General features: G+C 42.7%; 2 protein-coding genes across 3 annotated transcripts; both read left to right on the forward strand.

The window, feature by feature from the left end:
• Nucleotides 1-1,486: 1,486 nt before the first annotated feature.
• On the forward strand, nt 1,487-11,144 carry LOC139368974 (interleukin-17 receptor D). Its single transcript, XM_071108507.1, has 12 exons — nt 1,487-1,807; nt 2,574-2,658; nt 5,805-5,963; nt 6,542-6,660; nt 6,949-7,072; nt 7,255-7,293; nt 7,410-7,570; nt 7,686-7,760; nt 7,873-7,939; nt 9,629-9,769; nt 9,897-10,066; nt 10,514-11,144. Exons 1-12 carry the CDS (start codon nt 1,637-1,639, stop codon nt 11,048-11,050), a joined length of 1,848 nt encoding a protein of 615 aa, XP_070964608.1. The 5' UTR covers nt 1,487-1,636; the 3' UTR covers nt 11,051-11,144.
• A 2,165-nt stretch (nt 11,145-13,309) lies between these two features.
• Nucleotides 13,310-29,450, forward strand: LOC139368973 (SRSF protein kinase 1-like). 2 transcript variants are annotated; one of them, XM_071108505.1, is made up of 15 exons: nt 13,310-13,355; nt 14,048-14,102; nt 17,531-17,667; nt 18,121-18,229; nt 18,435-18,522; nt 18,682-18,876; nt 19,443-19,608; nt 19,748-19,773; nt 19,923-20,175; nt 20,477-20,950; nt 21,139-21,239; nt 21,527-21,634; nt 22,218-22,287; nt 26,306-26,398; nt 26,691-29,450. In XM_071108505.1, the coding sequence occupies exons 1-15, from the start codon at nt 13,343-13,345 to the stop codon at nt 26,876-26,878; spliced, it is 2,076 nt and encodes a 691-aa protein (XP_070964606.1). In that variant the 5' UTR covers nt 13,310-13,342; the 3' UTR covers nt 26,879-29,450. The 2 variants fall into 2 exon arrangements, with proteins under 2 accessions (XP_070964606.1, XP_070964605.1); XM_071108504.1 differs by having other exon boundaries at nt 20,477-20,962; nt 26,691-27,071.
• The last annotated feature ends 42,639 nt before the right edge of the window (nt 29,451-72,089 follow it).

Below are 72,089 nucleotides of genomic sequence, written 5' to 3' on the forward strand. Positions count from 1 at the left end.
GCTCTTGGGGTAATTTTGGTTGGCCGGCCACTCCTGGGAAGGTTCACCACTGTTCCAAATAATGTCTCTCACCGTGGTTGGCTGGAGTCCCAAAGCTTTAGAAATGTAACCCTTTCCAGACTGATAGATGTCAATTACTTTGTTTCTCATCTGTTCCTGAATTTCTTTGGATCGCGGCATGATGTCTTGCTTTTTGAGGTCGTTTGGCCTACTTTACTTTGTCAGACAGGTTCTATTTAAGTGTTTTTCTTGATTTAACAGGTCTGGCAGTAATCAGGCCTGGATGTGGCTAGTGAAATTCCCAAAAATGTGATTAACCACATTAAATTAATGATTTAACTAGTGGGCGCAATTACTTTGTCACAGGGCCATGAAGGTTCGGATAGCTTTTTTTCCCTTAATAATTAAAATGATCACTTAACTGCATTTTTTTTTTGTAATATTAAAATTTGTTTGATCTGAAACACTTAAGTGTGACATGTGCAAAAAAAAAAATAGAAATCAGGAAGAGGGCAAATACTTTTTCACAGCGCTGTATGTGATTGGTATCGTAGGTTTTTTATTTACGGCTCTCTGGCTGTTTTCTGTTTTCTGTTTTGTCTCTCATTTTCTCACACGCCCAAATTAATAATGAAAGGAATGTTGCATCAATTGCTAGATAGATTATTATCATGCATATAGTGGCTCATGATTTATGGCCGTTTTTCAAACCGCAACAACAGGATTGTTTCATAGGTATGCTTCACATGACGACGAATGGGTGTCAGTTTTTTTAAAGTGTGGCATGCATGGGCCTGTTCACTTTCAGTTGTTAGTTCATAAAACATGTCAGAAATGGCTGAGGCAACTCCAAAATAGGCCTCTTCATAATTCTAGTGTAAAATTGTGTTATTAGATAAAACAATTGAACTGAAGTTGGGAGGTTGATCTTAAAATGTGCAATAATTTCTTGTCTTTCAGATCTGGTGAAAATATTGCCTTCAGGATCATTCTGGACCCATATTTTATATTCATGTTTAACTATTAATGTATTGTCAGATGCATTCTCCTTTCAGATGAATACATTGCATTAACTTTAAAACATTAGGTTACTCTTCATTGTTACTCCTCTACCTTTTTTAATTTAAATTCCCCAAAGTGTTGTTGCCTAAATCATGAAACCATAGTGATCTCTTCACCAATAACATAACAGTCCTGTTGAAGAAATATTCCCATTTGAATTACTATGAAAATGTGATCCTATTTTTTATTTATTTATTTATTATTATTATTTTTTGATACAAATAAACCTACACTTGGATGCTGTCCACTTTGTTGATATAAATTAGATTATATCAACTTGATTTATTTATATTATTTAAAAATATATATATTTAAATTTGTCCTTGTTGTTTTTAAGTGTCATGAATGAGAATATGGTTTGGTTGGCTCTTGGAGACTGAACAGTTAAAGCGTGCAGGTGCCTGTGTTTTTCTTTACCCTTTAGCTTCAAGATACCACACCCTTGTCTCCTTCACTCTCTCTCATGCACTCACCCCGATGTGTCGAAACTTCATAGCGTTCTCCACGCTGTACATACAAGGACCCGACAACACCTATTGTTTCACAGAAAACGGATATACAGTCCGATTGGGAGATGTTTGAGTCCAGGTGCTTTGCTTTTGGGCACTACTATGTGTGCTTTGGCAGCATGCGGAGATCCAAGCTCATCTTGCTCCACGTCCTGACTCTGAGTCAGTACCTCTGGGCCCAGGAGGACCTAACAGCCATCTCGCCACAGGACTGCAGTCTGGAATGTGTCCTGCAGGTAAGCCTCCACACACATGATTTAAGCCTCTGCCCACTACCTGACTTTCTATATCTTTCACAAGATGTTTGGCTAATTTTCTCTGCTATTGTTGGAACACTGAAGGGTAGGAATCAGACTGGGTTATTAGGAAAGGTGGATACCTAGTCAGTTGTACAAATGAATGTATTCAACTGAATTGTGTCTTCCGCACCTCTCTGAATTTTCTTCATTTTTTTATAATCTAACATATTACAAAGGTAACTGACCAGCGAAGGCCTGTGACATGCAGGATTTTTTTTTAAAAAAGGGCTAAATTAAGGACAACATCTTTAAATGGACTACAGAAGTACAAAATGATTAATCCCAGTACATAGTCAACTGTAGAGTAGATTTAAAGTAGTACGGTGATTGATCGTGTGAAGTTTTGCCCTAGTACAGTATGTACATTTCTCCCATCTGAAGTGATATATGCCATTAACAAGCAGATGCTTTTATCCAAAGTGATTTACAGCCATGCAAGCAAAGGTAGTAGGCAAGATGGAGGCCTTTAACCTACCTAGTATATTACCCACCTGACAAGTGAGAGCCTGGGCTCTCTGGCTGTTTCTGTTTTCTCTCTCATTTTCTCCAGCTGTGTGTTGTCTCTTAGACTAGCAATGACTCCTGAGGACACAGCCAAAAGGAAAAGGATGGCTCCTCCTCTCCTCCACCACTGTGTTTACCTATTCACGGCGTCACGTACAAGTCCTTTATGCATACCCTGTCCTCTCACACACCGTCTTAGGGGGGTCCGGGATGTATATACTGCAGAATCAGCAGAGAAGATGTTGGAAGAACCCTAGGCGTTCCCTCTGTCGAGGCATTTGGAAGTAAGTGTGTTTGACTGGTCTGACTAAACAGGTTCTCATCCTACAGAAATTATTCACATCTCTTTTACTTTTTTCCCCCCCACATTTTGTTGTTACAGCCTGAATTTAAAATGGATTAAATTGAAATGTTGTGTCACTGATCTATACACAATACCCCATAATGTCACAGTGGAACATTGTTGAGAAATTAATACAAACTCGAGTCAAATATTCATACCTTTTGTTGTGGCAAGCCTAAATAAGTTCAAGAGTAAAAATTTGTTAAAATAGCTTAATATGTTGCATAGACTCATTCCGTGTTCAATAATAGTGGTTAACATTCATTTTGAATGACTACCCCATCTTTGTACCCCCACACACACGTTTATCTGTAATGTCCCGCAATCGAGTAGTGAATATCAAGCACAAAGACCGGGGAGGTTTTCCAATGCCTCTCAAAGAAGGGCACTGATTTGTAGATGGGTACAAAAATCAGATGCTTAATATCTCTTTTACCATGGTGAGTTATTAATTAGGCTTTGATGGTGTAACAATACATCCCGTCATGACAAGGATACAGGAGTCCTTCCTAACTCAGTTGCCAGAGAGGAAGGAAACTGCTCAGGGATTTCACCATTAAGTCAATGGTGCTTTTAAACGTGTTACATAATTTAATGCTTGTGATATGAGAACTTAGGATGGATCAAAAACATTGTCGTTACTCTTCGATTCTAACCTAAATGACAGAGTGAAAATAAGGAAGCCTGTTCAGAATAAATAATATGCCAAAACATGCATCCTGTTTGCAACAAGGCACTTAAGTAATAATGCAAAACATTTGGCTAAGAAATGAACTTTTTGCCCTGAATACAAAGTGTTATGTTTGCCGCAAATACAATACAACACAACTCATCAATGAATACCTCTCCTGATATTTTCAAGCAGGGTGGTGGCTGCATCGTGTTATGTTACACTGGCCATCTGCAAGGACTAGGGAGTTTTAGAGGATAAAAAGAACCGGAATACAGCTATAAGCACAGACAAAATCCTAGAGGAAAACCTGATTCAGTCTGCTTTCCAACAGTCAATAAGAGACAAATTCACCTTTCAGCAGGACAATAACCTAAAACACAAGGCCAAATCTACACTGGAGTTGCTTTCCGAGACGACATAGGAACATTCTAAGTGGCCTAGTTATAGTTTTGACTTAAATCGTCTTGAAAATCTATGGAAAGACTTGAAAATGGCTGTCTAGCAATTATCAACAACTTGACAGCTTGAATAAGTTTTAGAAAGATTGGACAATATAGGTGTGCAAAGCTCTTAGAGACTTACCCAAAAAGACTCGAAGAATCATTAATGTAGATGCTAGCATGATTACAGATAAACATGAATGAATTGTGAATAATAATAATGATGAGTGAGAAAGTTAGAGGCATAAATATCAAGCCCCCACAGTTGTGTCCAGTTGGCTGGATGTCCTTTTGGGTGCTGGACAATTCTTGATACACACTGGAAACGGTTGAGTGTGAAAAACTCAGCAGCATTACAGTTCTTGACACAAACCATTGTGCCTGGGTCCTACAACCATACCCCTTTCAAAGGCACTCATATTTTAGTGTCTTTCCCATTCATCCTCTGAGTGGCACATATAAAATCCATGTCTAAATTGCTTCAAGGTTTAAAAATTGTAGCCTGTCTCCCCTTCATCTACACTGATTTGAAGTGTATTTAACAGGTGACATCAATAAGTGATCATAGTTTTCATCTGGTCAGTCTGTCATGGAAAGAGTAGGTGTTCTTAATGTTTTGTATACAGTACATTCAGAAGGTATTCAGACCCCTTCTCTTTTTCCACATTTTGTTACATTAGTCTTATTTTAAAATTGATTAAATGTTTTTCATCGTTAATCTACACACAATACCCCGTAATGACAAAGTGAAAACAGGTTTTTAGAAATGTTTGCAAATGTATTAAAAACAGAAATATCTTATTTACATAAGTATTCAGACCCTTTGCTATGAGATTTAATTGAGCTCAGATGGATCATGTTTCCATTGATCATTCTTGATGTTTCTACAACTTGATTGGAGTCCATCTGTGATAAATTCAATTGGTCGGACATGATTTGGAAAGATGATCAGGGAGGTGACCAAGAACTCGATGGTCACTCTGACAGAGCTCCAGAGTTCCTCTGTGGAGATGGGAGAACCTTCCAGAAGGACAACCATCTCTGCAGCACTCCACCAATCAGGCCTTTATGGTATAGTGGCCAGACGGAAGCCACTCCTCAGTAAAAGGCACATAACAGCCCGCTTGGAGTTTGCCAAAAGGCACCGAAGGACTCTCAGACAATGAGAAACAAGATTCTCTGGTCTGATGAAACCAAGACTGAACTCTTTGGCCTGAATGCCAGGACAACGACCCTAAGCACACAGCCAAGACAATGCAGGAGTGGCTTCGGGACAGGTCTCTGAATGTCCAATCGAACATCTCTGGAGAGACCTGAAAATAGCTGTGCAGTGATGCTCCCCATCCAACCTGACAGAGCTTGAGAGGATCTGCAGAGAAGAATGTGAGAAACTCCCCAAATACAGGTGTGCCAAGCTTGTGGCGTCATACCCAAGAAGACTCGAGGCTGTAATCTCTGCCAAAGGTGCTTCAACAAAGTACTGAGTAAAAGGTCTGAATACTTACACTACCGTTCAAAAGTTTGGGGTCACTTAGAAATGTCCTTGTTTTTGAAAAGCATTAAAATAACATCAAATTGATCAGAAATACAGTGTAGACATTGTTAATGTTGTAAATGTCTATTGACCTTACAGTGAAATGCTTACTTACAAGCCCTTAACCAACAATGCAGTTTTAAGAAAAATAACTTGTGTAAAAAATAACTGAGTTAAAAAAATAAAAGTAACAAATAATTAAAGAGCAGCAGTAAAATAACAGTAGCGAGACTATAAACAGGGGGCACCGGTTAGTCGACGTAATTGAGGTAATATGTACATGTAGGTAGAGTTAGTCAAGTGGTCCGAATTTTTCAAATGCACTGAGTGTGTGTGTATATATCTGTCTCACTGTATAATAAACACTGATTTTAAAATACAGCAGTGTGTTGTTCCATGTTAATCATTGCTATTATTATTATTATCATGAATTTCCCCAGGTTGTGTTCCGTGGCCATGTTTTGTCTTTCTGGGTGGACAGAGCTCTGATGTGTGCAAGCATTATGTCCATGCTCCACACGATGTGACTGTAGAGTTCGTAGCTGATGAGAACACTACATATGACACTATCGTTGTCTCCTGGCAACCCAGCCAGTTTGGTAAGACACAAACATAAGATACAAACCCTTTCCTGTAATCATCAATCGTCTACTGTAGAGCCAATGTAGTGGTCATTTATAATGTGGTTGTTTGTGATGTCACTCAAATTGAATATGAATTCATGGAATGAAAAGGTACAGGCCTAGATGGCATCAATCTGAAAATACAGTAATAATGGTGACTGTCATTGTGTATTGCCGTGAAAATTACATTCATGTTAATGAATAGTATTGCCATGCATTCCTGTGTTTTGTTAGTTGACTCACTCTTTACTGTGTATGTTAGTTGACTCACTTTACTGTGTATATTAGTTGACTCACTCTTTACTGTGTATATTAGTTGACTCACTCTTTACTGTGTATGTTAGTTGACTCACTCTTTACTGTGTATGTTAGTTGACTCACTCTTTACTGTGTATGTTAGTTGACTCACTCTTTACTGTGTATGTTAGTTGACTCACTCTTTACTGTGTATGTTAGTTGACTCACTCTTTACTGTGTATGTTAGTTGACTCACTCTTTACTGTGTATGTTAGTTGACTCACTCTTTACTGGCCTTGTCCCTGTGTTTGTTCCAGGGATCTCCTTCCTCAGAGGGTTCCAGGTCTCCCTTCAGGCCTTGGGAGGATCTCATATGGCCTGTCAGCTTTTTCTCTTTCAAATCAATATTTCTCTCTCTGCCTCACACGCCCAAACGGTAGGACACTTAGCTAACATGACACCATTCCTCAAAATTTGTCATAATCTTTTTGTTTAAAAACACATCTATGAAAAAGGTGGATAAAACCCAGTACAACCTCAATACCAAGTTCTTATAGAAGTTTTCTATAGTATATATTTTTTCTCACTGAAAGGTAGTGAAAGGGAAGCTACTGTAAAGTGAAACTGTTTAAAGTCAGAATGATAGATGTAATTGGACCAGTAAAGCAGGGTTTGTCTTGTCCAGATTCCAGACATGTTTAATAGGCTTTATTGGGTGTTGTAGGTGTACCAGTCAGACACCTTCGCCCGTCTAACCCTGGGGGCCCAGTATGCTGTCACTGTGATGGCCCTGCCAGTTCCTGAGTTGTGGGATAAATTCTATCACAGCACAATGTTCTCCACACGCAGTAAATCTTCCTTCTCAATATACAGTACCACATCAATGGAACACGAGAACAGTGTTCACTAACACTGTTGGCTTCATCTATGACATGTTTTTTATTTTGTACATTTACAATCAACCATAATCCAGTGACAAAAAAACAAGTGAATGTATTGTAAACGTGTGAATTCCCTTGCTGTTTTGCAGCATGCCCAGAGAAAAACGGACTTGAACATTGCAAGAAAGGTGAGAAATAAAACTCTGCTGCGTTTGTTTACAATCTTATGAACCGCTCTCTGTACCGCATTGGTTCATTTTGTTTGTAAACGTTTTTTGTTGTTGTTGTTTGTTTTCTGTTATAGATTGGTACCCAAAACATATAGAAGTTCAGCAGGAAGAGCATGACGTTATTGTGACGTTCAACCTTGCTCCCCCACATTTTGGAATCAATCGCTACTTCTCGTTATGTTATGGAGAGGGGCGGCAGGGAGGAGGTGGCCTGAAGAGATACATCATTAAACCTGTGAGTGAGAGCTTTTGATCCAACTATTTTACACGTCTACGTGGAGAATGATTTACTGTCATTATTAGTCTGCCGTGTATAAAGATTGCTACCTTTCTATTGTTACTTTCTGTAGAATTCCACAAAAAACAGAACTCACTACAGTTATCATCTCCAAGGCCTGATGGTAGGGTTCAACTACACGTGTGAGGTGAGTCATTAAAAATGTTACACGACTCATACTCTATACAAACAAAACGTATAGTTCCAGCCGATGTTTCCATAAATCACTCCTCTTTTTATTTTTATTTTTTTTATCGCAGATCGCAGTTGACGAGGTAGACGCTGTAAGAAAAACATTCAACGTTCAAGTGATGCAGATTAATCAAGGTATGTTCCAATCAATACCAACACTTATACAAGTTATACACATTCTTGTAGATATTTTTTTGCTGTGTACTTAGCGTGTTTTTTGATTGGTTTATTTTATTTTTTCCGTGTCATACACCAAATGGTATGGCCGTGAACACACTGATCCTTTAAGTACTTGTACACAAAACTAAATGATATGCAGAATGAATCATTAAGTATGGCCGTAAATCACCTTGTCATATTATGCAAACAATACACTTCTCCTTCTCCCCCTAGGTTTTGAAAAGAAATTGGGCAATGTCAAAAAACTCCCTTTCTGAAAATGAGAAACAGTGTAGTGTGTATAACAGTATAGAGCATATTTAGCTATTTATACTGAACAAAAATATAATCACAGTATGTAAACTGTTGGTCCCATGTTTGATGACCCAGAAATGTTCCATACGCAGAAAAAAAAAGCTTATTTCTCTCAATTTTTTTTTGCTGAAAATTTGTTTACATCCCTGTTAGTGAGCATTTTTTCATTTTACAAGATAATCCATCCACCTGACAGGTGTGCCATATCAAGAAGCTGATTAAAGAGCATTACACATGTGCACCTTGTGCTGGGGACAATAAAATGCCACTCTAAAATGTGCAGTTTTGTCACATAACATAATACCACAGATGTCTCAGGTTGAGGGACTGTGCAATTGGCATGCTGACTGCAGGAATGTCCACCAGAGCTGTTGCCAGAGAATTGAATGTAAATTTCTCTACCATAAGCCACCTCCATTGTTGTTTTAGAGAATTTGACGGTATGTCCAACCAGCCTCACAACCGCACACACTAATGTAACCACGCCAGCCCAGCACCTCCACATCTGGCTTCTTCACCTACGGGATTGTCTGAGACCAGTTACCTGGACAGCTGATGAAACTGCAGCTTTGCACAACCAAAATATTTCTGCACAAACTTTCAGAAACCGTCTCAGGGAAGGTCATCTGCGTGCTTGTCGTCCTCTTCAGGGCAGGCTGGAGAAGTGTGCTCTTCAAGAATGAATCCCGGTTTCAACTGTACCGGGCAACTAACACAATTTAATTTTATATATGGCAATTTGGATGCACAGAGATACCGTAACGAGATCCTGTGGTCCATTGTCGTGATATTCATCCACCGCCATCACCTCATGTTTCAGCATGATGATGCACAGCCCCATGTCGCAAGGATCTGTACACAATTCCTGGAAGCTGAAAATGTCCAAGTTCTTCCATGGCTTGCATACTCACCAGACATGTCACAGTTTGAGCATGTTTGGGGTGCTCTAGGTCGATGTGTACAACAGCGTGTTCCAGTTCCCGCCAATATCCAGCAACTTTGCAGAGCCGTTGAAAATGAGTGGTGCAACATTCCACAGGCGACAATCAACAGCCTGGTCGACTCTATGCGAAGGAAATGTGTTGCGATGCATGAGGCAAATGTTGGTCACACCAAATACTGACTGGTTTTCTGATCCATGCCACAACTGTTTTTTTTTAAAGGTATCTATGACCAACAGATGCGTATCTGTATTCCCGGGTCATGTAAAATCCACGGATTAGGGCTTAATAATTTAATTTCCATTGACTAATTTCCTTATGAACTGTAACTCAGTAAAAATCTTTGTAATTGTTGGCTGTTGTGTTTATATTTTGGTTTAGTGTATTTAGTCTACCTTGCTCCCCTCAGACCCACCTCCCACGGCCACTCCATCCCTGACCCTGCTGCTCCCTGTTGGCGTTGCCCTGGCAGCCGTGTTAGTGGTGTTATTACTGGCTGTCGTCTGGAAGAATCCCAGGCAGATTAGGAGGAAGACGGAGATAAATCCAGGTCGGCATTTTTTTACATTTCACCAACGATACCAATGCTTTCTTTGCATGTGCAGGTCAGACATACAAACGTTTTCCTCTAACAAGAACATGGTAATACAATATATATATATTTTTGTGGTTTTCAGAAATAATCGAGCAACATCATGACAATAATGGGAACGAGGAACATGTGTCACTGATCAGCAGGTTAACTCCGCCTCGACTACTGATTTGCTACAGCAGCGATGACGGCCACGCCCATGTCCGAGCTGTAATGCAACTAGCAGTCTTCCTGCAGCAGCACATGGCAACACAGGTAACACTGGGAGGAAAATATCAGTACGACAGAACGCCGTACAACGTTTAATTCAACACAAACGGTTCTGTACTGAACGACCAGTTGAAGAATGTTGTGATTTTAGTGGCCCAGAGAGGGATTGTGTGTGTGCCGTGTTGGACGTGATTTCAAATGGTCACATCCATATTGATCTCGCCACCCCTCGCCACACCCACCAAACAGGCTGTTGAAGAATGGTACACATTGTTTTGGCGGGAAACGTGTTATTTTATTTCAAACCGTTATGAAACGGCCATCTTTGAACCCGAATGGAATGCACGCCTGCCCTGGTCTGTGTTAAATGAATAGAAAATAAAAAATGACTGGTTGAAATTGCATTTTAAATGGACAAATGTAAATGTTATTTATATTATATTATTTGTATTATTATTATTATTATTATTTGTTGTTGCATTGTCATGCCAGGTGTTTCTGGACCTGTGGGATTCTCTAAGCTTGGCAGAGGAGGGGATCATGGGATGGCACTGCAGGAGGATCCAGGAGAGTGACTTTGTTCTGGTCATCTGTTCCCGGGGACTACAGAGGCGGCCAACAGAGAGAGATGCGGGGGAAAGCAGAAGCACCGCTGCAGCCGTAGTATCCCTGATGGGGGAAGAGCTTGGCCGTGCCAAAGCCAAGGGGAGAGACATCTCCAAGTACATGGCTGCTATATTTGAGTACTCTGAGGAGAAGGACATCCCTGCCGAGCTAGGGTTTGTGTCACGCTACACCCTACCTAGAGACTTGCCTTTGCTCTTCTCCCAGATCCATGGTGTGGCCCTACATAAGCCCGGGGAGTATCTGAAAATAGAACACATTACAGAGGAGGGTTACACCAAACTGCCAGCCGGTGCTGCTCTACAATGGTCTATATATGAAGCTGGCATGGCATTGACTAATCATCAGGAATCATGTGATGAATGGGGAGGTAAATCTCAAGACAATCATGTGGAATGTGTGTGAGCATCCCAGTTGGGCCCTGCACTGCAAACTCCGGGGCAATTGACACATGACGACTGTATTACCAGTATTATTAAAGCACTTCTTTCCAAAGTGATCCTCGATGGGGAACTATTCTGTGACTACTGAGCCGCGATAAGCTTTTAAAAATGGCCTTGCTTATACAATACGTTAGGAAGAATATATTATTGGTGTGCTGTGGTTAGGGTTGGCCATGGGCTATGGTGGATCATTTTAGATTCCCTACAAATAATCTGAGAATAACACCAGACACAATCTATACATTTTCATGAGATGTTTTGGGAATTACCACACTAACATATCACACAAGCAAACCCCTGAGGCTATCCATCTCTCTACACCGCTGATGTAGATGGAAAATTATTTTTGAAATGGGGAAATATAGGCTGAATAAATTCTGATTGTGAAAATGTTTGATGCCATGCGATTTTAATTAACTAAATATAAAATCCAGATGTATTTTCTTCTGGTACTGATATTTATTTACATTAATTATATTTATGTAGAATGCTATAGCCTGAACAGCCGCTAGTGGTCGCAGTTTACCTGTCTATTGACGGTCTCACAATCTGCAGGCTAGGATATAAACTAATTTGACAGTCATTTCATTGTCCAGAAAAAAATATGAATCAAATTAATATAGTTTTTATTTGCAATAGGCTACATTTTATGTTATTTCATATGTTATTTAATGAAGAAAGCTGCGGAATGGGAAACAGGATTTTGATTGCCTTGACAGTTGAATAGGTTTTCTCATCTCCGTTCTGCTAGCAGCAGGAAGTTATGCTGAACTTTTTTTCTCTCAAAATAAGAGTCCCCCTGCAAAGACACTAAACATTGGGAAAATCGATTTTCGAAGCACTCTAGTGCAGTGAAACGTGTTGCACAGCGTTGCAACAATCTAGGAAAAATAGATCAGCATTATTATTTTGAAAGTTTACACAAATATTGGTATGTTCAACTCTATTTAAATAGAGGGGTATGAAGTGCTCCTGGATGTGTATGAGAAAACCTGAACATATTTGGTTAGTAGAGACCCTGCTGAGTATTTTCCATCAAGCTTTGTTGTTGTTGCTATAGCCCAATGTGTAATACGCTGTATTCAGTGGCGACTAGTCATTCTGCCCCACCTGTTTTGAGACCCACATTTCTTTGTGGGAGGGGGAGGGGGGGGGGGGCTGCATGTTATTTGGACATTAATGTGTCACATATCAGTTTGCAAACAATGTAAAATATATATATATATATATAATTGAGTTAATAAAGCCGCACACAACCTTGGTCTCTTGTTTGTTTTCTTGAGTAAGGCAGATCCAAAATGCAGGTGTTTCAGTCTAGCTCAGTGCTTTCTGTGGTGGTGGGTCGGGCCAGCAGAAAATAGTAGCATTGCGCCGTGATTGGCTCACTATTCTGTCACTCATGGGGACCTTACGCAATCCCCTAGCTTCAGTCTTTTTTTTAATTTGATTTTTACCTTTTATTTAACTAGGCAAGTCAGTTAAGAACAAATTCTTATTTACAATGACGGCCTAGGAACAGTGGGTTAACTGCCTTGTTCAGGGGCAGAACGACAGTTTTAGTAATGGTAGACATCCAAAATTTCAGCCTTTTGGATCCTACCGTAGAGTTATATTACAAGTGCCCTTCCAAGAAGGCTCAAGGTCATTGGCCACATAAATTAAGTCAAATCACGTTATGTACAGTAGCTTTGATTGGACTGATCATGTCAACATCGTACTTTCACTTAGCTAGCAGTCATCATCGTGAATCAAGTCTACTGGCAAATCCTTTTTAATCCTTGTCATACGAAGATAAATAACGAAGAGAAAATATAACTAGTAGTTACTGGCGGAGGGGTTTGGAACTCGTTGTTATTGGTCTATTAAACAATTTATCACGTCAATGTCACCATGTAAAGCTGAAACTCCCACCCACAACCTGGTGATTTAGAAGGCCCTGTGTAGATTGTATTTTCAACCAGCAACTACTGTATCAGCGAATAACACTGAACTTTTTCAAGCTTTTACAGTGTTAGTTTTATCAGCTGCTGTACAATATGACATAAAACACAGGAAAAACGTATTTTGACTGCACTGGGCCTTAACATAAAAAATAAAAAATGTTGGATAAAATATATGTTTTTAAGTCAGTTGTTGACTTTGCAATGTTGAAACGCGGGCTTTTAATCTGAAGGTTTCCTTATTGCCATACTATAGTGACGTCATCGTTTGTGCTGCTGGCAGAACGAACGTCTCTGAAACTACCGGATCCAACATGGAGAGAAAAGGTAATCTTCATAAAGACACAAAATACAAACGTTTAATCAGTTGTGTGTTAACATATTAATAACAAATGTCAATGGATGTCGTTTTTTAAAAAAGTGACAGTTCATTATATCGACAATCTTTATGTACGAAGTGTTTTGTGGAACTGCATCTCTTGCTAAGCTGAACGCATTGGCTCAGCTAGCTACCTTTATACTAACTAATTAGCACCGTCAACCTGACCCTACAATCATGTCTAACTGCTATTTCATGTGCTTTTCATGGAAAAAGTAATTGAGTAAACGTGGAGGGAATAATGCAATATTTATACGACAGATCTTCAGTGAACGTTGGTGCCAAACATCTCAGTGGCTCTTCCTGTTTTTTTAAAAAAGAGGACGTTACTGAATATTTTCAATCACTGTCTTCACTTTTGTAAATACGAACCAGAATTGAGTTCCTTTATGTTTTCTGCGACAATAGCTAACAAATGTTTGCTAACGTTAGCTAGCTAGCTAATCATTTATTTGATATACCTCAGTCAGCTTTCAAATGTCTTTGGCTAACTAACGTTAGCTAGCTAGCACATAACGTTCAACCCAGATGAAGAAACATATAGCTCCTAAAATACTGGTTCACCAGAAATGGGATAGTTAAGTTAGCTAGATATTGAATAAATGTGTCTTTAAAAAAAATAAATCCTTTGCATTTACAGTTCTAGCACTTCAGGCAAGGAAGAAGAGGGCGAAAGCAAAGAAGTCGAGCAAGAAGTGAGTAATTGTGTTAGCATGTCTCGCTACATTTGACACAGGGCATTTAGTTTGACCATAAGCATTGAATCACGTTTCCATTGGGTCCTGAAAAAGGACTGACTGTGGTCCGGCATGTCGACGAGAGCCACAATTACTACCACACTTCACTTGCGGCAGATGTCGTGATGTCGTGTATTTTTAGTTTTTAATAAATTGTCAGTTGCCTGTCAAATTCAAGTACACCCGTTTTCTACCACATACCATAAGCACCAGTTAATTCTTTATTTAGCAATGAAACTATATAAGATGTTGTATGAAAAATGCAATGAAAGTTGTTTTTTGTTGTGTGAAGTTTCGGGAAAAGACTTTAGATGGCACCTGTCCCTCGTTTCCATAGCAGCAGTTAATTGGTTGGCTTTGAGTGTGTCTGGCTTATTCTCTGTCTTCAGAAGGAATGCAGCATATCTGGAAATGTAATGAGCTAATAACGTCTATTTACATAGTGACACAAACTTCCCATCACATCAGTGTATGGTATCGTGTGTGTGTGTGTGAGACCACGACACGTCTAAGGTAGATATGGACATCTGAATGCGTAGAGCAGGGCTACTCCTGGGGCACCAAATGCCCTTCTGGGTTTTGTTTCCATCGGATTGTTAATTTGCATGCAGTTAATTGGTGTCCTAGGCCTACACTAAATCAGTCCCTAAGTAGGAGGCGAGATTGAAAGCTGGCAGAAGTGTAACTGGCCTCGAGGGCCTGATTTTTGAGTAGCGCCTGCACAAAGTTTAGTACAAATGTAGGTGACACTTGGGCCTGCCCTGAACAAAAATATACCTAAAAAAAAAATAATCCTATAACACCCATTTTCAATATTCTGAATGATGTTGAGTATTTTAGTTAATGTTCCTATAGAACGGATTGAGATCTCTGTGGTTTACCCAACAACAGCCGAGCCAACCCACACTATGCCAGCAGACATCCTTTCTGTAGGCCCGATATTATGTAATGCCTAGCTGTTGTGCTGCTATTTAGAGCAGCAGGAGAACGATGAAGTCCTCAGCACGGGCCAGCTGAAGCACAACGTTATGAATAAGGGAAAACGCCCTGCCCTTGAAGTTGTTATTCGTTTGTCACTTCCTCCTTTTGCTGACCTAAACAATGCTAAATCATTTATAAATCATTCATAAATCACATTTTAAACATTACATAAGCAAAATGACTCAAGTTAATGTTGTCCTTCAAAACAATGGATTCGCAAACTGTAGTCATCCTATGTATATGTGTGAACATTGTTTTATAGAGGATTATGCAATGGGTGGGTCTAATCCTGAATGCTGATTGGTTAAAACCGCATTCCAGCTGGTGTCTAGTCCACAAATTACAACCGGCTAAATTTATGGCGTTGTAATGCCTATTTACTCTTCAATCTGACTGCGCAATCCACTGTCTCATCAGCCCAGCCAGGCAATTTATAAACTTGATCTCTAGATTAAAAATCATCTAAACCAAAATTTTAGTTTTCAACAGCAGAGATTGTATAAACCTTGATGTCTGTCTCTCTGACATCTGCAACATTGTTTCAATATTCAAATTCGATCTCCGGTTGTCCCCCAGTAATAATCTTGTTGGGATGAGACCATTTAGGTAGGCAGCTTTTGTCAGCCAGCCATGAATCAGCATCATTTTTCTGGATATATTCAAAGAACTATCAGTGGAAAACAGGTCAAATGAAACGAAGTGCAGCTAGTTTTCAGTCTTTCCAGCTACAGTTTGAAGTGATTGTGTTAGCTGTGTTGTTGACTAGCTCCTCTGAACATCAGTGTCCTGACGAGAGAGCACATTTTCTATGCCAGGCTAAATCGCACCTCGTTAGCTCATTGTTACGGATGTATCAAAATAAATGTCACTAGAAAACAGCTTATGCAAATGCACTGCTTTGCTGTTATTCTGGCTGCACATTTTGACGTGACTAAGTTAGCCATAGTTGGCTAGCTAGCAATGCAAGGGATAAGGTCGTTGCCAGCCAGTATGGCAATGGAATATTTAGAACAAACGACGGGGTTGCGTCTCTGGCAACCAAACCGATAGAACGAACGACCAGCCGGCTTGGGTAACGATTTGTGTCGGAACTTTATATTGTGGAAGGATGAATTGGTATGAATATATTCATCAAAATGTTTTTAATGAAAATATGTAAATATTTTTTTTTATATTTGGATATGTAAGTCATTGTATAAAAGTCATAATGCCCTCAAAGCCGGTGTTTGGAGGATATATCAGCATCCCCCTCACATCTGATTGGTTTGAAGGGCATTCTAGAGCTTGCATTATTTCCCTTTATAAACTGGGTGGTTAGATCCTTGAATGCTGATTGGCTGACAGCCGTGGTATATCAGACCATATACCAAAGGTATGACAAAACATTTATTTTTGCTGCTCTAATTAAGTTGGTAATCAGTTTATATTCGCAATAAGGCAACTCATGGGTTTGTGGTATATGGCCAATATACCACAGCTAAGGGCTGTGTCCAGGCACTCGGTGATGCGTTCTGCCTAAGAACAGCTCTTAGCCATAGTATATTGGCCATATACCACAACCCCTCATGCCTTATTGCTAAAATAAACAGTATATTTCACAGTAGAATTCAATGTCTATAGTTCATTCTTCCATGTTTGGGGCTGCTTTTGAAAGCAAAACCCGAATTGAAAACATTATTGGCGTTGTTGAATTCAATTTTCATATTGGCAAGCTATAGGACTGATGGTTTGGTTAGCTAAACTAGCAAGTGTGTTGGTTTGGTTACCAAGGCAACTACAGTAGCTGTATCTAGTAAAAAGTTCTAGCAACTTCGGTGGATGTTGAACACAGTTCTAGACGCCAATGTGTTAAAGTTATAGCCATGGTATAAAAGGCATAATCACCTCGGGGCTCTATGCGTTCTCTGGAAAATAATGCAACTCGGTGGAATATTGTTCACTATTTTCCATAGAACGCCTAGCCCCCCCCCCCCCCACCTACACACACTGATTATCCCTTACAGTTAGTGGGCTGTCACTCTACTGTGAGATGTCGTGAATGGAAAGGGTGACAGTCCTGTATTAAATGCCATGCAAGTATCACTCGTTTCTTGGAAAAATGTCACGTTTTCTCTGGAAAAGATGGTTATAGAATGTAGATCTGATACAGTGCTGTTATACAACAACATATCATCTTAGTGCCATTAGTAATATACATTAGTAGGTCTTCCAGAAATACCCAAATGTTTTGTCATGTATTATTTTCTGTGACTGAAAAATATATTATTGAAACGAGTTCCACTCGTGATTTTTAAGGAAAGAGGGAAAAGTTGAACACTGAACAGTATTGGTAAATATTGTCACAGCCTGTGCCAAGTGCTCAGGAAGAAGGTCTCTAACCATTGTTATGCGTGTCCTCCATCCAGACAGCCAGCCCACCCCAGGGGTACAGCACCCCAGCAGCAGCCCCAGCCAGAGGCCTCTCCCCAGGAACCAGATGAGCCTGAGGAGATCTTAGGCTCTGATGATGAGGAGCAGGAGGATCCCAATGACTACTGCAAGGGTGAGGGGATGACTGCGGCGAGGGTGAGGGGATGACTGCGGCGAGGGTGAGGGGATGACTGCGGCGAGGGTGAGGGGATGACTGCGGCGAGGGTGAGGGGTGTGACAATGATGAAGTGCCCCAGCTAGTCTCTAGGGAGTTCCTGCGGTGTCTGCTTTCTGAGTTCTGGCTGTGTGGATAGAACTGACCAGAAAGTTACGTTCCTTCCTAATATGTGAAACTTGCCACTGGTTTCAGGCAGAGCCAAGAGTTTAAAGTTGGCAAAGTCAACCAACCCATTGTATGACTTTTTAAAAGTAGAATGTTATTTCATTATTAGTCCTCTCTAGTTATAATACATTAACTTGGGAGTCAACAATAGTCTACATGCGTATTTAGGTTATTTTGGACTTTAGGGCTGAGCCAATGACTCATTTGAATGATGTTCTCTATCTCCCTCTGCTGCGTTTCTAGGTGGCTACCACCATGTGAAGATAGGAGACCTGTTCAATGGGAGGTACCATGTGATCAGGAAGCTGGGCTGGGGACACTTCTCCACTGTGTGGCTGGCTTGGGACATTCAGTAAGATCACTTCTCATATCATTGTCTGTGAAGGCCTGAGACTGCATCACACTAGATTCAGATCAACACATCCTCACAATACCAGAAGCAGTATTTGTTAAATCAACTTTTTTGTTGTTGCTGAAATAATCCTATATTGCATAGAATCAAACATACATCATCTTCTGTGTCAGCTTGACTGACTGACTGACTGTTTGTTTTGTAGGGTGAAGAGGTTTGTGGCTATGAAAGTGGTGAAGAGTGCAGAGCATTACACAGAGACGGCTGTAGATGAGATCAAACTGCTCAGATCTGTGAGTATTAACTTGGTCAAGCATACTCACCAGCATGACATCAGCCTGATATTGTCATCTGTAAAAATGCTTCCTTTTCTTCCTTGTCCATTTCAGACATTTTGTTCTGATAAGTTTTTATTTTATTTCCTGTTTTCTTTTTGTTGTTGTGATTCGTAGGTGAGAAACACGGACCCTGACGACCCCAAGAGGGAGATGGTGGTTCAGCTACTGGATGACTTCAAGATCTCCGGCATCAACGGGACTCATGTGTGCATGGTGTTTGAGGTGCTGGGGCACCACCTACTGAAGTGGATCATCAAGTCCAACTACCAGGGCCTTCCACTGCCCTGCGTCAAGACCATCATACGACAGGTAATACCGCAGGGCGTAGTCCTCCATACCCTGGCTATCCAAACCTAATCCTAGACCTTGTTGCTGATCAGGATTGGGGTCAGTTCCATATCAATTCAGCAAGTGAATTAAGATTCCTTATTTCCTCCATTGAAAAGCAATGAATTGAAATTGAATTGGCACCAACCTTGCTACTGATCCTTCACCTCATTGACCTTGTAAAGATTCATTTAAAAACGATTCAGTCCTATTTTTTTTGAATGTCTCATTTACTTATCTACTTACGCTATCACATGACCTCTGGCTGAAGGGAAATTGATTTCCAGACTTCCTTGACCAATGACCAAGAGGGATGGGACTAGTATTACTGAGTGGTGCAGCAGTCTGAAGCTCTAGAGGCTTCAATACAGCCCCACCCTGGTTCGATCCCGGGCTGTATCACAACCCGGCTGTAATCAGGAGTCCCATAGTGCGGCGGTGTCTGGGTTTAGGGGAGGGTTTGGCCGGGCTAGGACGTTATTGTAAATAAGAATTTGTTCTTAACTGACTTGCCTAGTTAAATAAAATAATTGGTGCCCATTGTGCAGGTTCTCCAGGGGTTGGACTACCTTCACACCAAGTGTGAGATCATCCACACTGACATCAAGCCAGAGAACATCCTGTTGACGGTGAATGAGCCGTACGTGAGGAGGCTGGCCGCGGAGGCTACAGAGTGGCAGAAAGCAGGGGCTCCCCCTCCCTCAGGGTCCGCAGGTAAGGGTTAAGTCCATGCACCCCACATACGCACCGCACAGACGCCGACACACAGACAGCAGCACTCGTGCAAAAGTTTCCCGAAATACGGTACTTTGGTGTACAGAAGTATGTTGATTTGGCTTTGTTCTATTTTCAGTCAGCACAGCTCCAGCTCCAAAAGCAGTAAGTCTCCCCTTTTCACTCATTGCCTTTTTCGTACAATTTCAGCCATTCAGTGTTACTGTGCTACTGCAACCACAACCAGTAGCTATTGTATTCAGTAAACCCTGTTGACGTCAGTCCTGTCTGTCCTGCTTCTTCCTCCTCTCCAGACGACCAAAATGTCCAAGAACAAGAAGAAGAAGTTAAAGAAGAAGCAGAAGCGTCAGGCGGAGCTGTTGGAGAAGTGCATTCTGGATCTGGAGGAGATGGAGAAGGCTCCGGAGAGGGGGGAGGAGGAGGAGGAGGAGGAGGAGGATGACGACGAGGATCCGGAGTCTCCTGTATCTCCCAAGCAGCAGCGGCCATATTGTGCTCCTCTCAGACAAGTCTCCTTACAGGAAGTAGCCAGCCAAGACACAGCAGGTGACTTTCTGTAATTCAATACTACTTTGTCACTCAAGGGGACATTAGTATTTTTCAATCATGGGCCTGGAGATCCACACTGGGTTGTACAGGCTTTTTGCTCAGCAGTGATGCACCTGATTCAACTAATCTACTAATTATCAAGCCCTTGATTAGTTGAACCAGCTGAGCTGGGACAAAAAAGCCTGCACACCCAGTTGGGTCTCCCAGATTAGGATTAAGAACACAGAATTAGACTAATTAGAAGGGAACTACTAGTCCAGCCTCCACTAGATCTAATGTTATTTTCTCATTTACCCAGGATGCATTGCGGGTGCGGAGGTGACGTGGTTAGGACCAGAAGGGATAATAACAGACGCAGAAGTGAACTGTAACGGCCTTCATCCTGAGGCAGGGGACAATGAAACGGAGGAGAGGAAGGCACAGTGGAGAGAGCAAGACCAACATAACGGCAACGTAGACCAAACAGGGGATTGTCCTCTTCTTCAGGAGTCTCCATCACCTCGACCCGTGTATAACGGCCTGGTGTCCCCGGATACCCCAGAGAGTGAGGAGGGGAGTGGAGCACCGACCAGGAAGGAGGCTGAAATAAAGACTAAAGCATCCGAGACTGAGACGAAAAGCTTTGGTGGCCGGGAGGAGCTATCATCGGAGGAGCAGAAGAATCAGGAAAGGAGTCAAGTGGAAGTCACAGAGGAGGCGCAGGGCAGGAGTCGTGGAGAGGAGGTGCTGGAGAACGTCCAGTATGGAGGAGAACAGGAGAGTCTGAAGGATGGTGAGAAGACGGGTATTAAAAATCACACATTTGTTTATTTAAACGGGCGGATTTTGGATTATTATGCTAATTAGATTTTGGTGTGGGCGTCGACTACAGTACAGCACATTGTTGTATTCCTTCTTTATTTGACGGTCAGATCAGTGTTGTAATGGCAGGTTTCTGAGTTTCTCTCTCTCTCGATACAGCCAAATTAGCAGCGGGGAACCTCCTGGTGAACCCTCTGGAGCCACTCAACGCAGACAGACTGAAGGTCAAGATAGCAGACCTGGGCAACGCCTGCTGGCTGGTGAGTATCTGTGTGCAGATGACCTAAGGGATTTCCTGCTTAAGTCTTCCCCTGTCATTCATGTCGCCTACCTGCTTGCTTGAGTTTGCAAATGGAATAATCCCCCCCAAAAAAATCAACCCCCCCCCCCCCCCAGCTGCCACTCTATACAGGCTCAATCAAATGTGGAAAGTAATTTTTTTATTTTATTTTAAAAAAATTTTTTTTTAAACACTGCTTGAACCCAGTTCTGCAATAGCAGTCTCATTGACCTGGCTCCCCCTTGTCCCTTTCTCTCTACTCCGCAGCACAAGCACTTTACGGAAGACATCCAGACGAGACAGTACCGTTCTCTAGAGGTGCTCATAGGGTCTGGCTACAACACACCAGCTGACATATGGAGTACAGCCTGCATGGTAAGACTGGACAACAACACACTTTACATTCAAATAAAACAACATTTTAAAACCAGTAAATAAACAGAAAGTAGAAGACATTAATTTAGTTATTTCCTTGCTGTAATTGGATGCCGTCTTGGATGGATTGCGACGCTACGACAGACTATAATTCCCTTTTGCTAGCCATGTGAATTTCCCCACTTGGAATAATTAAGCAATAAGGCATGAGGGGGTGTGGTATATGGCCAATATACCACGGCTAACGGCTGTTCTTAAGTACAGGCACTCCGCGTTGCGTCGGATACATTGGCCATCTACCACAAACCGCTGAGGAGCCTTATTGCTATTATAAACTGGTTGCCAATGTAATTAGAGCAGTACAAATAAATATTTTGTCATACCTGTGCTATACGATCTGATATACCACGGCTGTCAGCCAGTCAGATAATTGACTCTGATGGAAGAAAGAGGGACATCTGTACAAGAAGGAGATCCTATTTAGAATGGCTTTCCAAGATCTTCCTCCCTACACGTACACGGTCTGCTTCCTGCCATTAGGCTGTCTGTGTTTTGTTGTTGTTTATTGTGTCCTTCTCTGCAGGCGTTTGAGCTGGCCACTGGGGACTACTTGTTTGAGCCTCATTCCGGGGAAGATTACTCCAGGGACGAAGGTAGTTATGCAGCCGAATATTAATCTGCTTGATTTGAATATATGTTTAGTAGTCTAATTTTAGAAGGTTGCCTCTGTGCTAATCTTACATACCTGATTCTAATAATTAGCTGGCTTATCAGCTGAATCCGGTTATTTACAACTGGGGTTGGAGTTAAAACCTACAGGAGGGTAGCTCTCCAGGAACAGGGTTGGAGAGCCCTGGTGTGAACCTACAGGAGTCTAGCTCTCCAGGAACAGGGTTGGAGAGCCCTGGTGTGAACCTACAGGAGGGTAGCTCTCCAGGAACAGGGTTGGAGAGCAGCTCTCCAGGAACAGGGTTGAAGAGCCCTGCTGTGAACCTACAGGAGGGTAGCTCTCCAGGAACAGGGTTGAAGAGCCCTGCTGTGAACCTACAGGAGGGTAGCTCTCCAGGAACAGGGTTAGAGAGCCCTGGTGTAAACCAACAGGAGGGTAGCTCTCCAGGAACAGGGTTGGAGAGCCCTGGTGTGAACCTACAGGAGTCTAGCTCTCCAGGAACAGGGTTGGAGAGCCCTGGTGTGAACCTACAGGAGGGTAGCTCTCCAGGAACAGGGTTGGAGAGCAGCTCTCCAGGAACAGGGTTGAAGAGCCCTGCTGTGAACCTACAGGAGGGTAGCTCTCCAGGAACAGGGTTGAAGAGCCCTGCTGTGAACCTACAGGAGGGTAGCTCTCCAGGAACAGGGTTAGAGAGCCCTGGTGTAAACCAACAGGAGGGTAGCTCTCCAGGAACAGGGTTAGAGAGCCCTGGTGTAAACCAACAGGAGGGTAGCTCTCCAGGAACAGGGTTGAAGAGCCCTGCTGTGAACCTACAGGAGGGTAGCTCTCCAGGAACAGGGTTGGAGAGCCCTGGTGTAAACCAACAGGAGGGTAGCTCTCCAGGAACAGGGTTGAAGAGCCTTGGCCTACAGAGAAGAGATGTTTTGGATTCTTGGCATTAACCGTTTGCATACTGTGAAATGCCTTCCGAAATATTAATAGGTTTTCATTCAATCTCTTCTTGTCACTTTGGGATTTTACTTGGTCCTAAATATTCATAAATGCATTAATGATTTAAAAACCAAGAGTTCTACATTATGCAGTAGGTGGTGAGTACAATACTGTGCAATGCATTTCATGGTACAATATTGATTAGTAGTCTAGTTGACAGTAAAGACTACAGTGATTTTGTAATTGGTTTAATAGCCATCTGGACACATTGTTTTAGCATGTGTCAGCTAGCCTGGGCCTGTTCATTACTGTAGCCATCTGGTCTATCATTGTCATACCATGTGTTTAATAGGAGAGATGAAGTTGTTGACTATAGAACGTTGTATAAGTCAGCTATAGTCAAATCCTAAAGGGCCAGTTTCCCAGATTATTTTAAAGCCTTGACTTGGACTGGAAAGTAATGTTCAGATTTTAAAAACCTGCTACCTGTTATTATGAACCTATCCACCCTCTTTTACAGCTTTTCTGTTACGTAATAACCTGCTATGTGTTAATTAACCTATCCACCCTCTTTTACAGCTTTTCTGTTACGTAATAACCTGCTATGTTAACCTATCCACCCCTCTTTTACAGCTTTTCTGTTACGTAATAACCTGCTATTTGTTAATTAACCTATCCACCCTCTTTTACAGCTTTTCTGTTACGTAATAACCTGCTATGTGTTAATTAACCTATCCACGCCTCTTTTACAGCTTTTCTGCTATGTAATAACTTGCTATGTGTTAATTAACCTATCCACCCCTCTTTTACAGCTTTTCTGTTACGTAATAACCTGCTATGTTAACCTATCCACCCCTCTTTTACAGCTTTTCTGTTACGTAATAACCTGCTAGGTGTTTATTGGACATTATTGTTATGAGTAAATCTATGATCATGTGATGTTGAGTACCTACCTGCATTCCTGTGTTTATTTTCCCCCTCGTGACAATTGGAGCTATATTTCTGTCAACACTGCACATCCTCTATAGTTTCCCACGCCCTCTACTCTTCTGCCTCCTCCTTCTCCTCCTCCCTACGCCCTCTACTCATCTGCCTCCTCCTCCTTCTCCTCCCCACGCCCTCTACTCCTCCTCCTTCTCCTCCTCCCCACACCCTCTACTCATCTGCCTCCTCCTCCTTCTCCTCCTCTGCTAGGCTTTTTGCTCAGACTTGCGTACGTTGAGTAACTTTAATAAAAATAAAAATACATCTATTTGGCACAGCTTGATTTGATTCAGTGGCACGTTAGGTATTTGCAGAGGTAGGTGGAAGCTAGCCCAGGGCTAACTGTCATAAGCTACAGCTCTCCATCTGCTGCAGCCACGTGTTGACTACTCACACCTTGAACCTGAACACCTAGTTATAGATTGGCCCGATGTTGTGCGTGTGGACACGTATTACTCTACTTGTGAGTACCAGAAGTCCTTACAAGAATCATAAATAAGCTAAAATGTAGAAGTTGAGGACAGTCCTCACTGTTTTTAAAGGCTATTATAGGGTTAGGTTTAGTGAAAATAGGATTTTGAATGTCAAGTATAGTAAGACATGTGAGTTGATCTGAGGATCTTCTAACTCCATGTCCATCTTTTAACTTACTGGCTTGTAATGTCTGCGTGTAGCAGACATTGTCTTCCTTCTGCTTTGTGACTTCAGTCTACTGAAACTAGTTTCTGCCGTAGAGAGAAATCTACAGAGAGGATGGTGTTGAATGGATTATCGCTATGGTTTCTGACAGCTCTGTTCCAAAGACTGAAGGTGTTCAGTTGGTAAAGATACTGTGGTTGTCGTCTACATGTGCTTCATGTCATACTACGTTCTCGTTGTCTTAATAGTGTTTTATTTAAGCTTTTACTTAACTAGGCAAGTCATTGAAGAACAAGTTGTTATTTACACCGGCCAAAACCGGACCAAGCTTGGCCAATTGTGTGCCGCCCTATGGGACTCATTCACGGCCAGTTGTGATACAGCCTGGACGCCTCTAGCGCTGAGATGCAGTGCCTTAGACCGCTGCGCCACTCGGGCGCCCCAAAATATGCTGCCGCTTGGCTCTGTTCTGCTTCTTTCTTCCTCTCTGCTTCCTCCTGGCTTTCTCTCTTCCTCCACTTTCTCATGTCTCTCTCTCTTTTATTTATATATATATATATATATATATCTCTGATTTATTGAGTTGTTTGGGAAGTTCCCCACCACAATGCACAGAGTGGGAAATTCTCCCAGGAATGGTTCACCAGAAGCAGTACTGTGTGTCTGTGGCCAGCACTGGGGGGTGTGGGGAGGTAGAGCAGGCAAGGTCCTCTGACAGCGGTACTGTGTGTCTGTGGCCAGCCCTGGTGAGTGTGGGGAGGTAGAGCAGGCAAGGTCCTCTGACAGCGGTACTGTGTGGGGAGGTAGAGCAGGCGAGGTCCTCTGACAGCGGTACTGTGTGGGGAAGTAGAGCAGGCAATGTCCTCTGACAGCACCAGGAGACCCAACTGCTACATTCCAAATGTCAACACTGGTATACTACGTAGAATCAGAACCACTTTAAATCTAGTCTGTCATGTGAAGGTGTTCTCTACTTAGTTTTAGGCAGCGGTCTTTGTACTGTTTGACAGGTAGTTATAGAGATTGTACACCCCCAAAATAAAAGGGACTGTACACCCCCAAAATAAAAGGGACTGTACACCCCCAAAATAAAAGGGATTGTACACCCCCAAAATAAAAGGGATTGTACACCCCCAAAATAAAAGGGATTGTACACCCCCAAAATAAAAGGGATTGTACACCCCCAAAATAAAAGGGATTGTACACCCCCAAAATAAAAGGGACTGTACACCCCCAAAATAAAAGGGACTGTACACCCCCAAAATAAAAGGGACTGTACACCCCCAAAATAAAAGGCGGGTTCCTCAGTGCTGTCAGACTGACCCCCTGACCCCTTCACCCTCACCCAGGGTGGGCTTGTGACTGACTGGCACACCAAGTCTGATGACTCTGTTTGTCTCGTTCTCTTCTCTTCCCCCGGTTTCTTTCCTCTCGTTGTGTCTGTGCAGACCATATCGCATTGATCATCGAGCTGCTGGGGCAAGTCCCACACAAACTCGTAACAGCTGGGAGATATTCCAAGGATTTTTTCACCAAGAAAGGTAAAGAAAAGTGGTTATGTAAAAGTTTTTAAATGACCTTTCTCTCCTTTGTTGTACATCTATGCGTGTATTTCATAGTGCCAAAGTTTTTTGGGTTGGATTTTCTTGTATGCTGTAATTTAAAGGAAAGCTTTTAGTAACAGTCTTGAGTGGTGTGTGTGTGTGATGGTGGTGAGTCTTGTCGTGTGCTGTGGTGACGTGAAACCCTGGCTGGCTGGCTGGCTGACTGCCGTCTCTCTCTCGGTCTAATCCTTCTGTGTCTCTGAGGCTGACTGTCTCTTCTCTTTCCTAGGGGACCTGAAGCACATCACCAAGCTGAAGCCGTGGGGGTTACTAGAGGTGCTGCAGGATAAGTACGAGTGGTCCAAAGAGGAGGCTGATTGTTTCGCTGACTTCCTCCTCCCCATGCTGGAGCTGGTACCAGAGAAGAGAGCCACAGCTGCAGACTGCCTGCGCCACCCCTGGATCGCCCCCCAGTGACGGCCCCCCAGTACTGCAATGCAAAACACCTAGGGCCTGTTCAGTCGACAAACGTTTTTGAATGTTGCAGCTAATTCGAATGACTGGAGCTGACTTAACTCATTTTTCTACTTGTCATTGAGGCATGTTTGTTCTCCGTTAAGGAGTTCTATCCGAACGTTCCATAACGTTTTGCCCTGCTGAATGCGGCCCGGCCTGGTTTGCCCCTGATGAAACCTTCCAACCACTGTAATGTAAAACCCTGGGGCTATGTTCAGGAGTATGTAACCTCCAGTAATCCCAACTCCGGTCCTCCAGTAAGCCCAACTCCGGTCCTCCAGTAAGCCCAACTCCGGTCCTCCAGTAAGCCCAACTCCGGTCCACCAGTAAAGCTCAACTCCGGTCCACCAGTAAAGCTCAACTCCGGTCCACCAGTAAAGCCCAACTCCGGTCCTCCAGTAAAGCCCAACTCCGGTCCTCCAGTAAAGCCCAACTCCGGTCCTCCAGTAAAGCCCAACTCCGGTCCTCCAGTAAAGCTCAACTCCGGTCCTCCAGTAAAGCTCAACTCCGGTCCTCCAGTAAAGCTCAACTCCGGTCCTCCAGTAAAGCTCAACTCCGGTCCTCCAGTAAAGCTCAACTCCGGTCCTCCAGTAAAGCTCAACTCCGGTCCTCCAGTAAAGCTCAACTCCGGTCCTCCAGTAAAGCTCAACTCCGGTCCTCCAGTAAAGCTCAACTCCGGTCCTCCAGTAAAGCCCAACTCCGGTCCTCCAGTAAAGCCCTACAGCAGCCTTTTGTTGTAGACAAACACACCTGATACAGCTCACTGAGGACCTGATGAATAGTTGAATCAGGTGTGCTTATCTGAGAATGTGTGCTGTTGTGGAGTTAGGAAATACTGTGCGAAATTACTCCAAATGTAAAAGTAGCGTTTCACGTCCCTGAATTACATCCCTAGATGTGGAGGCATCTGGCCACTGGGATGCAAATTAAACCTCTTACGAGAGACTTGTTGCAACAGATCACTTTCCAATTGGATCATCTGACAGATGGCTATTTATTTTTGGTTTGTATTCTTACATTTTGTTCTTATTGTCATCATCAAGGACTCTTTGTCTTTTAAAAAAAATATTTGTTTCTCCTTTTTTCTTTCCTTTTGTACTGATGTTTAAGAAGCCAGTAGACAACACTGACCATATAAACCAATCGTTTTGGTGGTCCACAATTCTGTGCTCTGTACACTTCTCACCCATGTACACTATATATACAAAGTATGTGGACACCCCTTCAAAATTAATGGATTTGGCTATTTCAGCCACACCCGATGCTGACAGGTGTATAAAATCGAGCATGCAGCCGTGCAATCTCCATAGACAAACACTGCCAGTAGAATGGCCTTACTGAAGAGCTCAGTGACTTTCAACGTGGCACCGTCATAGGATGCCATCTTTCCAAAAAGTCATTTTGTCAAATTTCTGCCCTGCTAGAGGTGCCACGATCAGCTGTAAATGCTGTTGTTGTGGGAAACGTCTTGGAGCAACAACGGCTCAGCCACGAAGTGGTAGGCCACACAAACTCACAGAACGGGACCACCGAGTGCTGAAGCACGTTTAAAATCATCTCCTTGGTTGCAACACTCACTACCGAGTTCCAAACTACCTCTGGAAGCAACGTCAACTCCATATTAATGGTTTTGGAATGAGATGTTCGTTGAGTAGGTGTCCACATATTTTTGGTTATGTAGTGTAAGATAACTTGTGATTTACACCACCATCTTGCTTTGCTCTACCCCAGCACAAGACCTGGAGCAGAACACGATCAAGGAACTGTAGTCACTAGTGCCTTCCACCACTTGCTTTGTTCTACCCCAGCACAAGACCTGGAGCAGAACACGCTCAAGGAACTGTAGTCACTAGTGCCCTCCACCATCTTGCTTTGTTCTACCCCAGCACAAGACCTGGAGCAGAACACGATCAAGGAACTGTAGTCACTAGTGCCCTCCACCACTTGCTTTGTTCTACCCCAGCACAAGACCTGGAGCAGAACACGATCAAGGAACTGTAGTCACTAGTGCCCTCCACCACTTGCTTTGTTCTACCCCAGCACAAGACCTGGAGCAGAACACGATCAAGGAACTGTAGTCACTAGTGCCTTTCACCACTTTTCTCTGTCATATAACTTGATACCACTTGGTTTTTCCTCTGATAAAGGCTAAGAGTACTAATGTGTTACACCTTCACCCATAAGGCATTTTGTTTTGTATTAGGAAGTTGCACATGGGGCAAACGAACATGAACAAACGTGTAGGTTGCACTCCACTCTCTCTCTTTTCTGACTGAACGATTTCTAGTTCTCCACAGGAAATTCATTTAGAGGACTGTCTAGCTGTTCGGATCAGTAAAATCCACACGACCTTGTTTGTACAGAATCTGTTATTGTTCTACCTTGTCATTGATTCATTCTCATTGGATAAGAGACTGGTTTTCTCATGTTTTGTGGGTTTCATTAAGTAATATTATGTTCATAAGAGCCCCCCCCCCCCCCCCCCCCCATCCAAAATAAGAGATTTTCAAAAAAATAAAATTGTCTGTGTATATATACCTGTACCAAAGAGTTGTTCTGTATGTTACAGCCATGTAGAGTCAACAAATCCTAGGTTGTGTCCGAAATGGCACCCGCTTCCCTTTACGGTGCAGTCGGAACGTATTCCGACTCCTTCACTTTTTCCACATTTTATATTACAGCGTTATTCTAAAAATGGATAAAATTAGAATTTTTCCCCTCATCAATCTACTACACACAATACCCCATAATGACAAAGCGAAAGTAGGTTTTTAGAAATGTTTTCACATTTATTTAAAATAAACTAACACATTTACATAAGTATTCAGACCCTTTTCAGTACTTTGTTGAAGCACCTTTGGCATTGATTACAGCTTTGAGTCTTCTTGGGTATGACGCTACAAGCTTGGCACACCTGTATTTGGGGAGTTTCTTCCCTACAGATCCTCTCAAGCTCTGTCAGGTTGGATGGGGAGTGTTGCTGCACAGCTATTTTCAAGTCTCGATAGAGATGTTCGATAGAGTTCAAGTCCGGGCTCTGACTGGGCCACTCAAGGACATTCAGAGACCTGTCCCGAAGCCACTCTTGCGTTGTCTTGGCTGTGTGCTTAGGGTTGTTGTCCTTGCATTCTGGCCAAATACTTCAATCTTGGTTTCATCAGACCAGAGAATCTTGTCTCTCATGGTCTGAGAGTTCTTTAGGTGCCTTTTGGCAAACTTCAAGCAGGCTGTCATGTGCCTTTTACTGAGGAGTGGCTTCCATCTGGCCACTTCCATGAAGGCCTGATTGGTGGTGCTACCGAGATGGCTGTCCTTCGGGAAGATTCTCCCATCTCCACTGAGGAACTCTGTCAGAGTGACCATTGAGTTCTTGGTCACCTCCCTGACCAAGGCCCTTCTCCCCTGATTGCTCAGTTTGCCAGGGCGGCCATCTCTAGGAAGTGTTGGTAGTTCCAAACTTCTTTCATTTTAAGAATGATGGAGGACACTGTATTCTTGGGGACCTAAAATTCTGCAAACATTTTTTGGTTCCCTTCCCCAGATCTGTGCCTCAACACAATCCTGTCTCGGAACTTTACTGACAATTCCTTCGACCTCATGGCTTGGTTTTTGCTCTGACATCCACTGTTAACTGTGGAATCTTGTATAGACAGGTGTGTGCATTTCCAAATCATGTCAAATCAATTGATTTTACTACAGGAGGACTCCAATCAAGTTGTAGAAACATCTCAAGGATGATCAATGGAAACGGGATGCACCTGAGCTCCATTTTGAGTCTAATAGCAAAGGGTCTGAATACTTATGCAAATAAGGCATTTCAGTTTTATTTTTTTAATACATTTGCAAAAAATGTTCAAACCTGTTTTTGCTTCATTATTATGGGGGATTGTGTGTAGATGAGGAAAAACATTTATTTAATACATTTTAGAATAAGGCTGTAAACAAAAATGCATCTGCAGAGAAGAATGGAAGAAACTCCCCAAATGCAGATGTGCCAAGCTGGTAGCATCTTACCCAAGAAGACTCGAGGCTGTAGTCTCTTACCCAAGAAGACTCGAGGCTGTAGTCTCTTACCCAAGAAGACTCGAGGCTGTAGTCTCTTACCCAAGAAGACTCGAGGCTGTAGTCTCTTACCCAAGAAGACTCGAGGCTGTAGTCTCTTACCCAAGAAGACTCGAGGCTGTAGTCTCTTACCCAAGAAGACTCGAGGCTGTAGTCTCTGCCAAAGGTACTTCAACCAAGTACTGAGTAAAGGGTCTGAATACTTATGTGCATGTGATATCAGTTTTTCTATTTGAAGACATTTGAAAACATTTCTAAAAACCGTTTTTTGCTTTGTCATTATGGGGTATTGTGTTTAGATGGGGGGTGAGTCAATTTAATCCATTTTAGAATAAGGTGCCAACGTAACAAAATGTGGGAAAAGTCAAGGGGTCAGAATACTTTCCAAATGCACTGTGTATAGTGCACTACATGGGAAGTAGGGTGCAATTTGGAACGGACCCTACTATGTCTTAGCTAAAAATGATTTCGCTGGGTAGTGAAGTTTTAGTAACGCATTCAGAAGAAGTGTGCAAAGAGCTTTTGTACGCATGTCCATCAGCTGTTAAATGGCAGTCCTAGAGGGTCCTAGAGGTCTGAACTCAAGAGTTTGATATGACACCATTTTTATTACATGAATGTCACTTTTGATTTGTCTTGCCTTCCGGGCTAAAAACCCACTTGGTCAATATTATTTTCTGGATCTACTACATGGACCTATCTCATTGTTATTACATGATTAGAGATCTGTTTTGTTTTGTTACACCCACCATGCATCATGTCCGCCCGCGAGGGTCATGTGAGGTGAAATGTGTATTTTTGGGGGATGTGAGCACTCAGTTTGTTTTGACCTGGCGAAGATCTGTTTAGGATCGAAGCGTTGTCCATAATGAATGAATTGGCAGCTTTAACAGTGTGCGGGCGTTCTTCTTCTGTACCAGTAATCTTTTATTAGCCCAGCGCCTGTGTTTTTAAGTATGTGCGTATGAACATAAAATAAAATGACTATTGATGATTATACAGTTATATTGCATACAGAAAGCATTGTTTTATTATATAATTATCAACATGATGAAGTAAAACTGCATTCAATTACCAAGGCTCGAAAAATGGGGGAAAAACCACATGAAAACAGGGTCCCAATGGATACAGTAAGGTCCAATCAACTGTCCTCTGGCATAATGAGTAATACAACTGTCCTCTAGCATAATGAGTAATACAACTGTCCTCTGGCATAATGAGTAATACAACTGTCCTCTGGCATAATGAGTAATACAACTGTCCTCTGGCATAATGAGTAATACAACTGTCCTCTGGCATAATGAGTAATACAACTGTCCTCTGGCATAATGAGTAATACAACTGTCCTCTGGCATAATGAGTAATACAACTGTCCTCTAGCATAATGAGTAATACAACTGTCCTCTGGCATAATGAGTAATACAACTGTCCTCTAGCATAATGAGTAATGCAACTGTCCTCTAGCATAATGAGTAATACAACTGTCCTCTAGCATAATGAGTAATTATACTGTCCTCTAGCATAATGAGTAATACAACTGTCCTCTAGCATAATGAGTAATACAACTGTCCTCTAGCATAATGAGTAATACAACTGTCCTCTAGCATAATGAGTAATGCAACTGTCCTCTAGCATAATGAGTAATACAACTGTCCTCTAGCATAATGAGTAATACAACTGTCCTCTGGCATAATGAGTAATACAACTGTCCTCTGGCATAATGAGTAATGCAACTGTCCTCTAGCATAATGAGTAATACAACTGTCCTCTAGCATAATGAGTAATGCAACTGTCCTCTAGCATAATGAGTAATGCAACTGTCCTCTAGCATAATGAGTAATTATACTGTCCTCTAGCATAATGAGTAATGCAACTGTCCTCTAGCATAATGAGTAATACAACTGTCCTCTAGCATAATGAGTAATACAACTGTCCTCTAGCATAATGAGTAATACAACTGTCCTCTAGCATAATGAGTAATACAACTGTCCTCTAGCATAATGAGTAATACAACTGTCCTCTAGCATAATGAGTAATTATACTGTCCTCTAGCATAATGAGTAATACAACTGTCCTCTAGCATAATGAGTAATACAACTGTCCTCTGGCATAATGAGTAATACAACTGTCCTCTAGCATAATGAGTAATACAACTGTCCTCTGGCATAATGAGTAATACAACTGTCCTCTGGCATAATGAGTAATACAACTGTCCTCTGGCATAATGAGTAATACAACTGTCCTCTAGCATAATGAGTAATACAACTGTCCTCTGGCATAATGAGTAATACAACTGCCCTCTGGCATAATGAGTAATACAACTGTCCTCTAGCATAATGAGTAATTATACTGTCCTCTAGCATAATGAGTAATACAACTGTCCTCTAGCATAATGAGTAATACAACTGTCCTCTGGCATAATGAGTAATACAACTGTCCTCTAGCATAATGAGTAATACAACTGTCCTCTAGCATAATGAGTAATACAACTGTCCTCTAGCATAATGAGTAATACAACTGTCCTCTAGCATAATGAGTAATACAACTGTCCTCTGGCATAATGAGTAATACAACTGTCCTCTGGCATAATGAGTAATACAACTGTCCTCTAGCATAATGAGTAATACAACTGTCCTCTAGCATAATGAGTAATACAACTGTCCTCTAGCATAATGAGTAATACAACTGTCCTCTAGCATAATGAGTAATTATACTGTCCTCTAGCATAATGAGTAATACAACTGTCCTCTAGCATAATGAGTAATACAACTGTCCTCTGGCATAATGAGTAATACAACTGTCCTCTAGCATAATGAGTAATACAACTGTCCTCTGGCATAATGAGTAATACAACTGTCCTCTGGCATAATGAGTAATACAACTGTCCTCTAGCATAATGAGTAATACAACTGTCCTCTGGCATAATGAGTAATACAACTGTCCTCTAGCATAATGAGTAATACAACTGTCCTCTAGCATAATGAGTAATACAACTGTCCTCTGGCATAATGAGTAATTATACTGTCCTCTGGCATAATGAGTAATTATACTGTCCTCTGGCATAATGAGTAATACAACTGTCCTCTGGCATAATGAGTAATACAACTGTCCTCTGGCATAATGAGTAATACAACTGTCCTCTAGCATAATGAGTAATACAACTGTCCTCTGGCATAATGAGTAATACAACTGCCCTCTGGCATAATGAGTAATACAACTGTCCTCTAGCATAATGAGTAATACAACTGTCCTCTAGCATAATGAGTAATACAACTGTCCTCTAGCATAATGAGTAATACAACTGTCCTCTGGCATAATGAGTAATACAACTGTCCTCTAGCATAATGAGTAATACAACTGTCCTCTAGCATAATGAGTAATACAACTGTCCTCTGGCATAATGAGTAATACAACTGTCCTCTAGCACAATGAGTAATACAACTGTCCTCTAGCATAATGAGTAATACAACTGTCCTCTAGCATAATGAGTAATACAACTGTCCTCTAGCACAATGAGTAATACAACTGTCCTCTAGCATAATGAGTAATACAACTGTCCTCTGGCATAATGAGTAATTATACTGTCCTCTAGCATAATGAGTAATACAACTGTCCTCTAGCATAATGAGTAATTATACTGTCCTCTAGCATAATGAGTAATACAACTGTCCTCTAGCATAATGAGTAATACAACTGTCCTCTAGCATAATGAGTAATTATACTGTCCTCTAGCATAATGAGTAATTATACTGTCCTCTAGCATAATGAGTAATACAACTGTCCTCTAGCATAATGAGTAATACAACTGTCCTCTAGCATAATGAGTAATACAACTGTCCTCTAGCATAATGAGTAATACAACTGTCCTCTAGCATAATGAGTAATACAACTGTCCTCTGGCATAATGAGTAATTATACTGTCCTCTAGCATAATGAGTAATACAACTGTCCTCTAGCATAATGAGTAATTATACTGTCCTCTAGCATAATGAGTAATACAACTGTCCTCTAGCATAATGAGTAATTATACTGTCCTCTAGCATAATGAGTAATACAACCGTCCTCTAGCATAATGAGTAATACAACTGTCCTCTAGCATAATGAGTAATGCAATTGTCCTCTAGCATAATGAGTAATTATACTGTCCTCTAGCATAATGAGTAATACAATTGTCCTCTAGCATAATGAGTAATTATACTGTCCTCTAGCATAATGAGTAATACAACTGTCCTCTAGCATAATGAGTAATGCAATTGTCCTCTAGCATAATGAGTAATTATACTGTCCTCTAGCATAATGAGTAATACAACTGTCCTCTAGCATAATGAGTAATACAACTGTCCTCTAGCATAATGAGTAATGCAACTGTCCTCTAGCATAATGAGTAATGCAACTGTCCTCTAGCATAATGAGTAATGCAACTGTCCTCTAGCATAATGAGTAATACAACTGTCCTCTAGCATAATGAGTAATACAACTGTCCTCTGGCATAATGAGTAATACAACTGCCCTCTGGCATAATGAGTAATACAACTGCCCTCTAGCATAATGAGTAATACAACTGTCCTCTAGCATAATGAGTAATTATACTGTCCTCTAGCATAATGAGTAATACAACTGTCTTCTAGCATAATGAGTAATACAACTGTCCTCTAGCATAATGAGTAATACAACTGTCCTCTAGCATAATGAGTAATACAACTGTCCTCTAGCATAATGAGTAATACAACTGTCCTCTAGCATAATGAGTAATACAACCGTCCTCTAGCATAATGAGTAATACAACTGTCCTCTAGCATAATGAGTAATTATACTGTCCTCTAGCATAATGAGCAATTATACTGTCCTCTAGCATAATGAGTAATACAACTGCCCTCTAGCATAATGAGTAATACAACCGCCCTCTAGCATAATGAGTAATACAACCGCCCTCTAGCATAATGAGTAATACAACTGTCCTCTAGCATAATGAGTAATACAACTGTCCTCTAGCATAATGAGTTCTCAATCCAATTGAGAATCTGCGGTATGGAAACATACCCCAAGAGACTTGCAGTTGTAATTGCTGCAAAATATGGCTATACAAAGTATAGACTTTGGGGGGTTGAAAAGTTACGCACATTCAAGTTTTCATTTTTTTTCTTCTTGTTTCTCAATTTTAAAAAAATGCATCTTCAAAGTGGTAGGCATGTGGGGTAAATCAAATGATACAAACCCAGCAAAAATCTATTTTAATTCAAGGTTGTAGGGCAACAAAATAGGAAAAATGCCAAGGGGGGTGAATACACTGTAGGTGTCAGAATCTGGACTGAAACAGAATCCCTTTGGGCTGGAGTCCACAGTGATGTTGTCATCGAGGGAGGGCTGGAGTCCACAGTGATGTTGTCATCGAGTGAGGGCTGGAATCCACAGTGATGTTGTCATTGAGTGAGGGCTGGTATCCACAGTGATGTTGTCATCGAGTGAGGGCTGGAATCCACAGTGATGTTGTCATCGAGTGAGGGCTGGAATCCACAGTGATGTTGTCATCTAGTGAGGGCTGGAATCCACAGTGATGTTGTCATCTAGTGAGGGCTGGAATCCACAGTGTTGTTGTCATCGAGTGAGGGCTGGTATCCACAGTGATGTTGTCATCTAGTGAGGGCTGGAATCCACAGTGATGTTGTCATCTAGTGAGGGCTGGAATCCACAGTGATGTTGTTATTGAGTGAGGGCTGGAATCCACAGTGATGTTGTCATCGAGTGAGGGCTGGAGTACACAGTGATGTTGTCATCGAGTGAGGGCTGGAATCCACAGTGATGTTGTCATCGAGTGAGGGCTGGAGTCCACAGCGTTGTTGTCATCTAGTGACAATAGCACTGAACTCATGCCACCTCTGAAACAGGAGAGATTTCACTTGGGGGTCACAGACTGGACAGGGTAGGTTGGTCATCTCACCTCTCCTGGACAACAGGGATGACAACTTCAGTCACTGGGGGCCTGTATGACTGTTCATGAGCTAAGGTTGCCTAGAGGAAGGACAGCAAGGGCATTTTGAAACGGCCTCTAGGTCAGCACCTAGCTATACATGTTGGCTCAGCAAACACGGGATGCTACACACATTAAAATGTGCAGGTTAGTTAGGCTAGATTCTTACAATCTCACCTGATGCAAACTGAATCCACTCACAGATCTGGTTAACACTCCCGGTGTTAAAACCAGAACAGAGTGAAACAGACCATACAGCACACAGCAGCGTGGAGGTGCCTACGGAGAAGATTGCTGTTCTAAAGGGATGGATGTGAAGTTCAGAGAACTTCCTTTATGAAGAAAAAGGAGGGAAAGGGGGATATGGGGAAGGAGAAGGAGAAGTAGAAGGGGGAGGATGAGCAGACATTGTTTTTCAGCACTTACTGTGAGTCACTGTCTGTTTGAGTTTCTCTTCACTGCCATCTCGTTTTCAGTCTCCGTTTGGTCGTCTGCCAGACAATTCCAAGCATCCAGATTAATTTGTCATATGAAGTTAGAACTGAATGAAAATTAACGTCACACTTATGTCCACAAAACAAATCATTCCTAATTCAAGTCCCCATCTATTGAGATTTGAGGTTGTTCCCACTGGGTACACAATGCTTGAATCAATGTTTCCATGTAATTTCAATTAAATTACTTTGAACCAAGGTGGAAAAGGGGTTGAATTTACCTCTGTGCCCAGTGGGTTCTCTCTGCTTTTCTTTGGCTTGTCCTGAAGTCTGTGAGAAAATCAATGTTCTACTGGATCTGGACAGCAGCTCAACATTTCAGAACCAAGGACAGCGCACCTTCACAAAGATGGTGGATAAATGAAGATGTCTTTCTCAGGCTGTTTACCATTAAAAAAACAACAACACCGTTCCTGTCTCTTTAAGCTTTGTCAAAATGGACTTTTCATAGCAGGTTTAGGAGAAGTTACGCAGCAGGTTAGGGGAATTAGGTTAAGGTTAGGAAAAGGGTTAGGGTTAGCTAAAATGTAAAGGAGTCCAAGAAATTTGACTTTGCTTGGGAAGAAATCTTATTTCAATGTCTGACTGATCTGTTCACTTCCCATAAAAGAGGATATGCATTCATGGGTTGCACCTCTGTCACGTCATTACCATTGTTATCAATGTTCTACAGATGCCGCAGCATATTGATGTCCGACTTAAGGTTAGTACTTAGTCTTTCTGAACAGGGGCTAATGACTGTTTAATCAATGTTGTCAAGTTTACTTTACTAGCTCATGGCAACACTGCAGACCGCATCACCCTCTGGAGAGCCCTGTGGTTGCAGGTGGTGCAATTGCCGTACCAGGCGGTGATACAGCCCGACACCATGCTCTCAATTGTGCATCTATAGAAGTTTGTGAGGGTTTTAGGTTCCAAGACAAAAACAATTCCGCCTCCTTCTTCACCACACAGTCTGTGTGGGTGAACCATTTCAGTTTGTCGGTGATATGTACAATGAGGAACTTGAAGCTTTCCACCTTCTCCACTGCGGTCCTGTCAATGTGGATAGGGTGGCTGCTCCCTCTGCTGTTTCCTGAAGTCCACAATAATCTCCTTTGTTTTGTTGACGTTGAGTGAGAGGCTATTTTCCTCTCACCACGTTCCCAGAGCCCTCACCTCCTCCCTGTAGGCTGTCTCGTCATTGTTTGTGGTGTATTTAATATATTGACATCAGTCCTAAAACGAACGTTCAAAGCAATATTGTGACGAAACATACAAACCATGAATAATTAAATTGAGAGTTAGTCTACATTATCATTAAAAAAAAACATATTTGCTAACGGAATAATATTTGGGAAAATCGGGTCTATAATATATTTTCCTAACCTTATTATAATTATTATAATTAAATAGTACCTAAAAGATATCAAAAGTAGAATTAAACTATGTAGAATTGCAGGACATTAGCTTAAAAACTCACATTTCATCTGTCCTTTAAATTAAACAAAATCAAGTTGGTGGTTTATTTAATATAGTGACATTTTTCAAATGTGAAAAAGGGGGCCCTGGGGAAAAAAAAGTTTGGGAACCCAGTCAACTGGGTGGGACTTCCTATTGGTTAAGGAAATATCACATAATTCCTTCCAGGTCACCAGGAGGGCTGAGCCAATGAATTCTACTCATAAGAAAACATTCCGTAACTGCAGGTGGCATTAATCGCCAACCTTGGCTTTACACATGTTTCAACAACACCCTCCAGGGGGCAGTGTTCACCCTTTCAGTTTGTTTACCAACTCATAGAAGTAGTAGTAGAAGAAAATTAAATACTTTCAACTGAGATGGCATTAGAGGCACTGCTCTCACAGATGCCATGCAGAGGTGGGAAATGACAGTCCTCAGGGGCGTAGTTGGTGTCACACTTGGTGTCACCAATCAGGTCCCCCGAGGACTGGAATTGCCCACCCCTGTGTGGAACAGATACAAAGATGCGATGTCTGCCTTAAGTCTATGGTCTGGTCTGCTTAGTTCATTGACCGTATATGAACAAAGAAAAAATGAGTGAGTGAGATGTCTTGTTTCCTCTGCCATCTCTGGCCTTTACCCTCCCTGATGATACAATGTCTCCGGTCAGAGTGAAGATGATTGTTATGGATGATATTTGCATGATTTACAACAAGTAATGCTAGTTTAAGTTTCCTAGGTTTAGTCATGCTAAGTGCTACTTGTTAAGAGTTGGTATGTCCCCTGTGTTAGAGACAATCGTCATGCCAGGACAGGTGTGAGAATTATTCAAGGTAAGGAGAACCAGATACACCTAGCTAGGTATTATTCTTTTGATCGATTTATAAAGACATCTGACTGAGTATTAAACGTCTCAATTCTCCAATGTGAAGTGATAACCTCAACATTGTTTACAAATGCAAAAAGTATTTTTTTTTTTTTTTAAACATGACTGCAACGATATTAAAATGATTCCTTCTTCTGTGCTTGTGCATTAATGTGTTTGGGTTTGTCCAACACATGGACCAGATCTACTGTAGTCCAGTCAGGATTCTCACACTTGAAGATGTAATGAACGAATCTGATCTGTGTAATGCATGGAATGTTTTCCTGTGTGGAATCATGTCAAACTTATTTTTTTGTTGCTGTAGTTGCCTAAAACAAAGGACCTAATAGTCTGACTAAAGCCACATGTAGCTGATACTGTACTTTATGTCCCTGGGTGTTATATTGAGGATGTGATTATACTTCACTCCCTGATATAATATGTGTACTGTATGTGTGTTTTCCCACCACTACAGAAGAACGGGGAGGAGATATGTGCCAGCAGAGTAGTGTAGTCGGCTGCCACCGACCCAAAGGCACCAATCTGCCCCCGCTGTGTCCTCCCTCTCTGCCGAGAATCAGTGCTTCAAACTGGTACACACACACACACACACACACACACACACACACACACACACACACACACACACACACACACACACACACACACAGAAGAGATATAAGGGATTTTGCTCTAGCCTACTTGAATTAGAGGACCATGTAAAAAAAAATAAAACATGGTCAACAGCCCCCTCCAGTGGACAGATGTGGTAGCACGACTACTACTACTAGACATGGAGGGAAAGATTTTGCTCTGTTCTCTAGCACCTGCTCCGAATGCTATCCTAACTGACCATGTTGACAGTGATGAAAAGGTGTCATAGAGATGTACACAGCCAATCTGTAAATAGCACAGCCAACTACCTCGTCCCCATATTGTTATTTATCCTCTTGCTCTTTTGCACCCCAGTATCTCTACTTGCACATCATCATCTGCACATCTATCACTCCAGTGTTAATGCTTAATTGAAGAGAAGGCCTGAGGTTAACACAGACTTAGGACATCTTGAACTATGAAGTCTTTATGTACTCAAAATAAGTCTGTCCGTAAAGAGTCGCTGTCTGTCAGAGAAATGGAACCGCTACATTAGCTGCAACATTTTCACATCATTAATTAGCTAAACCAGATAGTTAGCGTTCTGCTTACCAGCTAAGCCTGTGTTTAACACAGACCTTTAATTTCCCCATAGGCTTTGCCCAACGGGCAATGGTGGAGTTAGACTTTGTTAGTGCCCACAAAAAGACCCCATTACTATTGCTCTCTATAGGACAGCATTTACATTTATTTAACCATTATTTAACTAGGTAAGTCAATTATTTACAATGATTTACAATGATGGACAATGGAGGATCTCAACTTGAGTGGTGATATTAAACTATTCTATAAACTCTGATTATTCAAACTCTAGTCATCCATCCAAACCTATCTGTGGTTGGACATCACATGGATGCAGTGGGACATTATACCATTAAATGTTGATGGATGTTTTCACCCGTGTAGCTCAGTTGGATGTTGTTTCTTTAGATAAAAGCGGCTGCTAAGTGGCATATAAATTCACCATTCTGTATGTTCTGTCTGCTTGTGGTGTTACCGCGGGCACCAAATTCCCTGGCTTGGCTGATTGGCGATTCAATTGGCTCATAAATCAAGTGTCTTTTTTTGTTAACACATTTGAAAGATTGAATATCTGCTCTTCCTAAACACATTTGCGTATGACACCAGTGCAATGGATGCGTTTTAAGTTAAGTCTGATAAACATATGAGACTGGGTTTTTATTTGAATTGTAAATCCCCTCACATCACTGTGGTGTTGCAGAGGAAACAGCAATGAATATAGATGATACAAACCTCAAAGACATTAAACAAACACAATCAGTACACAGCCAGAAGTGAAAAACTATATGATGATGATGATATGACGATATGATGATGATATGACGATACGAGGATGATGATATGACGATACGATGTGATATGTTTAATCTTCACATACAGTAAAATAAAGCATAAAGATGCTGCTCAGAACTAGAACAGACTCTTTCCATGGCTCTCTAACTTTTAATGCGTTCAAATCCCCACCCCGTTCCCCATTTTATCTTTCAGCTGATAAGATTTCAGCCACTATGACACAGTGACCCAGCGTCGACCGGGTTTGGCCGGGGTAGGCCGTCATTGATAATAAGAATTTGATAAACAGGTTAACAGACTTGCCTAGTTAAATAAAGGTTAAATAAAAAATAAAATATTCTGCCCTACCAAGCAGAAGGCAGTAACTGCTTATAGTGTGGAACTGAGAAAAATGTATTTTATTTACCTTGGTTTCACAGTAACGTTATGCAGTTACTGCTAACATGACCCCCATTTTCTCCAAAACAAAACACAAACACAAGCATTCAGACCACAAACAAATCAGTATGTGTGACAGGTGGGCTTTGATGGCGTTGTAAAGAGGGTTAGGCCTTGGACTGCCCTGTGATTGCGGGGGATTGTGTGTGTGTGTGACAGGCGGGGCTGCTTTGAATGCCTCTACTGAGGGTCAGGTCTAGGCTATAGCTATTTGCTGGTTTACTTAGCTTCGCCATTGTCTGGCTGACAGACTTGTCAACAGCAGCTACAACTCACTCACCCACCCTGCTACAACTCAATCACTCTGCTACAACTCACTCACTCTGCTACGACTCACTCACTCTGCTACGACTCACTCACTCTGCTACGACTCACTCACTCTGCTACGACTCACTCACCCTGCTACGACTCACTGACTCACCCTAATATGACTCACTCACCCTGCTACGACTCACTGACTCACCCTATTATGACTCACTCACCCTGCTACGACTCACTGACTCACCCTAACATGACTCACTCACCCTGCTACGACTCACTGACTCACCCTAATATGACTCACTCACCCTGCTACGACTCACTGACTCACCCTGCTACGACTCACTGACTCACCCTAATATGACTCACTCACTCTGCTACGACTCACTCACTCTGCAACGACTCACTCACTCTGCTACGACTCACTCACTCTGCTACAACTCACTCACTCTGCTACGACTCACTCACTCTGCTACGACTCACTGACTCACCCTAATATAACTCACTCACCCTGCTACGACTCACTGACTCACCCTAATACGACTCACTCACCCTATTGCGACTCACTGACTCACCCTAATACGACTCACCTAACCCTATTGCGACTCACTGACTCACCCTATTATGACTCACTCACCCTATTGCGACTCACTGACTCACCCGATTATGACTCACTCACCCTATTACGACTCACTGACTCACCCTAATACGACTCACTGACTCACCCTAATACGACTCACTCACCCTATTGCGACTCACTGACTCACCCTGATATGACTCACTCACCCTATTACTACTCACTAACTCACCCTATTACGACTCACTCACCCTGATATGACTCACTCACCCTATTGCGACTCACTGACTCACCCTAATATGACTCACTCACCCTAATATGACTCACTCCCCCTATTGCAACTCACTGACTCACCCTAATATGACTCACACACCCTAATACGACTCACTCACCCTAATACGACTCACTCACCCTAATACGACTCACTCCTCCTATTACAACTCACTGACTCACCCACCCTATTGCGACTCACTGACTCACCCTAATACGCCTCACTGACTCACCCTTGTCGTGTCTTTGGCATTATTAAACTGAAGATGAATCTTTATCAAATGACTCTCTGTAATTATTATTACGCGATTAAACTGATTATGTCATGTACTGTCATGTTGTGTCTTGTCTCTGTCCTTTCCCTTCACCCTGTCTCCCTCTGCTGGTCGTTGTTAGGTTACCTTTTCTCCCCCGCTTTCCCCCAGCTGTTCCTTGTCTCCTCTGACTACCCATTCACCCCGTTTCCCACCTGTTCCCTTTTTCCCTCTGATTAGGTCCCTATATCTCTCTCTGTTTCTGTTCCTGTCCTTGTCGGATTCTTGTTTGTTGTGTTTCATGCCTGAGCCAGACTATCGTCATGTTTGCTGTAACCTTGTCCTGTCCTGTCGGAATCTGCCGGTCTATCTGAGCCTACCTATGTTTGGTTATTAAAGAAGCTCTGTTTAAGTTAGTTCGCTTTTGGGTCCTCATTCACTCACCATAACAGAAGAATCCGACCAAGAATGGACCCAGCGACTTCGGATCCTCTCCACTCAGCCGTCGGGATCCAGGGAGCGATGCTAGGCAGACACGAGCAGGAAGTGTCTGCTGCTCGACATGCCATTGAGACCCTGGCCACCCAAGTCTCCAACCTCACAGAACAGGTTCACCATCTCCGCCTCGATCCACCGGCCACTTCCAGGGCTTTCGAATCTCCGGAGCCCAGAATCAATAACCCGCCGTGTTACTCTGGGGAGCCCACTGAATGCCGCTCGTTCCTCACCCAGTGTGATATTGTGTTTTCTCTCCAGCCCAACACTTACTCCAGGAGCACTGCTCGTGTCGCCTACGTCATATCTCTCCTTATTGGACGGGCTCGTGAGTGGGGCACGGCAATCTGGGAGGCAAGGGCTGAGTGTACTAACCAGTATCAGGACTTTAAGGAGGAGATGATACGGGTTTTTGATCGATCTGTTTTTGGGGAGGAGGCTTCCAGGGCCCTGTCTTCCCTATGTCAAGGCAATCGATCCATAACAGACTACTCTATTGAGTTTCGCACTCTTGCTGTCTCCAGTGGCTGGAACGAGCCGGCCTTGCTCGCTCGTCTTCTGGAGGGTTTCCGCGCAGAGGTAAAGGATGAGATTCTCTCCCGGGAGGTTCCTTCCAGCGTGGATTCCTTGATTGAACTCGCTATTCGCATTGAGCGACGGGTTGATCTTCGTCACCGAGCTCGTGGAAAGGAGCTCGCGCTCTCCGTCGCCTCCCTCTCCGCATCACTACCATCTTCCTCTGCCGGCTCGGGTGCTGAGCCCATGCAGCTGGGAGGTATCCACATCTCGACTAAGGAGAGGGAACGGAGAATCACCAACCGCCTCTGTCTCTATTGCGGTTCCGCTGGTCATTTTGTCACTTCATGTCCAGTAAAAGGCCAGAGCTCGTCAGTAAGCGGAGGGCTACTGGTGAGCGCTACTACTCCTGTCTCTCCTTCAAGATCCTGCACTACCTTGTCGGTCCATCTACGCTGGACCGGTTCGTCAGCTTCCTGCAGTGCCTTAATAGACTCTGGGGCGGAGGGCTGTTTTATGGACGAGACCTGGGCTCGGGAACATGACATTCCTCTCAGACAGTTAAAGGAGCCCACGGCCTTGTTCGCCCTGGATGGTAGTCCTCTCCCCAGGATTCAGCGTGAGACGCTACCTTTAACCCTCACTGTTTCTGGTAATCATAGTGAAACCATTTCTTTTTTAATTTTTCGTTCACCTTTTACACCTGTTGTTTTGGGCCATCCCTGGCTAGTTTGTCATAATCCTTCCATTAATTGGTCTAGTAATTCTATCCTCTCCTGGAACGTCTCTTGTCATGTGAAATGTTTAATGTCTGCTATCCCTCCTGTTTCCTCTGTCTCTTCTTCACAGGAGGAGCCTGGTGATTTGACAGGGGTGCCGGAGGAATATCACGATCTGCGCACGGTGTTCAGTCGGTCCAGGGCCACCTCTCTTCCTCCACACCGGTCGTATGATTGTAGTATTGATCTCCTTCCGGGAACCACCCCCCCCCGGGGTAGACTATACTCTCTGTCGGCTCCCGAACGTAAGGCTCTCGAAGATTATTTGTCTGTAGCTCTTGACGCCGGTACCATAGTCCCCTCCTCCTCTCCCGCCGGAGCGGGGTTTTTTTTTGTCAAGAAGAAGGACGGGTCTCTGCGCCCCTGCATAGATTATCGAGGGCTGAATGACATAACAGTGAAGAATCGTTATCCGCTTCCTCTTATGTCTTCAGCCTTCGAGATCCTGCAGGGAGCCAGGTTTTTCACTAAGTTGGACCTTCGTAACGCTTACCATCTCGTGCGCATCAGGGAGGGGGACGAGTGGAAGACGGCGTTTAACACTCCGTTAGGGCACTTTGAATACCGGGTTCTTCCTTTCGGCCTCGCTAACGCTCCAGCTGTCTTTCAGGCATTAGTCAATGATGTCCTGAGAGACATGCTGAACATCTTTGTTTTCGTTTACCTTGACGATATCCTGATTTTTTCACCGTCACTCCAGATTCATGTTCAGCACGTTCGACGTGTCCTCCAGCGCCTTTTAGAGAATTGTCTTTTTGTGAAGGCTGAGAAGTGCACTTTTCATGCCTCCTCCGTCACATTTCTCGGTTCTGTTATTTCCGCTGAAGGCATTAAGATGGATCCCGCTAAGGTCCAAGCTGTCATTGATTGGCCCGTCCCTAAGTCACGCGTCGAGCTGCAGCGCTTTCTCGGCTTCGCGAACTTCTATCGTCGTTTCATCCGTAATTTCGGTCAGGTGGCAGCTCCTCTCACAGCCCTTACTTCTGTCAAGACGTGCTTTAAGTGGTCCGTTTCCGCCCAGGGAGCTTTTGATCTCCTCAAGAATCGTTTTACATCCGCTCCTATCCTTGTTACACCTGACGTCTCTAGACAGTTCGTTGTCGAGGTTGACGCGTCAGAGGTGGGCGTGGGAGCCATCCTTTCTCAGCGCTCCCTCTCTGACGACAAGGTCCACCCATGCGCGTATTTTTCTCATCGCCTGTCACCGTCGGAACGTAACTATGATGTGGGTAACCGCGAACTGCTCGCCATCCGGTTAGCCCTAGGCGAATGGCGACAGTGGTTGGAGGGGGCGACCGTTCCTTTTGTCGTTTGGACTGACCATAGGAACCTTGAGTACATCCGTTCTGCCAAACGACTTAATGCGCGTCAGGCGCGTTGGGCGCTGTTTTTCGCTCGTTTCGAGTTCGTGATTTCTTATCGTCCGGGCTCTAAGAACACCAAGCCTGATGCTTTGTCTCGTCTCTTCAGTTCTTCAGTAGCCTCCACTGACCCCGAGGGGATTCTCCCTGAGGGGCGTGTTGTCGGGTTGACTGTCTGGGGAATTGAGAGGCAGGTAAAACAAGCGCTCACTCACACTCCGTCGCCGCGCGCTTGTCCTAGGAACCTTCTTTTCGTTCCCGTTCCTACTCGTCTGGCCGTTCTTCAGTGGGCTCACTCTGCCAAGTTAGCCGGCCACCCTGGCGTTCGGGGTACGCTTGCTTCCATTCGCCAGCGTTTTTGGTGGCCCACCCGGGAGCATGACACGCGTCGTTTCGTGGCTGCTTGTTCGGTCTGCGCGCAGACTAAGTCCGGTAACTCTCCTCCTGCCGGCCGTCTCAGGCCGCTTCCTATTCCCTCTCGACCGTGGTCTCACATCGCCTTAGATTTTGTCACCGGACTGCCTTCGTCAGCGGGGAAGACTGTTATTCTTACGGTTGTCGATAGGTTCTCTAAGGCGGCTCATTTCATTCCCCTTGCTAAGCTTCCTTCTGCTAAAGAGACGGCACAAATCATCATCGAGAATGTTTTCAGAATTCATGGCCTTCCGTCAGACGTCGTTTCGGACAGAGGTCCGCAATTCACGTCTCAATTTTGGAGGGAGTTTTGCCGTTTGATTGGGGCTTCCGTCAGTCTCTCTTCCGGCTTTCACCCCCAGTCTAACGGTCAAGCAGAACGGGCCAATCAGACTATTGGTCGCATCTTACGCAGTCTTTCTTTTCGTAACCCTGCGTCTTGGTCAGAACAGCTCCCCTGGGCAGAATACGCCCACAACTCGCTTCCTTCGTCTGCGACCGGGCTATCTCCTTTTCAGAGTAGCCTCGGGTACCAGCCTCCGCTGTTCTCATCTCAGTTCGCCGAGTCCAGCGTCCCCTCCGCTCAGGCTTTTGTCCAACGTTGCGAGCGCACCTGGAAGAGGGTCAGGTCTGCACTTTGCCGTTATAGGACGCAGACTGTGAGGGCTGCTAATAAGCGTAGAACTAAGAGTCCTAGATATTGTCGCGGTCAGAGAGTTTGGCTCTCCACTCAGAACCTTCCCCTTAAGACGGCTTCTCGCAAGTTGACCCCGCGGTTCATTGGTCCGTTCCGTATTTCTCGGGTCATTAATCCTGTCGCAGTTCGACTTCTTCTTCCGCGATACCTTCGTCGCGTCCACCCGGTCTTCCATGTCTCCTGCATCAAGCCCGTCCTTCGCGCCCCCGCTCGTCTTCCCCCCCCCCCCCCCCCATCCTTGTCGAGGGCGCACCCATCTACAGGGTCCGTAGAATTTTGGACATGCGTCCTCGGGGCCGTGGTCACCAGTACCTCGTAGATTGGGAGGGGTACGGTCCTGAGGAGAGGAGTTGGGTTCCCTCTCGGGACGTGCTGGACCGTGCGCTGATCGAGGATTTCCTCCGTTGCCGCCAGGTTTCCTCCTCGAGTGCGCCAGGAGGCGCTCGGTGAGTGGGGGGGTACTGTCATGTACTGTCATGTTGTGTCTTGTCTCTGTCCTTTCCCTTCACCCTGTCTCCCTCTGCTGGTCGTTGTTAGGTTACCTTTTCTCCCCCGCTTTCCCCCAGCTGTTCCTTGTCTCCTCTGACTACCCATTCACCCCGTTTCCCACCTGTTCCCTTTTTCCCTCTGATTAGGTCCCTATATCTCTCTCTGTTTCTGTTCCTGTCCTTGTCGGATTCTTGTTTGTTGTGTTTCATGCCTGAGCCAGACTATCGTCATGTTTGCTGTAACCTTGTCCTGTCCTGTCGGAATCTGCCGGTCTATCTGAGCCTACCTATGTTTGGTTATTAAAGAAGCTCTGTTTAAGTTAGTTCGCTTTTGGGTCCTCATTCACTCACCATAACAGATTAATCATGTAACTGTAATTAACTAGGAAGTCGGGGCACCAAGGAAAATATTCTGATTACAAAGTTATAATTTTCCTAATATAACTTTTCAGATATTTTATATCTGATCAATAGTCTTCTGATTAATGAATTCTTCTTTACCTCACGTTAGTCTCATTCCAAACGTCGTAGATTGTTGGTTATCTGTGCGAACCCAGTCTTCACTATGAGTCATGAATACATCAATTGTCTGAAATAATTTATTTATTTATGAATTAACTAAACAAACACAGAAGCGCACACACAAACAAACAAAGTATATATGGTTACAAGAAATGATAGGGGAATGTGCCCTAGTGGGCTAAACCGGCATGGCGGCTTGTTGGACAAAAGGGGAGTGGGGGTCAGCTAAGTCACTACAGAGTTGATAATTATAACAATTGAAATGCTAATCCTTTGCACATGAACACTCACTCATTCGGGAACAATTGCAATCAATGTATATATTTACGCTCAGTGTGTCTTCGGGGTCTCTGTTGAAAAGTTTGTTTCTGTTGGAGAGTTTCTCCACCCTCTCTGTCGTGGTTAGAATGGATAGTTCAGAGTGACATTCATTCATGTCGTTATAGGATAGATGTTTCGGCGGTTGTCGGTCTTCGCGTTCAATGATACCGAATTCCTAGCTGCAGACTAGTAATTAATATCAAAGACTTGCTCTTATTCTGTCGGTATCGATAGTCTAAGAGTTTAACCACGTGGGATGGTTAAAAGATTCAGCAGTCTGGTCTCAAACCTTGGCCCTCTCGTTATCGAGGTAAGCTGGTCTGCAAAATTTGTCCTCTCGTAATTGAGAGCAACATGGTCTGTTGAGAAATTCTCAAGGTGGGTTTTTTATTCAGAATTGCAGAAAAGGGCCTGTCCCAGTTACTGATGGTAGGCTTTGTTACTTTGGTCCCAGCTCTCTGCAGGTCATTCACTAGGTCCCCCGTGTGGTTCTGGGATTTTTGCTCACCGTTCTTGTGATCATTTTGACCCCACAGGGTGAGATCTTGGGTGGAGCGTGGAGTATGCGTGGAGTATGTCTTCCATTTCCTAATAATTGCTCCCACAGTTGATTTCTTCAAACCAAGCTGCTTACCTATTGCAGATTCAGTCTTCCCAGCCTGGTGCAGGTCTACAATTTTGTTTCTGGTGTCCTTTGACAGCTCTTTGGTCTTGGCCATAGTGGAGTTTGGAGTGTGACTGTTTGAGGTTGTGGACAGGTGTCTTTTATACTGATTACAAGTTCAAACAGGTGCCATTAATACAGGTAACGAGCGGAGGACAGAGGAGCCTCTTAAAGAAGAAGTTACAGATCTGTGAGAGCCAGAAATCTTGCTTGTTTGTAGGTAACCAAATACTTATTTTCCACCATAATTTGCAAATAAATTCATTAAAAATCCTACAATGTGATTTTCTGGATTTTTTTTCTCATTTTGTCTGTCATAGTTGATGAAAATTACAGGCCTCTCTCATCTTTTTAAGTGGTAGAACTTGCACAATTGGTGGCTGACTAAATACTTTTTTGCCCCACTGTAAACATCGTTATGGTAATGTGGCCGTATTGTCTCCCATGAGTTTCACAAAATTGTACCAAACGGACCAGTTCGTAGCTGGATTCTTCACCGATCTTTTATACCTTCTCCAGAACATAAATGTTGTTCGGTTCTCCAGTTCTGTGAGGTGGAAGAAATTCCTTTGTTCTCTCTATGAAACTTTACTCTCTCTCTCTATACTGTGGCCATGAGGAGATAATCTCCTCCAGGAATTTACGACCTCTCTCGGAGACAGGGAGAGGAGACAGGGAGAGGGGGATGGGGCTTGCTGTACCCAAAGAGGGCAACGCCATGGCACCCTAATACGACTCACTGACTCACCCAAATACGACTCACTGACTCACCCTGCTGCTAGTTATTTTGTGATGATCTATGAGTTCTACTTTTTGACACCTTTATTGAATGTATTGAGCATAACAGTCTCAAACCCACTTTGAAACAATGTACACCCACTTTGAAACAACATTACACCCAAACCTGGGAAAGACCGTAGATATATTGATTGACTTTAGAACTATAATTTTACAAAATAACGATATAATCTATTTTCACATGTGTTAGCCAGCAGACTAAAAGAAGGCAGATTGTAAATGAGACTCAATCTGGCTTTTTGTAAAATAGGTCCATACATAATGTGGACCTATTTTGGACCTGATAGACTATGGTGAAATGATAGAGGATGATAGATTTATTTTGGAAAGGCAGACCCCCCCCCCCCCCTAGCTATTCATTTAGTTAACCTCTTCTCAGAAGCATCAGGTTTGAGTCTAAATATGAATAAATGTGAGCTTATGGCCATACATGACCATCCATTCATTTCATTTCGTCATATCCCCATGAAGTACAATTACATTTCTGGGAGTTGATGTCACAGAGGACGGTGATGCAAGTGTGAAATCAAAATCTTGAAAACCGTTTAATGAAAGCTGAAGCTATCGGCTTCAAAGAGATGTATCTATACTGTGCAAAAATATAAACACAACATGCAGGAATTTCAAAGATTTTGATAAATTACAAAATCCCCCTCCCCAACAGGGACTATTGGTCATGTTTCATGAGCTGAAATAAAAGATTGCAGAAATGTTCTATACGCACAAAAAGCTTATTTCTCTCACATTCTGGGTAGAAATGTGTTTACTTGTTCCTCCCTGAAAATGTGCCTCAGGCAATTTTATGAATTAGTCTTCATTATTGCGCCTGTCTCTTTAGATGGTAGGATGCTCTTTTGATTCTAGATCTGATCCCATATCTATTTGAGTTTTGACAGACCAATTAGAACTGATTCACTCTGGCTACGTTTACACAGGCAGCCCAATTCTGATCGTCAAAAGACCAATTAGTGGTAAAAAATATCAGAATTGGGCTGCCTGTGTAAACGTAGCCCCTTTGTCTTTTATTTTATAGTGGTTTAATCATTTTAATTAGGCTGCTTATGAAGTAGATCTTGAGCAATTGATAAGATATCAGATGATGATAATTGAAATCTGTGATTAAAGGCCTATTTCACATACCTTCACTGCACAAGTGATGCATTTAAAGCTTTGTCAAGACATCTTGTCACAGCATACGTTTGAGATCTAGATGTATAACACCGAGTGAAAGTGTTAGGGATCAAACATTTATGGACAGAATAAATCATGTCATTAAACGTTCTCTCTGGCATTGATTTCTTATAAATGTACAGGCTCCCAGACTGGGAAATACATAGCTACATCATATTTTATACCAGCAGATGTCCGAAATGGCACCCTATTCCCTATATAGTGCACTACTTTTGACCAGGGATCATGGCACCCTATTCCCTATATAGTACACTACTACGGGTTAACAGTTGTGCACCATAAAGGGAATAGGGTACCATTTAAGATGCATCCTGGGTAATCCAATAGAAGGGCAGAAGCATTATAAAATGCCACCTGGCACAGTGGCAGTTCTAATAAACATGGCAGCTTGATTACATTTACAGGCCAGCTTTCCTCAGGCAGAGCTACGCTAATTTATCTGTGTGATTGAAGACTCCCAATGTTGCATAATCAGTTGCTGTGTGGTCACCTTCGGATTTCAGTTGTTGATCTCCTCACAGTGACAGTTTCCTTTCCAAACAACGATCCCACGCTTGTTTATCCATGTGGTTAAGAAACACTGACATATCATCATCAGTCTTCCCAAATCCCATTCAAGGCAGAAAATGAGGAGAACAGAATAGTATTTGAGGAGAACAGAACACCATCTGAGGTGAACAGAACACTATCTGAGGAGAACAGAACACTATCTGAGAACAGAACAGCATATGAGGAGAATAGGAACAGAACAGCATATGAGGAGAACAGAACAGCATATGAGCAGAACAGAACACTATCTGAGAACAGAACAGCATGTAAGAACAATATGAGGAGGACAGAACAGAACAGCATATGAGGAGGACAGAACAGAACAGCATATGAGCAGAACAGAACACTATCTGAGAACAGAACACTATCTGAGAACAGAACAGCATGTAAGAACAATATGAGGAGAACAGAACAGAACAGCATATGAGGAGGACAGAACAGAACAGCATACGAGGAGAAAAGAACAGCATATGAGGAGGACAGAACAGAACAGCATATGAGGAGAACAGAACAGAACAGCATATGAGGAGAACAGAACATAACAGCATATGAGGAGAACAGAACAGCATATGAGGAGAACAACATATTTTTATTTAACTAGGCAAGTCAGTTAAAAATAAATTATTCAATGATGGCCTAGAAACAGTGAGTTAACTGCCTGTTCAGGGGAAGAACAACAGATTTGTAACTTAACAGCTCGGGGGTTTGAACTTGCAACCTTCCGGTTACCAGTCCAACACTCTAACCACTAGGCTACCCTGCAGCACCATAGCGAGAAATAGAGAGAAAGAACACCATCTGAGGAGAACAGAACAGTATATGAGGAGAACAGAACAGCATGTGAGGAGAACAGAACAGAATAGCATATGAGGAGAACAGAACAGTATATGAGGAGAACAGAACAGTATATGAGGAGAACAGAACAGTATATGAGGAGAACAGAACAGTATATGAGGAGAACAGAACAGTATATGAGGAGAACAGAACAGTATATGAGGAGAGCAGAACAGTATATGAGGAGAACAGAACAGAATAGCATATGAGGAGAACAGAACAGTATATGAGGAGAACAGAACAGTATATGAGGAGAACAGAACAGTATATGAGGAGAACAGAACAGTATATGAGGAGAACAGAACAGCATGTGAGGAGAACAGAACAGAATAGCATATGAGGAGAACAGAACAGAATAGCATATGAGGAGAACAGAACAGTATATGAGGAGAACAGAACAGTATATGAGGAGAACAGAACAGAACAGTATATGAGGACAACAGAACAGTATATGAGGAGAACAGAACAGTATATGAGGAGAACAGAACAGAATAGCATATGAGGAGAACAGAACAGTATATGAGGAGAACAGAACAGTATATGAGGAGAACAGAACAGTATATGAGGAGAACAGAACAGCATGTGAGGAGAACAGAACAGAATAGCACATGAGGAGAACAGAATAGCATATGAGGAGAACAGCACAGTATATGAGGAGAACAGAACAGTATATGAGGAGAACAGAACAGTATATGAGGAGAACAGAACAGTATATGAGGAGAACAGCACAGTATATGAGGAGAACAGAACAGTATATGAGGAGAACAGAACAGTATATGAGGAGAACAGCACAGTATATGAGGAGAACAGAACAGTATATGAGGAGAACAGAACAGTATATGAGGAGAACAGCACAGTATATGAGGAGAACAGAACATTATATGAGGAGAACAGCACAGTATATGAGGAGAACAGAACAGTATATGAGGAGAACAAAACAGCATATGAGGAGAACAAAACAGCATATGAGGAGAACAGAACAGTATATGAGGAAAACAGAACAGTATATGAGGAGAACAGCACAGCATTTGAGGAGAATATAACAGTGATAAGGCATCGGATTTTAAAGTGAGAGAGCAGAAAAAGAAATGAGAGAAATTAATTTGAGTGCAGCAGCCACACATCTATCCCTAATATCCCCCAGCATCCCCTACCACCCCCCAGCATCCCCCACCACCCCCCAGCAGGGTACACCAGAGTTCTATAACTAAATGAATTGGAATGCAGCAGCCACACATTTATCCCCCAGCAGGGTACACCAGAGTTCTAGAACTAAATGGATTGGAGTGCAGCAGCCACACATTATCCCCCAGCATCCCCCAGCATATTACACCAGAGTTCTAGAACTAAATGAATTGGAATGCAGCAGCCACACATTTATCCCCCAGCATCCCCCAGCAGGGTACACCAGAGTTCTAGAACTAAATTAATTGGAATGCAGCAGCCACACATTATCCCCCAGCATCCCCCAGCATATTACACCAGAGTTCTAGAACTAAATGAATTGGAGTGCAGCAGCCACACATTTATCCCCCAGCATCCCCCAGCAGGGTACACCAGAGTTCTAGAACTAAATTAATTGGAATGCAGCAGCCACACATTTATCCCCCAGCATCCCCCAGCATCCCCTACCACCCCCCAGCAGGGTACACCAGAGTTCTAGAACTAAATGAATTGGAATGCAGCAGCCACACATTTATCCCCCAGCATCCCCCAGCAGGGTACACCAGAGTTCTAGAACTACATTAAAGAAATCTAGGCACAGCCCATTACTTCCTAAGGAGGGAACCTGTATCACCAGCCTCTTGGGGTTCCGTCCCAATTGGCACCCTAATCCCTTTATATTGCACTACTTTTTACCAGGGCCCTTAGTGCCCTAGTCAAAAGTAGTGCACTATGTAGGGAATATAGTGCCATTAAGGACGCAAGCCTTCTAGTAGAGACCCTGTGTAGAGAACCTGTACAGCCAACCTCTTAAGCCCAGAGGGGCTATGAGAACGTAATAATTCACTATATATTCTATATTTAATTCTATAGTCTACGTTACATCTAAAGAATAAAGGTCCCTATAGAGGGCTTACAGTTCAATCACAAATCGCCTTGCAACCGTATCAAGCGCCATGTTGGAAGACCAAACTCAGTCTGTTGAAAGTCCTCCAATCGATCGTCCACATAGCTGGCTGCGTTCTGCTACCTGCAGAAACTTTGGGAAGATTGTCCATTATTTCGTTTTTCTAAGGAACCAGAAAATGGAGGCAGTGAGAGAATCTGTTCAAGTAAGTATATACTTATAAATATATGTTGAAAGTGATCCAAAATGATATATTAGCTAGCTTGCTACAGAAAGGCTAACTCAAATGAGCTGCTAACGTAATGTTCGCTAGTTAGCTAACTTCACATACTGAATAGCTAGTTAGCTACGTGAAATAAACATCACCAGCTTTCTAAAGTCATATCAGCTAGTTAGCCAACTTGATGCATTTATCTTTGTTACTCCAAATGCATTTGTAGCTAGGTAGGTAGCTATCTGACAGCCATGGAAGAGGGTGAAAGGTTTAGCTAGCAGTTCCAGCTGTCAGAGAAGGGAGAGTAGGGTACTCTGGATAGGGCAGGTAACTTTGTGGGGAGGACATTATGAAAATGTTCTCCAGTTCCAGTCCCTAGCGAGAAAAACTGAGGACAGAGAGAGAAACCAACATAATCTTGTGTAATTTTAGCATAAGCCTGTTTTCTTTGTGATGTTTTCTGACCTTAGATACAGAGAGCACACCCTGTCTGCAGAAGACGAATGTCCCAAGAGAATAAGGGTACATCATTGTATACCATGGATGTTAAACTCAGCAAAAAAAAGAAGCGTCCTCTCACTGTCAACTGCGTTTATTTTCAGCAAACTGAATATGTGTAAATATTTGTATGAACATAAAAAGATTCAACAACTGAGACATAAACTGAATAAATTCCACAGACATGCGACTAACAGAAATGTAATAAACGTGTGTGTCCCTGAACAAACAAAGGGGGGGGGGGGGGGGGTCAAAATCAAAAGTAATAGTCAGTATCTGGTGAGGCCACCAGCTGCATTAAGTACTGCAGTGCATCTCCTCCTCATGGACTGCACCAGATTTGACAGTTCTTGTTGTGAGATGTTACCCCACTCTTCCACCAAGGCACCTCCAAGTGCCCTGACATTTCTGGGGGGAATGGCCCTAGCCCTCACCCTCCGATCCAACAGGTCCCAGACATGCTCAATGGGATTGAGATCCGGGCTCTTCGCTGGCCATGGCAGAACACTGACATTCCTGTCTTGCAGGAAATCACGCACAGGATGAGCAGCATGGCTAGTGGCATTGTCGTGCTGGAGGGTCATGTCAGGATGAGCCTGCAGGAAGGGTACCACATGAGGGAGGAGGATGTCTTCCCTGTAACGCACAGCATTGAGATTGCCTGCAATGATATCAAGCTCAGTCCGATGATGCTGTGACACACCGCCCCAGACCGTGCCAGACCCTCCACCTACAAATCGATCCTGCTCTAGAATACAGGCCTCGGTGTAACGCTTATTCTTTCGACGATGAACGTGAATCCGACCATCACCCCTGGTGAGACAAAACCGCGACTCATCAGTGAAGAGCACTTTTTTGCCAGTCCTGTCTGGTCCAGCGATGGTGTGTTTGTGCCCATAGGTGACGTTGTTGCCAGTGATGTCTGGTGAGGACCTGCCTTACAACAGGCCTACAAGCCCTCAATCCAGCCTCTCTCAGCCTATTGCGGACAGTCTGAGCACTGATGGAGGAATTTTGCATTCCTGGTGTAACTCGGGCAGTTGTTGTTGCCATCCTGTACCTGTCCCGCAGGTGTGATGTTCGGATGTACCGATCCTGTGCAGATGTTGTTACACTTGGTCTGCCACTGCGAGGACAATCAGCTGTCCGTCCTGTCTCCCTGTAGCGTTGTCTTAGACGACTCACAGTACGGACATTGCAATTTATTGCCCTGGCCACATCTGCAGTCCTCATGCCTCCTTGCAGCATGCCGAAGGCACGTTCAAGCAGATGAGCAGGGACCCTGGGCATCTTTCTTTTTGTGTTTTTCAGAGTCAGTAGAAAGTCCTCTTTAGTGTCCTAAGTTTTCATAACTGTGACCTTAATTGCCTACCGCCTGTAAGCTGTTAGTGTCTTAACGACCGTTCCACAGGTGCATGTTCATTAATTGTTTATGGTTCATTGAACAAGCATGGGAAACAGTGTTTAAACCCTTTACAATGAAAATCTGTGAAGTTATTTTGATTTTATGAATTATCTTCGAAAGACAGGGTCCTGAAAAAGGGATGTTTCTTTTTTTTTGCTGAGTTTATGTTTGCAAATGTTGGGAACAAAAATGCAGATTAAAAGTCACACAATGTATAAACCTATTACATCTGCAGCAGGCCAACCCTGCAGGGTGTGCAGGCTTCTGTTCCAACCCAGCACTAACACACCTGATTCAATGTATCAAACCTAACGAGTTGATAGTCAAGTGTGCCGTTACTGGGCTGGAATAGAAGTCTGCTCCCCCAGTAGATCAGTCATCAGTGGAGGGAGGTTGGACACCTCTGGTATTGAATTTAGTTTTTGGTTCACCTGAAATGATGTTTTAGTAATAATATCCTACTTGTAACAAAGATATCTAACCTTTACATATGAGTTAGCTTACTTGTACACTTTGAAATTATGTCAAAGCATTGATTCTTTGAAGTTAACAATTAAAACAATTTTAAACAATTAACTAAACTATTATTCAAGATTAACTAGGGTCAATGTTGATTAATCACAGATTACAATCCTGCAATAAAGCAGGAAAGGGAATCTGTCTCTAATCTGTCTGTGTTTTATTCTCAAATGAACATTACCTTTTTGTTCAGTCATAAGTTCTCCAATTAGTTTTATTTGATTTAAAAAACAAATGCAGGATATCAGCCATGTGAACCCATTTTTCAGCTGATAATGGCATGTAACGCCACTGCAGCCATAGGCCTACAGCGGTGGTTCCCAACTCCAGTCCTCCAGTACCCCCCAACAGCCCAACTCCAGTCCTCCAGTACCCACAACAGCCCAACTCCAGTACCCCCAACAGCCCAACTCCAGTCCTCCAGTACCCACAACAGCCCAAATCCAGTACCCCCAACAGCCCAACTCCAGTACCCCCAACAGCCAAACTCCAGCACCATTTTGTTGTAGCCCTGGCCAAACCTACCTGATTCAACTCATTGAGGAACACCTGATGAATGGTTGACAAGTTGAATAAGGGCTACAATAAAACTGTACTGTTTGGGGACTGGAGTTTAGGACCGGAGTTGGGATCCACTGGCCTACAGTATGATGGCATTAGCCTTATGGGCATTTACAAAGCACCCCTTGACATTGTGCATCTGAAGCAGAGAATAGCTTAACTTACACATGGTTGACATATTGTTCAGCTATATGTTCTCAGTTTAAAAACGATGCCAGTAGACAATGTATAGCAGACCCGTTACTGACAGTTGTCTGTGTTCAGGTTTTGACGGGCAGAAATGTTTCTTTGCTTTTCCGACAGCTCTTGAGTCTTATCTTGGTGTCACCAATGGGGTTTCATGATTGCGGAGAATACGAAAACATGTCATTTGGGTTAGCCATTCAGCTGTTGTTGTCAGCAGAATTAATGCGGTGGTCTTCCAACATGGCCGCCAGGGGGAGTCGTACGTAAACTGCAAGCCCTCTATTGGAATTCAGAGGACCATCTCTCTAATCCTGCAGAAACTAATCTTGACATTGTAGAGACAGTGATCTGATCAGTATGTATTTCTATTATCTTGTGATTATGTTTGACCACATTAATAATTCAGAAAGCACACAATACTCCCACGGGTTGGTGGAAAGATAAGCCTGTTCTAACCCGAGAACATAGTGGAAAATCTACTGTTGAACCATCAATGGCCTGTCCTCAAAGTCCATGTCAAAATTAATCTTCAATCAGCACTATGGACAGCACCCCGCAAAGCTTAGTGTGCAGCACCCTTCAGAGCTCAGTGTGCAGCACCCTGCAGAGCTTAGTAGGCAGCACCCTGAAAAGCCAGATCTCATGTACTGTATTTGTTGAGGCTGAGGCTTGTCGGAATGTTTGAGAGTGAGGCCTGTCTTTAGGGATGAGGCATGTCTGTAGGGTTGAGGCTGAGGCTTGTCTGTAAGGTTGAGACTGAGGCCTGTCTGTAGGGTTGAGACTGAGGCCTGTCTGTAGGGTTGAGACTGAGGCCTGTCTGTAGGGTTGAGGCTGAGGCCTGTCTGTAGGGTTGAGGCCTTTCTGTAGGGTTGAGTCTGGGCCTGTCTGTAGGGTTGAGGCGGAGGCCTGTCTGTAGGGTTGAGTCTGAGTCCTGTCTGTAGGTTTGAGGCTGAGGCCTGTCTGTAGATTTGAGGCTGAGGCCTGTCTGTAGGGTTGAGACTGAGGCCTGTCTGTGGGGTTGAGGCGGAGGCCTGTCTGTAGGGTTGAGGCCTGTCTGTAGGGTTGAGGCCTTTCTGTAGGGTTGAGTCTGGGCCTGTCTGTAGGGTTGAGGCGGAGGCCTGTCTGTAGGGTTGAGTCTGAGTCCTGTCTGTAGGTTTGAGGCTGAGGCCTGTCTGTAGATTTGAGGCTGAGGCCTGTCTGTAGGGTTGAGACTGAGGCCTGTCTGTAGGGTTGAGGCGGAGGCCTGTCTGTAGGGTTGAGGCCTTTCTGTAGGGTTGAGTCTGAGGCCTGTCTGTAGGGTTGAGGCAGAGGCCTGTCTGTAGGGTTGAGGCGGAGGCCTGTCTGTAGGGTTGAGACTGAGGCCTGTCTGTAGGGTTGAGGCGGAGGCCTGTCTGTAGGGTTGAGGCGAAGTCCTGTCTGTAGGTTTGAGGCTGAGGCCTGTCTGTAGGGTTGAGTCTGAGTCCTGTCTGTGGGGTTGAGGCGGAGGCCTGTCTGTAGGGTTGAGACTGAGGCCTGTCTGTAGGGTTGAGGCGGAGGCCTGTCTGTAGGGTTGAGGCGGAGTCCTGTCTGTAGGTTTGAGGCTGAGGCCTGTCTGTAGGGTTGAGTCTAAGTCCTGTCTGTAGGGTTGAGGCTGAGGCCTGTCTGTAGGGTTGAGTCTGAGTCATGTCTGTAGGGTTGAGTCTGAGTCCTGTCTGTAGATTTGAGGCTGAGGCCTGTCTGTGACTGTGTCCTCTGACTTTATTTATTTCTGACTGTCTGAGCTGGGGTAAACTTAGAAAGATGAGGACAGCTGTGACTGTGGAGAGGGAGAGAACAGAAAGAGAACAGCAAGAGAACAGAAAGAAAAAAACATTGTTTTTTAACGCTGCATCATTTTTTTAAATTAAAAAAGTTGACGATAAACTTTCACAAAACACTTCGAAATCCTTTTGTAATCCAACTTTAGGTATTAGTAAACGTTTATAATCTATCAAAATGATTACAGGGCGATGTATATTCAATAGCTCCTTGTCTGCAAATCAATGGCTGCCATTGTCCACATTTACAGCGTCCTGGTGGAGACTGGAAGAAACGGATGCCAGATACTTGGATTTTCCAACAAAAAATTCAATTGAAAATGACGACAATGGCGACATCGTGTGGAATTTGTATGAATTGCATGCAGGTCGATATTAAATTTTGTCCTCTTTTAACAACCCATGAAAGTGACTTATGGAAATTATTTTTAGCTTTCAGAGAGCAGTTTTTCTTGCGTTTTTCAATGAAACACACGATCTGTTATAGTCACAGCCGTGATTTAACCAGTTTTAGAAACTTCAGAGTGTTTTCTATCCACACATACTAATCATATGCATATACTATATTCCTGGCATGAGTAGCAGGACGCTGAAAAGTTGCGCGATTTTTAACAGAATGTTCGAAAAAGGAGGGGGTAGAAGTAAGAGGTTTTAAGCCCTTACTAATTTATAACATATTGCATGAATTGGAATTTGTAAAATATCACAAGGAATTGCAGGAAACAAGAAAACATTTTTTTTGCAGGATGTAACATATCATACGAAATGGATGACATAGTACACAATTGTACAGTACACGATTTTTGGCAACTCGTTTTGGCTCGTGAGCACTACTTTTGAAATGATACAAAAACTCTGGAACGTCACTTTAAGACATTTAGAAGTACTTTTTATTTTTTTTTATAAATTCTCTAGGAGTAAAGTTTTGACCTCGTTTTGGAAATACAAAGACAATGTCTGAGAGGAGAAATGTTTAAGATTTTATGTTCATGCAAATTCAGATTTAACCGTTACTGTTTGTGAGTTTAAAAAAAACAAAAAGATAAGTTCGGAATGCAATTTTTTTGTTTTTTTTGTTCACCTTTATTTAACCAGGTAGGCTAGTTGAGAACACCTTTATTTAACCAGGTAGGCTAGTTGAGAACACCTTTATTTAACCAGGTAGGCCAGTTGAGAACACCTTTATTTAACCAGGTAGGCTAGTTGAGAACACCTTTATTTAACCAGGTAGGCCAGTTGAGAACACCTTTATTTAACCAGGTAGGCCAGTTGAGAACACCTTTATTTAACCAGGTAGGCTAGTTGAGAACACCTTTATTTAACCAGGTAGGCTAGTTGAGAACACCTTTATTTAACCAGGTAGGCTAGTTGAGAACACCTTTATTTAACCAGGTAGGCTAGTTGAGAACACCTTTATTTAACCAGGTAGGCTAGTTGAGAACACCTTTATTTAACCAGGTAGGCTAGTTGAGAACACCTTTATTTAACCAGGTAGGCTAGTTGAGAACACCTTTATTTAACCAGGTAGGCCAGTTGAGAACACCTTTATTTAACCAGGTAGGCTAGTAGAGAACACCTTTATTTAACCAGGTAGGCCAGTTGAGAACACCTTTATTTAACCAGGTAGGCTAGTTGAGAACACCTTTATTTAACCAGGTAGGCTAGTTGAGAACACCTTTATTTAACCAGGTAGGCTAGTTGAGAACACCTTTATTTAACCAGGTAGGCTAGTTGAGAACAAGTTCTCATTTACAACTGCGACCTGGCCAAGATAAAGCATAGCAATTCGACACATACAACAACACAGAGTTACACATGTAATAAACAAAACATACAGTCAATAATACAGTATAAAAAATAAAACAAAAAAGTATATATACAGTGAGTGCAAATGAGGTAAGATATGGGAGTTAAGGCAATAAATAGGCCATGGTGGCGAAGTAATTACAATATAGCAATTAAAACACTGGAATGATAGATGTGCAGAAGATGAATGTGCAAGTATAGATACTGGGGTGCAAAGGAGCAAGATAAATAAATAAATACAGTATGGGCTGTTTACAGATGGGCTATGTACAGGTGCAGTGATCTGTGAGCTGCTCTGACAGCTGGTGCTTAAAGCTAGTGAGGGAGATATGAGTCTCCAGCTTCAGTGATTTTTGCAGTTCGTTCCAGTCATTGGCAGCAGAGAACTGGAAGGAAAGGTGACCAAAGGAGGAATTGGCTTTGGGGGTGACCAGTGAGATATACCTGCTGGAGCACGTGCTACGAGTGGGTGCTGCGATGGTGACCAGTGAGCTGAGATAATATTAGCTCTGTTTATACATCCTCTCCCCTCTTTCATGGTATCTGAGTGGCGCAGGGGGTCTAAGGCACCGTTTCTCAGTGCTTTGAGGTGTCTCTACAGGCAACCTGGTTTGAATCCAGGCTGTATCACAACTTGCCCTGATTGGGAGTCCCATAGGGTGACGCACAATTGGCCCAGTGTCGTCCGGGTCTGCCCGTTGTAGGCCGTCATTATAAATAAGTATTTATTCTTAACTGACTTGCCTAGTTAAATAAATAAATAAAGGCTTGCAATGTGTACTACACAATAGATTTACTGTAAAATTGAACTTGCATGTCTAGTACTGCCTTCTTATATCAATTAGAATGGTTCCAACGCCAAATGTCTGGCAGCGCATTCCATTATATCAATCAAAATCATATCAGCACACCATTTATGGCGAATATGGCTGTTGATAAGTAGAGGAGTCATGAATCCCTTTCAGTAGACCAGCTGTGAATTACACAGACGGGATTCAGTCAAAGCTGGACGAGTCAGAGCCCAGCAGTTTCCTGTGCGAGCTTCTCTCTCGCCTAGTGTCTGTGGGTTTTTTATGTTTTTTCCTTTCAATTAAGTCCTAGACAACCAGGTGAGGGGAGTTCTTTACTAATTAGTGAGCTTAATTTATCAACCATGTAAAAGGGAGGAGCGAAAACCTGCAGACTCTCAGCCTTCCGTTGGAATGAATTTGATACATGTGGCCTATAGGGAGGAGGTCAGAGAACTGGCAGTGTGGTGCCAGCACAACAACCTAGCCCTCAACGTCAGCAAGACAAAGCAACTGATTGTGGACTACAGTAAACAGGGGGCCAAGCACACCCCTATTCATATCGCGGGGCTGTAGTGGAGAGCTGTGGTCGAGAGCTTCAATTTCCTCAGTGTCCGCATCACTGTTATGACTGTCTCTCCTTGGTGAGGATCAAAGGCACCAGATCAGCTCGACACAGGGCTGACAGATAGCCAGACCCCCCCCCCCCTCTCTCTCCCACCAGAGAGGAAGAGGGAGTTGGGCCGGTTTTATGACTTAACGAGGGTCGTAAACTTTCTCTCACTTGCCCTTAAGTATTGAAAAAAGGAATGTGTTGTGTGTAGGGAGAGACTCTTGCCTAAGAACTGTAACATCAAAAGATCATTCGTTTTGAAATCCGAACGTTTGGAATGGCTGGTGGGGATCGACCATGTCATATCATTTTGTGATATCATTAAGGATGGTATAACCAAGATAACTGTAACTCTGAAAGTGTACACATCCTAGTTATCAGGCTTACTCTGAAAGTGTACACATCCTAGTTATCAGGCTTGCATCTAAATGTTGTATAAAATAAATGATTAAGAACAACAATACTTTACATAAGACAGAAATATGATTTTAGCTCTCTAAATGAGATAATGGCTTTTCATATAAACCTGGAACCAGTCATTAACCACACCTACGGAAGCACAGACATTGTGTCAACAGGACAGAACGCCCTCCAAGGCCAGAGTGCATAAAAGGACTCGCTGAGAATTTAAATACAGACAAGAGAATGTGAAAACGTGGTCCCCACGTTGAAATGGGTAAAACTGCAAGACCAGAAAATGATAAGACCCTCTAAAACTCTCGACAAGTGACGAAGGTGAAGACTAACCCAAACATTCACAGTCTGCAGCTGGTATGTAAAGTAGTCCAGGACAATTGACCAAAGACAGGAGGGAAGAACAGATCCCCCTCACCAACGTGTGGTACACCTGAAGGATGCATTCTAAGAACACTTCAAAACAATAGAAGCCTACAAGGACATTGTGACCTCTGGTGAACAACCAGAGACTTACATCAAACTACTCCCCATAGACGGACAGAGTGGTTTCAACAGAGAGATGACAGAGAAAGACAACTACTTGTGTATGTATATATGTTGCATTTCTAATCCGAATCAACGGTTGTTAGGTTGCTAAATATTCATATTTACGGTAAGCGTAGTTTCCAAATGTATGTACAATAAGTCCACTATCTTTGTCTCTCCCACTCTTTATCTTTCCCCACCCCCTTTCCATTGTGTAACAAGTCGTCATATCGGGTTAGTCCACTAGGGACTGTTTTCATTGTATTATGTTAGCAATCAATAACCTATACCGTGTGTGTGTGTGATTATTTAGTTAGTTAGTTAGTGAATAAATAATTAAGCCTATTTGTCTATTGCTGATTCATCACTTCGGTTAGAGTTCGTGCAGATTTACGAGGTCAATGACATTCAGAATGATACTGATGTGAGGAATTAATTAATAGTTGACCTTTATTGATGTAAGATAGATAGTAACTCGGTAAACAACTGTTCCCGTGGTGCCCCATGATGTACGAAGGGCTATATAAATACATTTGATTTGATTTGATTTGACAAAACTGCACATTTTAAAGTGGCCTTTTATTGTCCCCAGCACAAGCTGTTTAATCAGCTTCTTGAAAGGCCACACCTGTCAGGTGGATGGATTATCTTGGCAAAGGTGAAATGCTCACTAACAGGGATGTAAACAAATTTGTGCAAACAATTTGTGAGAAATATGCTTTTTGTGCATGTGTAATATTTCTGGGATCTTTTATTTCAGCTCATGGAAAATGGAACCAACACTTTACATGTTGTGTTTATATTTATGTTATTACATTTCTATTATTTTTCTATTTTCTCTCTCTCTGCATTTTTTGGGAAGGTCCCGTAAGTAATCATTTCACTGTTAGTTTACGAAGCTGTTGTTTACGAAGCATGGGACAAATACAATTTTATTTTATTTGGAAAGTTTTGTAGGTGTGTGTGTGTGGAGAGCAGAGAGGCTAAATCCATGGCATCCATGCTATGTGTTGAGAGCAGAGAGGCTAAATCCATAGCATTTATGTTATGTGTGATAGGCAAAGATGCTAAATCCATGGCATCCATCTTGTGTGTGGAGAGCAGAGAGGCTAAATCCATGGCATCCATGTTATGAGTGATAGATCCAGGAAGGGGGCACAGCGGGCATAACAGCTGGCACCGTGGCACTGCAGCACGGGTGTTGTCTCTTCAAAGAGAGAGTTGGAGCTGAATATGGGGCTGCTAACCCATTGTCTGTCTGTTGCCCCTGGAACAGTTGGTCAAGCAATATAACAATCACATTGTGATTGGTGTGGCAGGGTAGCCTAGTGGTTAGAGTGTTGGACTAGTAACCGCAAGGTTGTGAGTTCAAACCCCCGAGCTGACAAAGTACAAATCACAGTCGGTCAAGCAATATCATTCAAAATCATTCTTCCCCTGGACAGGCAGTTACCCCACTGTTCCTAGGCTGTCAGTGAAAATAAGAATTTATTCTTAACTGGTAAAAAATAAAACTCTGGTGGAACTCTCTGGGTTCAAATTGTCAAATTGTGTTGAAGTTCTGTATCTGTATCTAAATAATTGGATTCTTTATATGAAATGTTTTATCCAGCATCAGCAGGTTGAGATGTAATGGCCATCTTGTAGCTTACGTGTGACAGTAATTAATCTATTTCTCTTGAAGGCTTAAAGGGATTACTTCGGGATTTTGGATATGAACTCATGGATACCATTTAATGGATACCATTTTTATGTCTCTCCTTCCAGTATAAAGAAAGTTAGAGGTAGTTTCACAAGCCAATGCTAACTAGCATTAGCACAATGACTGGAAGTCTACGGTATCTACTAGCATGCTATGTTTTGCTGTTCGGCATCGTTTGGCAGGGTTTTTTTTGGGTTGCTCGAGCACACAATTTTTTTTCTTAAGGCTAGTCGAAGTTCGGTAGCCGAAGTCCACGCCCCTTAGTTGGCAATTGGTCAACAGTACGGATACTCAATTCAGTTCAATTCAAATCACTGAGAGATGACTAGTTTTCATGCACATTTTTCATTTGAGAAATACCGCACCAACATCTTAGTTAGATTAAAAATTGCAGACTAACATTTATTACAGACTTCTTGATTTATCTTAGATTAATTCAGACTATTTTGAGGAAGTGTATATTGGCTATTTTTTGCTACGGTGTCTCAAGAGGGACAAACAGTAAAATTGTAGCTTTCGACTAGTTTTTCAACTGAAGGTCTTTTAAGGGAGTATTCGAACGCACAGACGTTCGATTCGCCTAGCCGAGGTCTGCTTGGAGGAAACCTAGTATGAACCTAGTACACCTTTACTCTGGTCTCCCTCTCTGACGCTAGGCAGGGTTTCATTGACCCAGGTTTATTTGACAAAAACAATGTCACAAAAAAATATTATTGGACACATGTAATGGAAATGGAAGATATAGGAGACATTTTATCTGTTTGACAGGGGTGGACGCCGGAGGGGAGGAGCAGAAGATGTGACATTATTTGGTGTTTTACGTTGTACACAGGACATTTTTGCAGAATTCTGCATGCAGAGTCTCAATTGGGTGTTTGTCCCATTTTGTGAATTATTGGTTTGTGAGTGAACCCCAGACCTCACAACCATAGAAGGCAATGGGTTTGATAACTTTTGAAGTATTTATAGCCAGATCCTAAGTGGGATGTTGAGTTTTATGTTCCTTCCATTCCATAGAAGGCCCTTGCCTTGCCTCTTAGATCGTTCACAACCTTGTGGAAGTTACCTGTGGTGTTGACGTTCAGGCCGAGGTAGGTGTAATTCTTTGTTGGTTCTAGGGCAACAGTGTCTAGATAGAATTTGTATTTGTTGTTTTGGCTACTGGACCTTTTTTGGATCAACATTATTTTTTGTCTTACTGAGATTCAATGTCAAGGTCCAAGTCTGACAGAATCTGTGCAGAAGATCTAGGTGCTGCTGTAGGCAGTGTTGTGTTCAAGACCACCTAAAGCGAGACCAATTCAAGACCAAGGCCGGAGTAAATCGAGTCGAGTAAAGACCAAGTGGCTGCAGCAGGTGTTAACAAAGAGGATGTTGTTGCTAATTTGTTAGCTTCTCCCTTTTCAATAATAACTTTCAGCAAGAAGGGGCACACAGAGTGAGTCTTTGTAGTCTTAAACAAATCTACTTTGAAACAAAAGTCTACACCTCACACACATGGTTATTGGCTTAAAAAAGACACCTGTACCATGCCAGATATAGAGTTTAAATCTATTCCATTTTTAGTTTGCATCCCAATATTACACTTTATGTACTGTAGGGCTGACCCCAATTTGTCAACTGGTTGAGTGTTTGGTCGATAGGCTGTTGGTTGACGAGATTCTTTTGTTGTCAAGCAGTCGCATTTTTTTTCATGGTGCACCAGACACATGTCTGATTCACACCTGCGTCAGTGGTCTAATTCATTGCCGAGGCCACAGGGATGGCACAGTCCATCAGTCTAAGTCATGTGATACTGAAAGTGTACACTGCCTTGCGAAAGTATTCGGCCCCCTTGAACTTTGCGACCTTTTGCCACATTTCAGGCTTCAAACATAAAGATATAAAACTGTATTTTTTTGTGAAGAATCAACAACAAGTGGGACACAATCATGAAGTGGAACAACATTTATTGGATATTTCAAACTTTTTTAACAAATCAAAAACTGAAAAATTGGCCGTGCAAAATTATTCAGCCCCTTTACTTTCAGTGCAGCAAACTCTCTCCAGAAGTTCAGTGAGGATCTCTGAATGATCCAATGTTGACATAAATGACTAATGATGATAAATACAATCCACCTGTGTGTAATCAAGTCTCCGTATAAATGCACCTGCACTGTGATAGTCTCAGAGGTCCGTTAAAAGCGCAGAGAGCATCATGAAGAACAAGGAACACACCAGGCAGGTCCGAGATACTGGTGTGAAGAAGTTTAAAGCCGAATTTGGATACAAAAAGATTTCCCAAGCTTTAAACATCCCTAGGAGCACTGTGCAAGCGATAATATTGAAATGGAAGGAGTATCAGACCACTGCAAATCTACCAAGACCTGGCCGTCCCTCTAAACTTTCAGCTCATACAAGGAGAAGACTGATCAGAGATGCAGCCAAGAGGCCCATGATCACTCTGGATGAACTGCAGAGATCTACAGCTGAGGTGGGAGACTCTGTCCATAGGACAACAATCAGTCGTATATTGCACAAATCTGGCCTTTATGGAAGAGTGGCAAGAAGAAAGCCATTTCTTAAAGATATCCATAAAAAGTGTTGTTTAAAGTTTGCCACAAGCCACCTGGGAGACACACCAAACATGTGGAAGAAGGTGCTCTGGTCAGATGAAACCAAAATTGAACTTTTTGGCAACAATGCAAAACGTTATGTTTGGCGTAAAAGCAATACAGCTCATCACCCTGAACACACCATCCCCACTGTCAAACATGGTGGGGGCAGCATCATGGTTTGGGCCTGCTTTTCTTCAGCAGGGACAGGGAAGATGGTTAAAATTGATGGGAAGATGGATGGAGCCAAATACAGGACCATTCTGGAAGAAAACCTGATGGAGTCTGCAAAAGACCTGAGACTGGGACGGAGATTTGTCTTCCAACAAGACAATGATCCAAAACATAAAGCAAAATCTACAATGGAATGGTTCAAAAATAAACATATCCAGGTGTTAGAATGGCCAAGTCAAAGTCCAGACCTGAATCCAATCGAGAATCTGTGGAAAGAACTGAAAACTGCTGTTCACAAATGCTCTCCATCCAACCTCACTGAGCTCGAGCTGTTTTGCAAGGAGGAATGGGAAAACATTTCGGTCTCTTGATGTGCAAAACTGATAGAGACATACCCCAAGCGACTTACAGCTGTAATCGCAGCAAAAGGTGGCGCTACAAAGTATTAACTTAAGGGGGCTGAATAATTTTGCACGCACAATTTTTCAGTTTTTGTTAAAAAAGTTTGAAATATCCAATAAATGTCGTTCCACTTCATGATAGTGTCCCACTTGTTGTTGATTCTTCACAAAAAAATACAGTTTTATATCTTTATGTTTGAAGCCTGAAATGTGGGAAAAGGTCGCAAAGTTCAAGGGGGCCGAATACTTTCGCAAGGCACTGTATATGGTTATATTATGTAAAGAAATTACGGTGCAACACTAATAAATCGAATATTATTTTACAACAAATGCGCTTTCTCCCTCGTTGGATACATTAGCTGTCCGGGGTTCTGAAATATATTCTTCAGGACACCGTAGAATTGGCGCCATTCCCTATGTTGCTATTTGCGTAGTAGCTAAATTAACCAGCATATTCGGATTGTGAACAATGTGGCAGAGGCAGCAGCAGAGATGAGGAATCAGCCCTTACAAGGAAACAGCCCTTACAAGGAAACAGCCCTTACAAGGAAACAGCCTCAGCCTAATTGTCCAAAAGAAATTGAAGGAGAGAAGAAACCCCAACTTAATTAAGTCTATTATCATTATCCTAACTGTTAAATGTGTCAGGCTTTACAATTCATCCATATATTTTTACAGGAATAAGACAGATCATGCTTCTGTTGTCTGTTTGAGAGTTTGTTTAATAGCCTACTGATTCTGTGAGCACCAAGCCTCATACAACGGCAAAATGTCTGATAAAGCAGATTTGGCTGTATTTAAATCTTTGCTATGCTGTAATAAAGGCTTTTCAATTTGTTGTAGAACAGACTGGTATTACTTATAATTTATTTAGTGTTGTTTACACTGTTACAAACAGGCATAAAAATGATATTATAATCTAGCAGCACCTGTTTATCACACATAATAGGCAAGCAGCTCTCTCTCATATACCCTCCTTTTTCTTCATCTCCTTCTTATGGAATACCAAAGAACAGGACAACTCATGGTTGACCAAGATATTTTTTAGTCGGGGACAGCCCGATTATACTGTACATCACAGAAGACTGACATATAACCAAACTGTTTGACATACAAAAAAATGTTTTTTTTTAAATATTTGTTTTGTAATAATATTTTTTCATTATGAAATTATGATTTTTTTTATATATATATAACATTCCACCCAGGAGGCCATGGAGGACACTTTTGTTCAGTGACTGCAGGAAAAGGTTGTTTCAAAGGATCATTATCTGGTGAGTGGAAATGTGTTTTTCTGTAATAATATATATATATATATATTTTTTGTCCTTTGCTGATTGGGTGGGCCTTGCAGGGCCTGGCTCCCCAGTGGATGGGCCTGTGTCCACCCAGGTCCACTCATGGTTATACCTGCATATAGCCTCCACTATACCACTGGACCTTTGTGTTTTCCAAAAGTGCACTCTCCTACATGAGTGTGTTGGTATTACTGTTGTTGTCCTTTCGGCATCCCAAACCTGTCACATACTAAAGGTCCAATAGGTTCAACACTGTACTAACGTGTCACACACTAAAGGTCCAATAGGTTCAACACTTCGCAAACATGTCAATAATAGATATAAATACTTTTCAGATATTAATATTTCAAGAAAGGTGTGTATACATTTGGCCTGGCGAAGCGATTTTATGCCCTTATAGATTGGAGGTTGATAATAATGATGAGTTTTTTTTACTCCACTGGTCTCGGCTGGTCTCATGAAGAAATTGCGAGTCCTCAATGTCCGAGACCGTGTCAATACCGAGACAAAACCGAGACACTCAAAATGTGGTCTCAAGACCGGACTCCAGACCGAGACCGTACTACAACACTGGCTGTAGGCCCTCCTTGGCTGGGGAAAGAAGCACCAGGTCATCTGCAAACAGTAGACATTTTGATTTCTGAGTATAGTAGGGTGAGTCCGGGTTCATTGATATACATGTTGAAGAGGGTGGGGCTCAAGTTGCATCCTTGTCACACCCCTCAGCCCTGAGGAAAGAAATCTGTGTGTTTTTTGCCCATTTTAACTGCACCCTTGTTGTTTGTGTACATTGATTTTATAATGTCATATGCTTTCCCCCCAACACCATTTTCCGTTAATTTGTACACAGACCCTCATGCCAAATTGAGTCAAAAGTTTTTTTTTAAATATACAAAGCATGAGAAGACTTTGCTTTTGTTTTGCTTGTTTGTCAATAAGGGTGTGCAGGGTGTATACGTGGTCTGTCATATGGTATTTTGGTAAGAAGCCAATTTGACATTTGCTCAGGACATTGTTTTCACTGAGGAAATGTTGGAGTCTGCTGATGATGGTACTGCAGAGGATTTTTACAAGATTGCTGCTGAGGCATATTTTACGGTAATTATTGGGGTCAAATTTGTCTCCAATTTTGTGGATTGGGGTGATCAGGTCTTGGTTCCAAATATTAGGGAAGATGCCAGAGCTCACTCTCTCTCTCTCTGTCTCAATCGCTCTAATAAACTTGATGGACACTCTCTCCACCTCTCTCTCACACACACTAAATGGCCGTGTCCAAATACCCATACTAGCCATGTCCAAATACCCATACTAGCATACTACATACTTAAACTGCATACTAATTTCGGCGTTTGTTCTAGAAGAATTCCCTAATCTTTTC

Source organism: Oncorhynchus clarkii, chromosome 16, assembly GCF_045791955.1.
Source record: "Oncorhynchus clarkii lewisi isolate Uvic-CL-2024 chromosome 16, UVic_Ocla_1.0, whole genome shotgun sequence".
NCBI classification, from domain to species: domain Eukaryota; kingdom Metazoa; phylum Chordata; class Actinopteri; order Salmoniformes; family Salmonidae; genus Oncorhynchus; species Oncorhynchus clarkii.

Bases quoted from the DNA above. Each gene is read 5' to 3' on its own strand.
- LOC139368974 (XM_071108507.1), top strand. From the start codon at position 1,637: ATGTTTGAGTCCAGGTGCTTTGCTTTTGGGCACTACTATGTGTGCTTT. The intron at 7,940-9,628 runs GTATGTTCCAAT...TGCTCCCCTCAG, and splicing joins AGTGATGCAGATTAATCAAG to ACCCACCTCCCACGGCCACT. The intron at 9,770-9,896 runs GTCGGCATTTTT...TGTGGTTTTCAG, and splicing joins GAAGACGGAGATAAATCCAG to AAATAATCGAGCAACATCAT.
- LOC139368973 (XM_071108504.1), top strand. The intron at 18,230-18,434 runs GTAAGATCACTT...TTTGTTTTGTAG, and splicing joins TGGCTGGCTTGGGACATTCA to GGTGAAGAGGTTTGTGGCTA. The intron at 19,774-19,922 runs GTAAGTCTCCCC...CCTCCTCTCCAG, and splicing joins CAGCTCCAGCTCCAAAAGCA to ACGACCAAAATGTCCAAGAA.